Raw genomic sequence first — 72089 nt, forward strand, 5'->3', positions numbered from 1 at the left:
TGATGTTTGTTCGGCTGGTAGTGATTGCACTGCTTCAAGCTGCGATTGTGTGGGGACAGCAGGTGGTTGCACCGCTTCAAGTTGCCACTGTGTAGGGACTTCATGTTGCGGCTGTGTATGGTCAGGTGTCTGCTCAGCTGCTTGTGAACGTGTAGTAACATCAGATATTGGTTCGGCTGGTAGTGATTGCACCGCTTCAAGAGTTGTTGGCAATCCCTCATAACCATTCGATGGAGACAATTGAGTGAAAGGATCATTCTTTGATTTTTCCCGAAATGGCAACATGGCTTCTTCTAATTTCACGTCTCTTGACACAAAACGCTCTTGGGTCTCTAAGTCCAGCAATTTCCACCCTTTCTGACCTGTTAGATAGCCAATTAAAATGCATCGACATGACCGTGAAGCAAATTTATCAAGAGGTTTGGGTCTAACGCTAGCAAAGCATAGAGAACCAAACGTTCGTAAATGGTTGTAACCAGGAGGGACTCCGTGCAACACTTCATTGGGTGATTTGCCTTGAAGAACTTTTGTGGGTGTGTGATTGATCAAGTGCACAGCCGTAAGAACACTTTCTTCCCAAAACTGCATCGGTATACCTGCATGGAACAATAAAGCGCGCGAGACATTAAGAATATGCCTATGTCGCCTTTCTACTCTTCCGTTTTGTTCTGGTGTATAAACACACGTAGTTTGCTGCATAATCCCTTTATCACTCAAGAGTCTCATCATATTATTGGATTTAAATTTTGTACCATTATCCGAACGAATTATTTTTACATTCTTTTGGAATTGGTTAGACACCATGGCTAGAAATTTACACATCCGATCATATGTTTCTCCTTTTGTTGCCATCATATATACCCATACATTCCTACTAAAATCATCCACAAGAGTTAAGAAATAATAAGCACCCGTAAAAGACGGGGTCTTGTAGGGTCCCCAAGTATCACAATGAATCAAATCAAAACATGCTTTATTGCGTGAAAAACTCAAAGGAAACATAGACCGAGTTTGTTTGGCACGTTGACAAACTTCACATGCCTTATTTGATACAACTGTTGAAAATTTAAATTCTGGAATCAAAGATAACACTTTATAAGATGCATGACCCAGCCTGTTGTGCCACAATTCTATAGCGTCTCCTGCTTGAATTGCTGAAACCGAAGCACGTCTGGGCTGAAACACATACACACCTTCATTTAGCTCACCCAAACCAATCTCCCACTTCAGTATCTGGTCCTGCAACATACAGTTTTTATCAGTGAAAGTCACCATCTTATTACTTTTTTTTTATAGTTGTGAAACGGATATCAAGTTGCAACGTAATTGAGGAACATATAACACATTATGTAATTTGAAATTTGTGTCAAACACCATCACTCCTTGTTTTTCTGCATTTGTAATAGACCCGTTTGGCAAAGTTACAGGCAAAGGTTGAATATTTGTAACTTCAGCCAACAATTTCAAAGAACCAGTCATGTGTCGAGAGGCTCCGCTATCAACTAGCCATTGGGAGTGAGTATTCTTACCAGATAATTTTTCATGGGTCGATTGAGGTTGTTCTACCAAAGCCATGAGCTTGTTCACGATTTCTGGCGTCAGTACGGAATTTGCAACAGTAGCAACTTGTTAAGGCCCAGTTATTGCACCAGCTTGTTGGAGGTTATCCCAAGTCATCGTTGCATGTGCCTGCTCTCGCATGTATCGTCCCCCTGATCGTCCCCTTCCACGTCCTCGTCCACCATTTCGGTTAGGTGGAAACCCAATGATGTTCCAGCACCTCGAGGGATCATGATTGGTTTTCCCACAATGAGGACATGGTACTCTCTCAGCTTGCTTTTCAGGGACCATACGTTGCACCTGGTTCTCCATCTTTTCCTTGGAATCAACCTTAGCTGCATATCCCACCACACTGCTTCGATCATCTTGATTACGAGCAATATTAAGATGAGTTTCTTCTTGCGTGACAATGGCATAAGCTTTGTTCACCGTTGGTAGGGAGAGCTATTTAATATTTGTGACCGCAAATTGCCAAATGTTGCTTCGTCCAATCCCATAAGGAACTGGTACACACGGTCATGTTCCCTTTCCTCTTCTGTCTCCTTCGCGTACGCACAGTTATCTCCACATGCACACGTCTTGCGAGTCTTACTTCCTTCAAGCTCATCCTATATTCCTCTCAGCTTCATATAATATTCTCCCACGCTGCTTCCCAGTTGTTTTATACTAACCAAACTCGTTTTGAGTTGGTACTGTCGTGGGAAATTCTCCACGGCATATCTTTCTTTCAGGTCGTCCCACAAGTCCTTCACTTCATCAAAACATTTGATGAACGGTTGGAGCTTTGGATCAATGGTGTTGTGTATCCATCCATTTATCATGGAGTTGCACATCTCCCAGGCTCGCCATTCTTCTGCATCTGCTTCGTTTGGTTTCTTCACGGATCCGGTTATGAATCCCAACTTGTTTTTCGCCTTAAGTGTGTTTTTCATGAGCTTCGCCCAATTTTCGTAGTTGCCCTTTCCTCGCAGCATCACAGTTGTAAGCACGATGCCTGGGTTATCTGAACTTGGCAGATAATACGGCGACGCAGGATCTGAGGGCTTCAACTTGCTGACTCCTTCTCCAGCCATACTCGTAGGGCTAGCTTTCGCACTTTTCACACAGTCTTTGCGGAAACGTTGTTTTAGGAATGCTCTGATACCAAGATAAACTTGGTACTGTTACGGTTCCTCTATCATTCAAGTGCAGCCTTTTAAGTAGGCTGGGATCATTACAAGACTGTTATACAATTCTATCTAAAGGCTAAAACTAACTAACAAACAAAATACTCTATCAGCTAGAATATCTGCTAGCTAAACAAGAATATCGACTTAGCTAAACCTATCTAAGAGACTGTTACAAGTTTGAGTTTGAATATTATTGTTACAATATTCAGCAAATAACTCCAATACAATCAAATAAAATTGTAGGGTACAAGGACAATCGTTAAATGTATGGCTCAACACCATTAGATGAACACATTAAAACTTTTGCTCCCTTTATATTTCATTTGGCTTTCAATTATGTACGACTTCAATAATTTTGTATCCAATAATTATTGAGGACAATTATAATGAATAAAACTTATTAAAGGATGATTGTTTATATTATTCTTTTTTTCAATGATATTGTTTAGGATTTTGTTGCGATCGGTCGTATAAGTAATAAAGAAGTGAGTAAAGTATCGTTCCCACAAGGATTAATGTTTCAAGCACTAGTTCACTATTTTTACTTAAGTTGGAGAAATCAAATTTGATTTGAGAAAAATAATAGAAATCCAATTTTAAAGAAAACAATTAAAAGAACAAATGCCAAACAACAATTAAATGCAAGAAAAGAATTCTAATAATTAAATATGGATTTAAAATCAAGAATGGAAAACATAGTTAAGGTTTATTTCACCTCAGATTCCTCTTAAGAGATTTAACTCAATTCAATAACTCTTTATCCCAATTGTTTCAAACAATTCATCATCTACATATTTAGTTAGTTAAATCCTAATGTCTTAGTGTCTTTAACCCTTAACGTAATTGGAATTCTAATGTCTTAGTAACCCCTTTTAGATTAAGCTTTAAGCGCGATGAAATACATAAATTCGCAATTTCGATAAACCTATGTCTAGATCATGCAAGAATTGGTGTTCTACCCCTATCTAGATTAAGATCCTAATATGTCTATTGGCCCTAACCCTCTTTATTCCTATATAATTGGCCAGATCATACAAGAATTTGAACATATAAATCAAGGTAAAACAAACAATTTGAGACAAATTGTTATTGAAAAGAAATTAAATCAAACAAGGATTCATGTTGGATCCGTAATCCTAACTGCAAAGAAAATTAGCCAGACATAGCTGGCTTAAACAAAATAATTAAATAAAAGAAAATAGATGAAGAATAGAAGAAGAAGAAGAATAGTTGATCTCCACTACTAAGCTTTGATTTTCATTAATCTTCGCCTTGCTTTCTAAAAAATGGGATTCTTGTAACACCCCGTATATATCCGGTAATGTTATCATACTATCGTATTAAGCAGCGCTTAATTAAAAAAGCAGAATATCTTTTTCTTTTCAATTATGATGTCATTATCATTACCAACTTGCTTATTAATCAATTAATAAAACATCGCCTGTATGTAATTGCAATAAAACAGCTAACTGAAAATATCTCATAACATAGATAATAAAAGTGTGGCTCTAGTCACGGAACTACAACAACGTAGACCGGACCATCTAACAGTTTATACAACTCCAATCTAAGGTACTAACATAATGTGTCATGGACAATCCCCATGCTCACTCAAATAAGGCAACACGCCCAACATCAGTCTCAACAACAACATAATCATAAATAACGGAAAACATAAACAGCATCCATATCCAGTCATGGCAGCAATACAGCATAATATCATCAACTAAGCTCTGGCCTCCTACCGCCAGAGGCATCAGTCACCAAACTACCGGAACCTGAAATAAGCATTCCCCAAACGTGGGGTGAGATCTCTAAACAAGAAATCTCAGTAAGACAAGGGGTCCTCAAGGATCTTCCACCCCAAGCTCACTTACATGTGCAATATAAGTTTAAAAGCAGTTCATCGATATCATTTCTAAAGCAGTGTAATGCAGCAGATAATCATGTCATGTGTGTCAATACTATTCTACTGGCCAGAGAAATGCAGGATTTATATACGTCTAATACCCACAAATAGTGCAAGACGCTACTTGCATTCACCCCGGATCACCATATCGTATGACGCTACATACTCAGGCTTACCGTCAAGATGAAACAACACATGCATATTAAAAGCCATTACACATAAAGCTCAACAGCATTTCAAATATTCAAAGCATGTAACACAGCATGCATACAACCACACCCCCATGGGACATGGTGGAACCACAACATGGCTAAACCGAGGACACGAAAGCTTACCTTGCAAGCTAACACCCAAAGCCAAGAGTCCACAGCTCAAAGTCCAAACACAGCAAATTCACAATCTGTTATGGACCAATACTATATCAATAATAATGCAACACAAGCATATAACTTAAAGACAACGCATTTCCTTACGTTTTACGTCTTAAGGCTCCATACCAAGCCATAAGCCCTTAATCACTTGATTCTGACTTAGTTCATTAATTACAGAAGTTCAACTTCATCAATCTAGGGTCCACAAACCCCCAATAGCCTACTGTACACACAGCACAGCTACTGTTCTACGAAATCCCAGAATATCCGGATATTCATCGGGACTATATCCGGATATGCAATATCCGGATATCCAGAATCCCATATCCGGGTATCCAATATCCGGATATCCAATATCCGGATGTCCAAATCCCATATCCGGATATCACATATCCGGATATTTCTCGGGCAGATATCCAGATATTTCACGACAGAATGCAGAAACTGCATTTCGTGAAGATATCCTTCCAAGGTTCCATTTTTAACACTTAATTACGTTAAAGCATGCATCTTTATACTGATTAAGGTCCACACCCCAGTTGGTTACTTGTTTAACTCATTAAACATGCAAAGATCACACCTTTAACCCATTAAAACACAAGCTCAAGGTAGGTACAACTCACCAAAGCTCAAAACAGAGGATCAATTGCTCTTGGAGCTCACCACACTGCCTCTACAGGTTCTGGAAATAAGGTGTACGAAAATGCAACACAAAAGGTTGGTCATTTCTTCATAAAGAAACTTCTTTAAGCTCCAAAATGCCACCGCAATGGCTCAACACTCTCAACCCCCAAAGTCAACAACCAAGGACCCTCCAAACAGAGGTAAAAACCCAGAATGATGCTCCCAACACACTCACCATAGTGTTTCCCACTCACTCAAGGTGTCTACAAGAAGAAAGTGTGAAGAAAATGGCTTCAAGCCTCAAGAAGGAGAGGAGAAGCCTATGGAACAGTGTTCAACAACCTGCTCAGCCAACACTCACGCTCAAAAATCTATTTTCTAGGGTTGAGTGCCCTTAAAGAGAGTATTTATAGCCCAAATGCACTTAAACACACAGTATTAACTTTAATTGCTACGCTTAGCATTTTGATCCCAAACTTTGGAATCTAAAACTACACATTTTTCCAAGAATTATCATATTTTTCTTATAATTTTCTGAGCACCTTTCCGGTGCGTGCTTTTCAAAGCCAGTACCGATTTCTAGCACCAGTTCTCAATATTTGGACTTGAAACTCATTTTACAAGTCCTACATATCATTCTATTAATTATCATGCACTTATTATAATTTTCCGGTACGCATTTATACCGACTAGCAGAACCGGTATCTGCACTTTTCTTCCGAAAAGCGACTTTCAGCATTCTTAATCACTTACTATAATTATTAAAGCCTCATAATAATTATTAGAGTCAATTATGGAATCATTTCCTATTTTCTCATAATTTATTAATTAAATTCTTTAATTAACGGTGCGGGGTTCTTACAATTCTACTCTAGTTTCTATGTTCCTCTCTTTCAGAATGTGCCAGCCTCCTCTTTTGTTTCTAAGAGTTGCCTTTTAATAGTGATGAAATCATATCTTTTAATTTCTCATAAGATCTTCAATGGAATTTGTAACACCCCCTCTAGAACCGGTTGTTATCATTATGTATGCTATTAAGTGCAGTTACAATCGCAACAGTTGATTAAAACATGGATAAACTTTTTCCTTTCTTAAAACGTACTTTTACTGCTTAAAACACTTTTCGTATTTATAAACAATTCAAACTGTAATTATAACTCATACAAATTGTGGAAACATCTAATCTCGCTTAAACATATCATACCACTATGAAGTTCCCATAAATAACATGGCTTCACATGACAATGATGATAGTTAATCACACAAGTTGATAATCTCCTACCAACATCGCCCAAACAAAACGGACAGAGCTCTGTTTGTTTTTCGGACATCAAGGGATAATTTTCACATGGTATCTCAACCTGATAAATAGTTCAATAAATATTAACATCATCTTAGTCTATCTAATAGGTGTGCAAGCCCTTTCATTATAATTGTATCAAAATACACAAATGTCCACAGACTACATAAATGAGAACTTAACAATACAAAACATATGATCAAAGTCTTTTACATGCATCAACAACATGAAAGATATCCAATAACTCTGATCATAGGCTAAGTCCCTCCTCCATGCATCAATAGTATATACTCTCAAAATAATACTACATAAACATATGATGCTATAGTCATCCAAAATAACATGCCATATCCAAGTCCAGAATATACAAATGTAGTCTACTGTGGCCATCTGCCAATAGATGCTCTTGCATCGTTCGTACCTGAAAGGGGGTCCCCACAACACAGGGTGAGATATACATATATATCTCAGTAAACCAGGGGCCCTTGGAGATTCCTCCACCTCCAAGTTCACTTCAACATAAAAGCAAAAAATCATATGATACAAATATACATATCTATGCTATGAAAATAATGTTCATCCAAATATTTCTCCAGAATGCTCATGCCGCAATAACAATAAATCCTACTGGCAAGAGAACTAACACACTCTGTGAATTACACAAGGATATCTTCTTGATACATATCAAGTGCAAAAATATAGCATACACATATATATATATATTCCCGAAAAAAATTGGACCTATCAAACGCCTCCTTAGTTTTTTCCGAGTGCCTAACAAACTATATTAGGAGCTTAGAAGGATGGAAATCAAATTATTTCTACCCGCTAATTTGAAAGTCATGTTTGGTAAAAAGAATAATCTTCTTCTTTGAGAATAATGAAAAAAAGGAAAGTATTCAATTTAAACATGAAAATGTGACTGGATTGGTCGTAAAATTTGTGAAAAATGTTGATTGATTCGCCGGCGGGGACACCTTATAGTAATTTGTTCCAATTTGATGAGATCTGTAAAGCGCACGTGTTCATTGTTATAAGGAAACAAGGAAGGATATGTTTCAGATTTTGGAATTGATGAGGCTGTCACAATAAAGTTCAAGAGTAGACTATGTGTGTTGAACAATGAAAGCATAAAGAGAAATATTTTAGAAGAAACACATAATACATCCCACTTAGTTCATCTAGGATGAGCGAAAATGTATAATGATCTAAAAGAAGAATTTTTGGTGACAATAAAGAAATAGCAAAATTTGTGGCTAGGTGTCTTAGGTGGGAAAAGTTGAGCTAGGGAAGAGGCAAGTAAACCTTTCAAAGAAGAAGAAGACAACATACTCAAACAGAGCACTAAAAGAAGTAAAGAAGATGGAGGTGAGTTCTCAAACAACGTCTCAATCATCTTAAAAGTTGAACAGTGGATGGAGGAGAATAAGTAAAATCTTTAGGGGATGTTTGTATAAGTTTTTTTGGGTTGAAATGATGGGAAAGTGGGGTAGGAAATTTTTTTTTACCATATTTGGTATAAGTAAAAGTAAAAAAATCTCAAGATACTTTTTTTCCCATTATTCCCATTTTTAACTACACATGGGAAAAAAAATAATCCTATCCCACCTATGGTATTATTTTTTTCTCACTGGGAAACATATTTTCACATTTTAAGACAAAAATGCCCTTATACAATATATCAACAAATGTGTAAATAGGGGTAATTTTGACATTTTGGTTTAGATTCTCATCAATATTTTACAATCAATCAAACATAGCATTAGTAAAATTAACTCAAATTTTCCAAAAATATTTTGGCCTGACAAATACCTTTTCGTAACTTACCCGAAATTTTTTTTTCTCACAATATTCCCTGAAATTTTTTTTCCAATAAAATAAAATATATCCTCTACCAAATACTCCATTAGTGACATCTTCCGTGCTCACAATGGTGAAAATGAATTTTGTTTTTTTACTGATGAGTTCTCAGAAACGGAATGTGGAGATACTGTAACTAACACAATAATGATAGTTACATTATGGGTTTTTCTTTTCTCATGTCACATGAGATATCATCTCTCATGTCATAGATACAATAAGTGGTGGAGCCCACCACTTGTTAAAAAAGAAAAAAAAAAAAAAAGAACAGCATGATCTTCTTCGATGTCTCATAATATGAGAAAACTATAAAAAAAAAAGAAGAGCACGATTTTTGATGTCTTATAATATGAGAAAAATATCTCTTTTTTTTTTTTTTTTTGGAGTTATCTAACCCTAATTATCTCTTTGAGACGAGTTGGCTCCCTCCGGTATCCCCACGAGCTTCGACTCTTGAGCCGGCTATGGGACTAATCCGGAGTGCGGGGGAACAGTGATGGCTAAAGGTTCAGCCCCCTCCCCAAGAATGCATTCAGCGAGAATCGAACACATATCCAACCCCACTAACTCAGCGCCAAGTTAGACATTAACTCAACCCCACATATCCAACCTCACTAACACATATGAGAAAACTATATCTTATTACATGAGAAAATAATTTTTCTTATATTATTTATGATCCTAATTTTATTAGACATTAATTACTATTTATTATACAAATTAATATTCACTTAAATGAAGAAATTAAAATACAAATGAAATTTGGGTGGGAAGATTCATGTGCTAACATTTGATAAATTCGTCATGTCTCGCCTCCCAACATATTTATAGCAAATATTTTGCTCACTTCATCACATCGATAAAAAAATTTTAAAAAAATTAATTATTAAGATAAAAACCCTCAGCTGCGATTTTTTTAATTCTACGGTGAATAATAATAATAAACATGTGCAGTTTGACTTGAAAAATAAAATTAAAAAAAATAATAAAAGAGGAAGAGAATATCGAAAGAGGAGAATGAATATGGTACGGTCAGGAGGTTTGATAAAAGAAAAATTTTGTTTTAAGAATATGATAAGAAAATCAATTTTCTGGAAATATTATTAAAAAGTTGTTTGGTAAACTAATATATTCCTAAAAATCATAGGTTAATTTTCTTGATACTATGTTTAGTTGTACGTTCCCTATAACTAAAGGGGAGGAACCACTTACCAGCAAAAAAGTTTACAACTCTTACAACTAATTTAATCACCGTTGATTTTCGTCAATCTAACGATTATAATTTATTGAAAATTAATAACATTTATTGTGTCACATTTATTAATTCTCAATAACTTATAACCGTTAGATTGAAGAAAATCAACGGTGAGTAAATTGATTGTAAAAGTTATAAATTTTTTTAGTAGTAAGTGGATCCTCCCCTTGGTTGTATTAAATTTTCTTTTGCCATAAAAATCTTAGAATATCACTTTTTGAATGGTATTCTTGGATAGTTTTTTTTTAAAAAAAATTACATACAAAATAAAATCTCGTAAAAATCATATTCCGGGAAAATTTTAAAATTTGTAACAAACGTAAATAAATAAGATTACCAGTTTCGATCCGTAAATCCTAAAAAATCCTTCTACGAAAATCCTAAGAATAACGAAATTTTCAGTCTCTTTGAAAAAGAACTTGCTGGCGGCGATTTGCTCTGAACGATCAACCACTACGGCAAGGTTCCGTCCTTTTTATCTTCTTTTTTTTTCTTTTTTCTGTTTGGTTCCCGAGAAAATCGCAATTTTTTTTTTTTTGGAAAAGCTCGGAAACTTTGAAATCTGGAACAGCTGAAATGGTGATTTTTTTTTCTTTCTCTTCAAACGGAATCGTTGTCGCTGTTTCCGTAACCGTGTGGATCATCGAATCCATTATCCGTGCGTGCATTTTCTGTGCATGTCGATGATATCTCTCCAGTCTCTTAACATTCAAGTTTATGATGATGCTAATTGCTAAACCTGTGAGTTTTGTGAAATTAGGTTTGGAGTTAGGAAGAAGAAGAGAATCGTGCTTGAGTAGTCATGTTTGGTGTCTTCAGGCGGAGAGTTGCTTCTGGCAGCTCGTCTCATATGGTGAGAGAGAGCTCAGTGTTGTGGCTAATTTTGTTAAGATGTGTTTGCAATTTGAGCGTGTTTGTGTGAATCTACGGATTGAAGTTAAAAGTGAAGTCTGAATCCCATTCTGCATTTATGTTTCAGTTTTTTGGTCGGTCCGTGTTGAAAGTCCATTCTGCTTCGTCACTTCCTGGTAGTGTTTCTTCCGTTGTGGAAAAGGAGGTATCCTTTCTTATTCTCCTGATATCTTTTTTTAATCTTATCCTGTGAAGATACTAATGCTTACTGAATTTATGTTTTTAGGATATGTTTTTAATTCACATCGTGTATGATCATTTATCATTTGCTGAAAATGGGTTTCTATTGGGTCCTTTGCTGCTCCCTAATTGTGTACAATGGTTGTAAATTACAATAGTTATGGTTAATGATTTCTTTCTAAAATGGAAAGGCCTCTCGTGTTCATATGATGTTTTCCATTTCCTAACTGTAACCACCTTTTTTTGTGTTTTTTCCTCTTTTCATTGAACCACGTTTCCATTATGGCTTCTTGACTCTTCAACTGTTTGAACAAAAATGGGTCATCAAATCATCATTGTTTCTGACTAGTTCTTCGTTTGTTGAATTTTGTTCAAAATGTGATGGGATTCATAGACGATTTTTCAATTTCAACCTGATAGGGTGGTAATTTTTTAATTTTTTCCTGAGCAAAATTCAGTTAAGTGCGCTATTTCCAATTGATATCTAGCTTCATCTTTGGTCTTCCTGCTTTTTGTTCACCAGATACTTCATAGTTTATAGACTACAAAATGTAAATTTCTTGGAACAATCACATGTGTAGATAATCAATGCTCCTAAAATACTCACTTATGTCATTTGTCTTTCCTTGATAAAGTGTATTTCTTTATATGTTCATTACCTTGAGGGAATATGGCCTCCGTTTTTTGTTATCATCACCTGGAGTCTTACAGGTTCTATTTATAATTAACAGATTGTATTACATTCAGAAAGATGTGGGAATGTCCGGAATTTCAGCCATAGAAGTTCACATGGTAATTTTGGTGCAATTGTTTTTTAATATGGTAACTGTTATCAACTTAAATTATTTCTGTGATGCAATTTACATAGTAAATCTTATTGCTATTGTAGGATGCTGGTTTAATTTCAAGCCTATAAGGTTAGTAACACCATTTATTAGTCATATGCTTCAAGTATTGCTCGAAGGTTTTGTTTTATGGATGCATAAATGGTTGGCTCAGAATTAGAAAAATGAGTCATTAAGTTAAGAATGCTTGGTTAAGCATTTTTTTGCTTTGTTTTATTTCTTCTTCTTCTTCTTTCATAAAAATAGAAAACGCACCTGAAAATATGTTTATTAAATGAGTTATTCAAGGGCTATTCAAGAGTTCCAGTAGCAGAATAAGAAAATTAGTCAACTCACCCGAATGAAAAGCCAGTAAAGATGATATTTTTTATGGGAACAGCAGGAAGATCAATCTTTCCAACCAGACCAGGAAATGATTGAATGAGGTTTGGAGGCTTTATCAACTTTCTTATGGTTTAACTAATGAGGTAGGATAAAAATAAAATAATTTGGAAACATTTTTCTAGAAGAATTAAAAAAGAAATGGTAATAAAAATTATTGAGAAAGGTAAAAATGAAATCATTTTCAGAGCCAACTGCACCTTAAATTTTCCTTTGCACTCATTTAATTTTAGCATCATTTCCTTAACTTCTTTATATTTGAGAAAATATCAGAGCTCAAAGATGCTTGTTCGGTAATCTATTACTATTAGTTTCATTTGTTCTCAATCAAATTCTGTTGCTGAACTTGTGGGTGCAACTCTGATAAATCTACTTGTATATTCCCCCCTTCCTCCTCCTCCCTTGTGCAAATATAATCATCTTAAAGTGTGGGAGTGAGTTTTATTTTTTGAAAGCATTAATTACTAAGTTAAGGGAATGGAAGAGTAATATCTGTCTCTTTGTCACCATGTTCTCATTAATTTATTGCTGTGTAGGGAGATTTCTCGTCATGAGGCTCTCATGCAAACAATGGTGCGCCGATTTTCTGCAGACAGTGGTGAGATATTGACATCCACCTTATTGTTCTGTTATTTAAGATTTAAAAGTTACTTTTTATAGTTTGAGTTTCTTTTATTCATGAAGGATGACTGTGCACACACAATGTGTAATGCTTATTGTAATAGGAATATTTTTTGTATGATGAACATGTTAAGGACCAACCCAGATAACAGCAAATCAACAAGAAAAGGAAATGACAATTCAAGAATTAATCTGAGAAAAAACTAGCCCAGCCACTGATACTTGTATTTATTGCTATGTGTAAAGAACCTTGGAATACACCACCCCAAAAGCTAGCTCAAAGGGTGGGAGTGCCCAAGACCTTATAAACTTCACATTAGTTGCACATACAACAATGTGGGACTATATATCTCAACACGCCCCCTCACACGAGAGCCCATTGGGCTTGAAGAGTGGACAATGCAACAGACCCAGCCTACCTGTGCTAAGAAACGCCACAAGAGAAAGTGGGGGGCGGCGAGGCTCTGATACCATGTAAAGAACAATGGGCCTGTTGAGATATATAGTCCAGGTAGGCTGGGCCTGTTGCATTGTCCACTCTTCAAGCCCAATGGGCTCTTGTGTGAGGGGGCGTGTTGAGATATATAGTCCCACATTGGTTGTATGTGCAACTAATGTGGAGTTTATAAGGCCTTGGGCACTCCCACCCCTTGAGCTAGCTTTTGGGGTGGTGTATCCCAAGGTTCTTAACACTATGGAATCGAGAATTACAGGAACTGGAATTGTGATACAGAAAGTACAGTGTTTCTTTCATACAGATTACATTACTAAATCAGTTTTCAAGGAAACAGATTACAGAAAGGTAAATTCGAGAGTCCCTAGCCTCTCCCAATTCTACTTCTTTTCTAGAAAACTCTCTTCTCCTGCTTCTGCCATTCCCCTCCTATTTATTCTCCTGTTCTTGCTCACAGTTATAACAGAATTGCTGAGTCAGCTCATGAGTCAACATCTCACATTAAAGCTGGGGTCCACTTCCTTCTATTCTTGTCTCGTTTATATACCTTTGCTGGCTGGACCGCATCAGAATATTTAACAAAACCTATGGTTGGAATGCAAGTTTGCATCATACTTATACACTTTCATAAGATTATTTTATAGCATACGAATATCTGTTAATTTCAATGTAAAATATACTTTTCAAGAAAGAGAATAGTTCAACCGTTTTACGACCTGATTATAGTAGCTTAAATTTTGAAAATTTAGTATGCAAAATAAACTATTATTACTTGTAATTCAATGGCCAGATTGATCGATATCAATTTTGTAAGGAACTATTGAAAGGTATATTCTTACAATGACAGGGACAACAATGGATCCCAACCTCTAATTATAAGTTATTTCATTAGAGTTATCATGCTGTTATTGCGTGTCCACCAAATTTAAACAATTTGAAGTATATTATCAAATTATTGATATTGTCAGGTGCTGAAATCTCAAGAGTTGGTGAGCTAAGTCTGTTTTTCCTTTCCTTTGTTTTTTTCTTCCTTTTTTTTGGAGGAGGGGGAGGGGTCTACTATTTTTATACATTTTCAAATGTTGAAGATAGAACAAAGTCATTTTAGAAATTTGAATGAGCCATGGTTTACCCCTACATATGTTCCTCCACTCTTCTTGATCTTGCTTCTTATCCTCATGCCATAAAAATTTTTAGGGCGAGCCTAGAGCAGTGATGAAAATTGCTCGTGTGACTAAAAGGTCACATGCTCGAATCCGGGTAACAGACTCTTTGCTAAAAAATGCAATGGTAAGGCTATGTATAAGGATTTCCCTCACCTTTATCCTTGCAAGTTGGTGTTTCATGGGAAGTTTTTTTGTAATAGAAATGATTTAATAATCATGAGTTTTGGTCAAACTGTGTTACCTTAATATACACTTTAAGAATGATTCATTACAGTGCTACATGTTAGAAGTAAACCCAAATTCTTTACCATGACAAGGGAAAAAGCACGATATTGTCCTCCAATTCTATAATGAATTACTGATAACATCTCTCCAACATCGAACTCCATGATTTTTTCTATTTTCTTATATTTGGTTGTATTGTAATTCTTGTATATATTGTTTTCTCATAATGGAATGGTTAGCTATGCATAAGAACATGGTTCTGTAGTCATGTACAAACCATGTGACTATGTATCAGTTTAAATGCTTATTATTACAATGTAGAGGATTATAGTGTTACTTTTTATTACATTTCGGAACTTCTGTTCTATTTTTTGTGCATTATGTCAATTGGCTATATTTGGGAGAAGGTAGTATAACAAGACTTAATGGAGTGAGATATAAATTGACGAATGGTGTGTCTTAGAATGGATTGGAGGAAAGCAATTAGCATTGTGGAGGGTTTGACCCTTTTTTTCTTCATATGTTTGATATGTTCTTTTTTAGTTCTTTTCCTCTATATCTCCCTATATTTCTTTCTTTATCTCTTTTTTTTTTCTCCTTTTTTCCTCTCTTATTTATTTTCCTTTTATTTGTTTATTATTCATATCTTACTTTTTTTCTTCTTTTATTTTTTCTCTTATGTACTTTTTTCTCTTATTTATTTTTATTTTCACTTTATTTTAGTTTTCTTTTTAATTGTTTGTTGCTATTTTTTAATTTCCACTGCTTTCGATAGCCCCTGGCATTCATGTTTTTATCTGGTTTTGTTTTGGCTTTTGATCACTAATATGTTTAAGATATCAACTGTTTTTATTTGTGATAAAGGAGATATGGTTGATGTTGTGGTTCCTCCGTTGGCTGAATCAATTGAAGATGGAACTCTGGCAAAATTTTTAAAGAGTATGTTAACTAACTTATTGAATATATGTTTTTTCGTTTTCATTTATTTGAATTGTGTGTTATTTTCAATGATTCTTGTCTATTGACCGTGTACCATTTTGATACATGAGAGCAGATCCTGGTGATAGTGTTAATGTTGACGAACCAATAGCTCAGATTGAAACAGATAAGGTGCTATTTTGAAACTATATAGAAATCTCTCACTCTTTAAGGGTTTTAACTGTTATAAGTGGATCAATTTTGTCTGTTCCTAAATTATTATGGATTTAGCTAATCTTTTTTTATTTTTTTATTAGGTGACAATTGATGTTCCTAGCCCTGAGTCAGGTGTGATTTTAAAGGTACTGTTTAAAAATTTTAAAATGTTTTTACTGCCCCTCACTCCCTGCTCCTCAGAAAAAAAAAATTATTACATAAATTACTCTCTCGTGTGTCTTTTGCGTTGAAATTGGCTTGTGTGATCTATTTAATGATTTCAGCTTCTAGCCAACGAAGGAGATACTGTTCAACCAGGTAACAAGATAGCAATCATTTCCAGGTCTGCTGAAGCTACAGCCCATCCTGCCCCATCAGAGAGTACAACTGAGAAAGCTACTCCTCAACCAACCCAAAAGATTAGCGAGGAAAAGAAAGCACCTAAAGTTGAAACTGCCCCTATTACAGAGAAACCCAAAACACCCCCTGCTCCACAGCACTCTCCCACTGAGCCACAGCTACCACCTAAGGAAAGAGAAAGACGAGTAAGTGATCATAGTTGTGATTATTAAACGTACATGAATAATATTTAGCATTCAAGTTTCATGAAAGTTGTATTGATATTTCCTTCATTATTAAAGGTTCCGATGACAAGACTTCGGAAGCGAGTTGCTACACGGTTGAAAGATTCTCAAAACACATTTGCAATGTTGACAACATTCAATGAAGTTGATATGTAAGCTTTTCTTTCTTTCTTTCTTTTTTTTTTTTTTTTTTTTTGCTTTTGTCAAATTTTATCAGAAGCTTTGAGCATGAAGTTTTGCTGACAAAATTCAGCTTTAGTGTTTTTTCATGTGGGCATAAGCATTCTCCATTGTACATTAGTTGGTCATGCCTTCCTTTGGAATTATCTCATATTCCTATTATATTGTTGGAATGAGATCCACTAGTCTAAATTTAATGAAGTCCTGAACTCATGGTCTTTCTGCTACTCCTATGATGCATTGGAAATTCATGGCATTTTTTTTTTGGGTCTTTGTGCAACTGACTTCCAAGAGAGCTGCTATTGCCTTGGTTATTACCTAATGAGAGAAAGCTGATACCAAAGTCACCCTTTACACAAGGGAATGCCAAACAAACTTACCTCTGCTAACTAAGTTTAAATATATGTAGACTGGAAACTAGAGCAATACTATACTAAGGCACAGTGCCGCTGCCACAAATAAGGCTCAATGAAACATGCTATTAATCTCCTAAATCCTACTGTGTGTGGCTTTCTTATTTTTGATTTACAGAATCTGGGTGGGTAGGTGAGGCATTGGTACACATTCACATCGTAGTTGACCTATTCCCCCTTAGGGGGCGTTTGTTACCGGGTTTTTTTTCGTTCCCTGGGAAAGCATGCTTAGACAAATAATAAACTCGTGTTTGGTAAGGCAAAAAAGAAAAAAATCCAGACTACAAACGTTTCGCGGAAAACCATGTTATGTGCAATTTATTGTACGGTCTGCAGAATTGAAGTTCCATATATTGGATGGAACCTTTTGTTGCCCGGGGAAGTAGAAATTGAGGTGCAATTTATTGACAAAATTAACCTTCATGAAAACAGTATGTCGACCAAACAGATTGGTACAAGTTTAAAGTGGGGTTATTTTCGTAAAATAACCTCACATTCCCACTAATATTTCACAACCAACCAAACACACACTCAGTAAAATTAACCATAAATTCCCGAGAAAATTTTAGCATACCAAACATCTTTTTACTAACATTCCAGACCAAATATATTTCACACTACATTCCAGTAATAATTATTTCCTGGGTTTAAAAAAATTCTTCTCTACCAAATGTCTCCTTAGTGGAAAATTTATAACTAATTTTTAGCTTGTCTATGTTATTTTAACTGAATTGGCTGTTTTGAAAGTTTAGGGTTTAGACAAGCAAAAGGGAAGAGAAAGAATGATGGCTAACAATGTATGATGAGATTGATAGTAAGATTTTACAATAAAATAAGCTAATGCACCTTTTTATGCTACAAAATAAGTCAAGTATTATTACTATGAGACAAGCCTAAGCCCATTACTAAAAACCCTAATATGTTAACATTTTGCCATGGGCCAACTCTTTCAAAAGCTTAAGTTATTACGTGAAGGCCCATGAATTTTTTTATATTTGACATGCTTTCCCAGACAAGAGTCTTTTGGACTTGAAGCCTAGATAATGTATAAGTCTACCTACCTTATGGTGACATGTTACTTTTCTTACAAGGATGGCAAGGATCAAACTTAGACGGCTTGATCATAAAGGCTCTTACGCAATGTCAAGAACCAACAATCCCAAGGTTGAAGACTCATGAATAGTGTTATATTTAATAGGTCACTTGGCATTTCTCAATGTAATAGTACTCAATATCATGGAACACACAACTAATAAAATTTGAGGAAAAAATGAAGGAAAGTAAAGTTTGACTCCATTTTTTAATTATTTATTATTGATGTTGTATTTTTATCAAGGCCTTAAGTTGTAGACTGCCGTTACTCTCTCCCTCACCGTTCTTTTCTTAATGGTAGGACTAATTTGATGAAGCTTCGGTCTGATTATAAGGATGCTTTTGTTGAGAAGCATGGGGTCAAATTGGGACTTATGTCTGGTTTTGTCAAGGTATGTTATCTAATTACTTAGTGAAGAATATTAGCTTTCTTTTTCTATTTCCTCATGTACGTATGTGGTCTCTATTATAGGCTGCAGTCAATGCACTCCGACATCAGCCAATTGTAAATGCAGTCATTGATGGGGATGATATTATATACAGAGATTATATAGATATCAGCATAGCTGTTGGTACTCCAAAGGTTTGTATCAATCATTAGCTTTCCTCAGTTACTTTGTTTTATTATGTGGAGAAATCTTTTCAGTTTCACTTTCATGTGTTAATACTTCATGAAACTTAAGTATTTCTTATTGACCTTAATCGGTTGATGTTGTCATGGTTGGTCAGCAGAAGTGGTATTTGAATGGTTTGCTTGTGGAGCTAATTGACTAGTTTATATGGTCCCATATATGATATGTGAGAATATCAAGTTATCTTCCTCAACATTGATTGAAATGCAAGTGTACTTTAAGATGAGAAACAAGGCATAACAGTTGGAAATATGGTTTCTGGCATCCAATTTGTGCTTGAAATGAGTGTCTAATTTTCTTATAATTGGCCTGCTTTGTGTTCAAACATTCACAAATTGTTCCTGATATTGAATTTATCTAATTTGTATTTTTTGCATGGCTGTGAAAGTTATTGTTTTGCCTGTTGTATGTAAACAACAATGAATACTACTCACACCTCTGCTTGCCAGGGCCTTGTTGTGCCAGTTATCCGCAATGCTGAGGAAATGAACTTTGCGGATATAGAAAAGCAGATCAATACTTTCGCAAAGAAGGCAAATAACGGAACTTTATCAATTGATGAGATGGCTGGAGGCACTCTTACAATATCCAATGGCGGTGTTTATGGGAGCCTTCTGAGTACCCCTATTATCAACCCTCCTCAGGTTTGCAATTTTGACCAAGTTAACACCTATTATTTCATTTAAATATATAAAATCATGCAGTGTATACATAAAGTTGTTTCTCATGTTAAGTTTGATAGTACTTGATCATTGACCGCTTTCCTTCATCAACATCCCTATTGGGCTGTTTGATGACAGGAAATAGGAACAATGACCTCTTTACTTCTATCTTCCATTCATTGTCTGTCATGTCATGAAAATTGAAACTATATTTATAGTCAGTAGCTTTACAAAATGCTACTTGTTTTCTCTGTAGAGTAAGTATAGTTGGAAACTGTTAGAATGTATATATATTAGGATATGTGATGGGCTGAAAGTGGTGAGTGGGTTAGGTAATTAGTTAGAGAATTGTTCTATAGAATATTCTCTTAGAAAATAGGATAAAAGGAGGGAGAATGTGTGGAGTGAGGGAGGCATGAATTAAGTGAATATTTGGGGGAAAATTGGAGATCTCTTGGAACTAGGTGTGTTGGTTCTAAGCATGAGCTAGGAGTCTTTTATTTTATTTTTCTGTAATTAGTGTTTGTAAGGAGCTTGTCTCCATTACTGTTTCCTTCAATTTACAGCCAATAAAATTGGGTTTCATCAATGTGTTAGTTATTGTTTTAATTGTCCTGTAAATAGGCCCAAGCATATGTATCTTATTATTATAAATACAATCCTTGTATGGTCTTCTTAGACAGAGTTCCTCAACTTCAAGTGAAATATCAAAGCCAATTGTTCTGATCTGTTCCTTGCCAGTAATTGACTTGGGTGATAATTTGTTTCAATGATGCCTAATATCTTTGAAGCACCATGTTGATTAAGTATAACCAATTATTTGGAAAGAAATGTCATACTGTTGTTGTTTTTGGCAGTCGGCAATCTTGGGTATGCATTCCATAGTGAGCCGTCCAATGGTTGTTGGAGGTAATATTGTCCCAAGGCCAATGATGTATATTGCTCTAACATATGACCATAGAATAATTGATGGAAGAGAGGCCGTGTTCTTTTTGCGACGTATCAAAGATATTGTGGAGGATCCTCGTAGGCTTCTGCTAGACATATGAAGTGCACCTCAACTTCATTAGAGTATGTTAAACAAAATTCATTTACCTCAGACTAATCACTAATATATGTGGTTGTCTTAAATTGCGGCTGGTCATGATTTACAGTTTGTAATGAGCAAACTCTTTAGGATCATATCCAATTTCCATCTGATTTTAAATCAGTATGTTTTTCCTTCTTTTTTCTTTCATTTTTTTTTTCTCATTCTATACAAGGAGAACATTTTTTAACTCATAACTTGTATGAAACTATAGCATGGGCTTGTCCCTAAAACAATGTGATTATCTTTCAATGCTTCAATAAGTCTTTGGGAAAAAAAATTCATATAATTTGGATAATCTGGTGTTGCCATTTGGTGCGAATTTGGCTGACATATGGCATAATTATTGACTGCTTGATTTTTCTGATAATTCCGAGTTATATTATTGATGCGAGTCATAAACCACGGTAATGTTGTTGGGCTGTCGGTGCCGGAAAGACTGTTGCTCCTATAAAACAATGTAAATTATAAGTTTCAGTATATATGATTTATTCTAAAATCACTTACATTTCAATTTTTTTATCATTTGCTTTCTTTCTTTTTTTCGTTATTTTTGATTTATAAATGAGAATATGCTAAAAATATCCTTTAATCACAACATATAATTAGGTTTTTCTATTTTTAATGATTTCAAGCTCTATCTTTACACAAATTTGCGGAATGAACAATGTTTTCTTTATTTTAAGCCATAGTTATCACGGGAGCAAAACGGATAAATTATTCAACCTTAAACAACGTGGAGGTATCGGGAAAAAAAAAAGCAACAAAAGAAGATGTGGTGATAAACAAAATAGAGATAAGCAAGTTTAGAATAAACTACATGGAGTATTTGTACATTATGTAACAATATATATTAGTAGTATTCCCTTAGAAACCATTACTGTCGTTAAATTTATAGAATTAGTGACAACATACTTTTATATTACTATTGTTGTGAGAAAAATTGATAATATCATAAATTGCAGAGTCGAAGTGATGAATTATTTTTCAACATTTTATTTTCTACATTTGAGAATTTTAATAAAAAATTTTGTGAACTTAACTATCCAAAATAATAATTAAATGACAAACTTATAAATATAAATCATAAACAAAATAGAAAATAAATTCAGGTACAATAACTAATTAAATCAATGTGTCATTGATTTCGTATTGAATTTTAATCATAATAAACCCGTGTCCCTTGCCATTTATTTATGTGAATAATATCACTCGACATATACCTTAAATTCACCTTAATCTTTGAGTTATATGAGTCTATGATGCACCGACACTTCAAAAAATCTAGTATGTCGTGTCTGACACTCCTCGACACTCCAACACGTATTGTAGAGACTAAAAAAGTGTTCAAAGGTTGCATTGTGTTGCGTTTTTAGTTTCAACTATTAGATTTGTTAGACTACGATTACCATTTTATTGAGTTTAATATAAGTATTTGTAATATCTTATGTTTCTTTGCAAAATTGATGGATATTATAAGTTTAACTTCATTTTTTGTTAAATTATTGAATATTAAATATAATATATGCTACATAAATTAAAAATATTATTCAAAATTCAAAAAACGTATCTATCGAAATATAATATTTTTTAAAATTAACATGTCAAAATATTATATTATGTCCCCGGTATCGGTGCAACATAGATGAGTTATCCAGTGATCATAGAAAGACTGAGCGTTAATTTGGCCTTTGTAACATAGGATAAGCATTAATTTAAGAACCAAATTAATGCTCGAATATACATTGAGGAAGTATATTAATACACTTTTTAAAAATTAAAAGATTAACTTGATATTCAAAATCTTTCAGAGTAACTAATTCAAATACCGTGTATTTTTAGAAGACGAATTTGAATATTTATTACCTGTTTGATTTAACTTTTTATAAGAAATATTTTTTTCTTTTTGGAAAAGACATTTTGGAAAGTTGTAAAAATAAATTCTTCTTAAGATAACTTGATCTAAACAAGCACTTAGTCTTTTAACTTAATCAGTAAGATAAAAGTTAATTCTGAATACACTGGATTGTTAAGTACCAATTTTTGTTTGACTCTTAAGCAAATTACCCAAAAAGACAATTAAAGACTCACAATCCAACAAGTGGATTTCCATATTATAGCAAACATATCAAAATTCTAATGACTCGTCCCACACAAAACTGATTATAAAATGGAAAATAATTATTTTATGTTAAATAAGATAAAATTATCTTATGCAATACTGATAAGGAAGTGGGATCCACTATTTTAAAAAAATAAAAAAAATAGTGAACCCACTATTTTATCTCTATTGTATAAAATAATTATCTTATGCAATATAAGATAAATAGATCCCATAAAATATATGCTATTTATATGAAAGATAAATGGCAAAGTATAACGTGTAACTGAACTCAACCAAAATGAATAAGTCAATAGTCAAATGAGTAAGGGATTCTGAGAATATCATACATAACAGTGTCTCCTCATCATATATATGTAACCAATATCAGACACACAGGAGAAACATCACATCCTATACCATAGGGGAGACAAATGAGACAATTTTGTAATAACAAATGGTCAGATATAGAACCGCATAAACCTACTTTCCCCCATGTATTAAAATATCATAAAGGTCACATTCTGAAAAGCTTTCCATGATCCAAAAAGTTGAGATTTTAAGGGCTATAATGTTAGATTACAAAAAACTGAAAAGTGATACATAAAACCAGGTTTGCTTATTAAGAAGTCCATCTTAAAACTTTCCCCATTAAATGCAAAATCAGATTCGGACTTCTATGCCTTCCTTCAACAAATGCTCTTTTACACACTGAATAGGCACCTACAATTAATGGTAAATTCAAATTCACTTTTTGAGCAACATCTTTAAATCAATCAAAATCAGCCTGATACACAACATTTTAATGCACATTGATTAAACCTGCAGTTGATTATTAGGGGGATATAATATTATGGGCCCATTTGCTTGTGCTATTTCAAAGAGAAAAATGCTTTTTTAACTGAAAATTATGTCTAATATATTTTGAGATAATTATATTTATTTTTTTATTGAAATAACTAAAAAAGCAGTCCTAGTGCTTTTCTGTTAAAGTTAGAAAAAGTAGCTTATGAAAAAACTGAAGAAAAAAAATATTAAAAAAAAAAATCATAAAAGCGTTCTAAAAGCTTATCTAAATGCACTCATGATACTAATAAATGAGAATGAATAAATGCAATAATTGATTAATAATAGGATGTAGTTAACAACAAAGAGCTTAAGTAGTAAATATAGAAGGCTTGAAAGTAATAACAATATGCACTTAATTGTGACAACAATCATTCCCATCAGCATTAAGAAAGTGATATAAACAGAAATGATACCTCCTTTCTATGGAAAATGCCAGCAGCAAGTGCAGCAGATGCATTTGTTTTAGTAAAAACCTCGGAAAAGTGTTGAGGAACACCAGCACCACTACTTGCAATCACAGGGATATTTACAGCATCTGAGATCAACTTAGATAAATCTACATCAAAACCTTTCCCTTGACCTGAAATATTAACAATATGAGAAAAATAAATTGCAACAAAAGCAGGATTTTAGTAAATACATAGTCAAATGACCCCACATATCTTCCTTTTTTTTATTAGAAAAATAACGTTTATTACATAGTTGTCAATAGCAGTTAGCGGCCGACCCCGAAAATGGTATAGCGGTGTAGCGGGTAGCGGTATTACCGCTACGGTGAAGTATTAATTCCACATATATTATAGTAACAGTCAAGAAACGAGGCAATACCGCTTTTAGTATTAATGCTCAAACATAAGAAGTCACACAAAATCAAACACATAATTCCACAATCAATGTCAAATACAAGGAACATAAAGGAAGGATCCAAAATTAAACACAACTGAACAATAAAATTGTCAAATAGTCAAGTACAAGAAGTGAACTAATATAGAAAATCATCATCATCTCCAGATTCTCCATCAAATTCCAACATGGGAGTGGTGTAGCGGGGTAGCGGGTAGAAGTATTGCTGCTACGCTACGCCGCTACCTTCCGCTACGGCCAATGTCGCGTAGCGTCGCGGTTTGTAGCGGCCGACCGCCGCTACCCGCTACGGTAGCGGTTTAGCGGCGCTACGGGCCGCTACTAACAACCTAGGTTTATTATAGAGAAAAGAGGGAAAGTACAAATAGGAGGATGAATAAGATATCCTCCAAATTAAAGGAAAATTTATATATAATAAAGAACAAGAAAAAAAAAACTAATGAATGCAACAAGACAGCTCAATCTATTTGCATATAAGTAATTTTATCCCCATAACAATTATAGGGACAAGTTAAAGGCATATATCAATTTTACCCTTGAAAAATTGGGAAGAAAAAATTAACCATGATATTTGTAAAAAAGGATTCGAGAGACTAGATAAAAACCAAAGAGAAAGAGTCATTTCTTTCCACCTTTGATGTCAATATATTGCAGATAAGAAACAAGCTCAATAGTCATTTTTATTATTTAAAATTCATTGATGATGAAGAGGGTTTTGACAACAGTTAAACATTTGCAAATAATCAAATTAGATGAAATAAACCAAACATTATCAAAATAGGCTATATATTTTTCAACTTCCATTTTAAATATAATATTAAAAAATCACTGTTAACAAAGAAAAAAAATATAGCGAAATCTAGGTAAAGGATAGAGTCAGATTGACCATCGCAATCGATGCAGTTGAGTAGTATTTCCCCAGCACCAAGCTCTTCCACTGCTTTTGCTAGTTCAAAAGCACCAATTGGTCGGCCTTCTCGCCCCCCATTAACCTTATAATAAACAAAAGTATAGAGATAAGAAAAAAATAAAAATTTCAGGAAGCAAATAGTTAAATGACTTTATCTTCATTCTTTCCTTTTGACAAAATTCCAAGAGATCCATGAATTACAATCTCATGACAACCTATTGACTAAGAGATTGAAGTCTAGGTGTGTATGGATAGTGATGGTTGTTGCTCCCTTCTAGTATTGAGAAAATAACCAGCAGCAGCACTGATATAAGTAGCAGGCATCATATGTGCCTCTAACTAAGACAGACTGGACAAGTCTAGACAAATACAAGAGTAAAGAGTGAAACGGTCATACAAGTGAGCTAAAATATATTAAAAAGTTCAGAAAATACGGCTGCTGCTACCCAAGGCAAGAACCACTTAATGGTAGGACTAGGAACAAATAATTACAAAACCCCACTCTTTCAATCTACTACTCTTTCATTCACACCAAATAAACCACAAGATGGGATTACTACTATTCTTGTTAATGAATATCAAAATGAGCTCTACTACATCTGATCCACTTTATGATATGCTTTCTTTGGTGTTACTTTCAGATTCTTTAACGTTAGATAACTATCATCTGATATATATCAGTTGCATTTCTAATCACAGCAAATCTTGTAATTTTCATTTTTGTTATCACTACATAACCAAAATAATTATTCATGATAAATCTAAATATTTTTACATTATTTTAGGTCATCTTTATTCTCTAGCAACTATATTACAAGAGAATCGCTGCTTCTGAGTTTTGCTAGCTTAATCATCCCTCAATGTGTCTGGCGAAGTTCCGTTGCACAGGAAGAATAAATTATCAAAGGCTAATGATAAACATACAGAAGTTCGATAAAGAAAAAGTCACACCTCATATCTGCACCATTAGATTCACTTTTGGATCTATACAGGGTCACATCAACACTTCTGCACAGATCCATAAATAATCCAACAGCACTGCACACCAGTTATGTTTTTTTAGCCCCTCTAAAAGTTTTGTCTCTCTAGTATTATCCATTATTTAATGGTGCAATGTTTAAACGAAAGAAAAACTAAGATAAGAAATATAGTTCAGTGGACATGTTCAAAAATTTAAGAGGAGAGATAACAAACTTACTGTACACTGATACCAGGCATATTCCTCTCCATTTGGACCTGAAATTGACATAAAATTGTTTTGAATTTTTTAAAATTTAATATAACTTCAATAAAAAGATCATCTCTTATTTACATCCCAAAACCTCTCTCTCAGAACTGGTTTATTGTAACTAAATCAAAAATAGCAACTAATTACCCTGCTGCACCTTAAGCACATTTCCTTTCCCCCCAAAAATATATTCCAATATGGAGTACTATGCATTAGCTCAATTTGTTAGAAGTAACATCACGATAGCTGTGGAAACTCACAGCTGAATCTAATGTCATATCGATATTATATAAGTAATAGGAATAACTGTTACATCAAAGGAAAAGGGAGATAAAATGACAACAAAAGAGAACAGAGTACATAAATAGGAAGTCCCTACTTCAAACAATTACTATGCCTAATTATTCATGACAAACTATTAAGATATATAAAACCATTAATGTAGCCACACCCAATAGCTTAAGCTTTTGGGTTGAATTGGTTCTTTACATGGTATCAGAGCCTCGGTGTACCAGATTCGATCCTCACCGCCCCCCACTTTCTTTCTAGTGGAATTTCTTTCTTCGCACACGTCCCCCCTTCAAGCCCAGTGGGCTCTCGTGTGAAGGAGCATATTGAGATATATAAAACCATTAATGTAGTCTCATCCAATAGCTTAAGCTTTTGAGTTAAATTGGTTCTTTACACAAACTTAAAGAGACCAGATCTTCCTATTGTATATTTGACCAAAGAAAGATGTTCCACGTATATTATTATTCATTAGCGTATGAATTTAGATGTTTCAGAGACATACAAAAAATAAAATCAGGAAAAAAGAATGATCATCACCTCGACTTGAAACCCTTATGGTCTTGAATTGCACATCATTAGGATCCTTTATGTACACTCTACGAGGATCAATACTGACAACCACAGCCTGCAAATTGAAAATTAATTGGTATGTAGACAATTGAATCCAGATGGGCTTGCCAACATCCAATTTGAATTTAGTGAAATATGTAACAAAGTACTATCTTCTAGACATAAGAGCATGGACCCCACTTTCTTTTTAAGAGAAAGGGAAGTTCTTATCCCAACTATTAATCCAGGCTACCCCTTAGCTTGTATAAACCATATATGTCTTGCATCACAATTAAGCTGGTTGACAAGTGTATGTACAACACTTTCTATTTTTTGTGATGTGGTTATGGTCAAGATAATTAGTTACCTGACTGCTCATTTGACATCAAGAAATGCGGTGCAAAATATTTAAACTTTTATTTTATTATTTTCTATCTTACAAAATGATTTTTAAAAGTTGAATAATTTTTCTTTTTCTAAATAGAGATTGAAAATTGAGATAATTCTTAACGTCAAAACTCAAAACTACTGTACAGAAATCACTTAGGAGTTAGGAGGCATATTGTAATCACATTTTCTTTTATAAAACATATTGTAATCACATATGACATTCAATGTATTAAAATACCATTATAATCAGGAGAAACTAAATTTAATAAGCCAAACTAGTTTAATATCTCACCATTAAATAATTATCATTTATTAAAACTGACAGTAATTGTTTAGAAATTTGATCAACAAAATAACACATTACTTTGAGAGAACATGGTAATAATTTAGATAATTTATTTTATGAATAGGGGAAAAAAAAGGTCAAAGGTTACATGCATGTTTAGGGAGTCTCAAGTACTTACCTCTATACAAATAAGAAAAAAGAGTAGACTATCAGCTGTTAGCTTACCTGATTCCCATAAACTCTTGATATCTGCTCTAAACTGGTCTTCCCAGTCTTTACCTAAATGTGACAGCCATAGAAACATCAGAAGAGACACCTATATTGGTGCATATTAACAGAATCAAGCAATGGGTGAAATTCCATACTCCAGTTCTTAAATATTCTTCTGCAGCATAAACTGCATCACTTCCAATGGAAATCTTATCAGCCCCAGATCTAAAGTATTCTGCAGCAACTTCCAAACTAGAATAGTGCCTGAGGATATAATTATTTGGATGAAAAAATTTTAAAACTTCCAAGCAAACACATAGAGATAAAGCTATAAAACTGGACATTTTAATTGAATAAATGTTGCAAGAAAGACAATAGCATAATCACCACAATGATTGGTAATAATACCTTCCATTTGAATCTGTAAAATCTCTAATTCCACCCCCGACTGTTAAGGGTACAAAAACATTTTCTGATGTGTATCGCAATACCTACGAAGCATAGCAAGCATGAAACCACAGTGGATCAACATCAATAACACCTTTATTCCAAACTAGTTGGAGTCGGTGGTAGATGAACCCAAACGAAAAGTACGAAAAGATTGAGAAAAAAAGATAAAAATAAAAATTTTATATATATATATATATATATATATATATATATATATATTACATTATCCATAAAAAAATAGCAGTAAACAATTAAAAGAAAAAATAAATTAAAATAAAATGAAAATAAAGATATACGGGAGAACAAAAAAGAATAAGAAAGTAAGAAATAGAGGGAAAAAAAGAAAAAGAAAAAATACATAAATAAATAAATGAGAAAAAATATTGAAAGGAAAAATGAAATAAAAGAAAAGAAAGAAAGAAAGAAAGAGAGGGAGATAAAGAGGAAAATGACTAATTCATAAAAACTTCCACTTTGGCACATTTCACAAACCTGCAACATCGGTAAATCACCAAGAGGGAAGTCGCGGAATCCAGTAATGTTTAGAAAGCTGACCTGCATCCAAGGCTGAAGCTTAGTTGGAAAGAACATGCTTCATAATATATGGAAAAACAATGAATTGTCAAAGGCATACCTCATCAGCGCCATCTTTATAGTACTGTTCAGCAAGGTCAACTGGCTTGCCAAGATTTCTTACCTGACAATTAAAACAGCATCAAAAGATAATAAACATACAATTTAATAATAAAAAATAATGTGGTGACTGAGAGAAAAAGTAAAAGTTCAGATGCTTCTTGTTCAATATCACAAAAGATAATGAGTATTATCTCTGATACCTCTTTCTCTTCTGTATGCTCTCTTACATCATACTGATCTCCTTTGGTTACAACAAGGTCCCCCTTATCATTTGTTCTCACATCAAGACAAGCAATCACCTTAATAGACAATGTTTTGTTAGCAAACCAAAATAGTGAATGCACCTGAGGCCAAGAATACATATTAATTAATTTAAATTAGAAAGTGTTTTCCATGACAATTACCCTTTTTGCAAGTTTTGAAGCTTTTCCTTCACCAGGCTTCTGTCTTCAAGCGAATATTACAAATGATTAGTCAAAACGATCAATGATAATACTCATCCAGAAAACGTACATAGAAAGGTATGAAGGCCACCTTTGTCAGATTTGACTTCGGATACAAGAATCTTCTCAAAATAGAGAGACCAACATCTGAAAATTTCATTTTCAGGAATCAGAACAAGAATAAGCCAGCCCAATAAATGAGGAAAACAAAGAGTAGCATTTTGTTTACCCCTATATATATATACACACACACACACACACACAAAGAATTACTGTATTCCTCCCAAAAGAAGAATGAAAATTTGCAGCAATGCATATTCTAACAGAAGTCATTAAAGATTGGAAACTTAAATCTTATGAATAATATCAGAAACCGAAGGAAATTCTTCATTTCGAATTGAATTAGATAGTTTCCTATTTTTCATTTCATTTTTTCTCCTGAGTCAATTGGAATCTCAGATCATCCTTCAATTGTAACTTTACAGAAGCAGGGATTGTAGAAATCTGCACGTAACTATCTTATTTCAAATTTCAAAATAATGTTGATTCAGTAAATTTATTTCCTTGGATGACTAGAGCGCAATTACAAGGTAATGAATAATAGAAATTTCAACAAGGACAGTGGCCTTCATGATTAAGGGTTATGTAAATGAACGGGAAGAGAGGGAGAGAGAGAGAGAGAGAGAGAAAACCAAAAGTCTAAAAGATTGGAAAGGAAGGTAAACTTGCCTCCACTCTTCTCTGGATGGAACTGAACTGCATGCACATTTCCTCTTCTAATAGAAGCTATAAATTTGTCACCGTAGTTGCAGGTGGATGATACCCACTCTTTGTTGTCATCTGACTGAGAAAATGAAACAATTCAGATTACTTAAACGCTTACAAATCATGAAAATATGGAGTAATAAAGTAATAGACAAAGTGACAAGGAAATTTTTAAAGAAAAGTGGAGACATACAGGCACGGCACGATAAGAGTGCACAAAATAGACATGGCGGTTTCCAACGTCATCCAAAATTTCTGAGTCCATTGTGATTTGTAAAGCATTCCAGCCAATATGTGGTACTCTAAAACCATTTGATGAGTCAAATCGCCCAACAGTTCCAGGTATTAAGCCAAGACCTTTTACTGATTCACAAGTATACTTGACCGTTCAATACATCAATTAAAAGTGTGAATAAAAAGGCAACTTGCTCTTGTAGTGCTCAGGAAATTAAGCTTTCTGTTAAACTAGAGAGCATTGTCTCCCATATTCTCTTGGTGTGTTTGAGAACCATATAAAAAATTACTTAGGTTACGCACTGTTACGAACCCAAAAACAGATTAGAAATGCAAAGAAAGGAAAAGAGAAAGAATATTTCTGTAGTGTTTATTGAATTATGAATACAGACCTAACGAGATAATTCTCCTTCCAAGGCTTTCCCCTTTCAACAACAGGTCTAATGCTTAGTTCCCAGATGATAACAAATCAAAATGCCCCCTCTTACAGTTTCCTACTATTTAAGCTGATTTTCTACCTTCAACCACGCAAAAATAACTATTCTAACTAACTGCTCTCTGGAGGTACCACAGATTCCAATAAATCACGCAGTTCTCTCTCAATAGGTTCTTTATTACCCAGTTACCCATGATAAGGAATTGACGTCATGACAAAACAAAGTATATGAGGACAATGTATATTGTCAAGGCAAGGTCATAACCAAGTAATTTCATGTCTGCACATATTAAGTCAGTAAATTTTCATTATACTAAAGGGCAAAATCCGGTGCACAAGGCTCCCCGACTTGCGAGGGTAGGAGTGAGAGTTGATCGTACACATATTAAGTCAGTATATGTTTCATTATACTAAAGGGCAGAATCCGGTGCACAAGGCTCCTCAAATTGCAAGGGTAGGGGTGAGAGTCAATTATACACAACCTTACTCTTGCATCTTTGCAAAGAGGTTGTTTATCATATTTGAACCCGTGACCTTCTAATCAATCACAAGGAGCAACTTTACCTCTACTCCAAGGCTTGCCCTCAAATATTTCAGTATACTATTACATAAAAATACCATTTTGCAGAAGCATAGATTAAACACTAACGAAATATGACATGTAAAAATATGAATATCTCCAAGAAAATGCAATAACAACAAACATTATCCCAATAAATAGAGTCAGCTACATGGATCAATCAACGCCATTGGAATAAAATAAAATAAAAATAGTAAAACCATTTAGAGCAAGACCAATTTTTAATTTTTTTTCCCTAAAGTTTTCTTTGGTCTTCCTCTACCCGTTTTAATCACACCATCTTCCATTTGATCCCTTTTTCTCACGGTATCCCTTATTGGTGTTTATCTCACATGACCAAACCAGCCTAAGCAAGCTTCCATCATATTCTCAATAGGTGGTCCTACTCCAACTTCTATATTTGCTTATAAACTTATATTTTCCTGCATATCCACTCATTCACCTCAGCACTCTTATCTGAGCTAAACCTTTTTTGACTCTTGCTAGCACTTCATTACCCAACATTCACTAGTGGACCATCATAGAGCATCGCTGGTCATATAATTGTCCTCTATAATTTTAATGTAAGTTTGATGGCACCTTGCAATCACAAATTATGCCTGAAATATTTCTCCATTCCATCCAATGTGTGACATCCCCATCGATCTTCCCATTACTTTGTTAGATGGATCTGACATCCCCATCCAATGTGGGATGATCTGATCCCCAATTTTTACCTCCAGACCATTTCTAACTTGTATCTTACTAAACTTGCATTGCAAAGCTTCCCTTCACATCTTAAGCTTAAATTTACCCCTCTAGTCTCATAAACTAGGACTGTATCAGCTGTCAAAAGCATGCAATGAAGCACTAGCTCTACCATGGTCAATTACAAGAAGATCTTATGTTACATGGTGCAACTTAAAAATAAAATATGGAGGCAAAAGATTTTCCTCTCATTTGACTTGGCCTGATTGAAAAATCTTTCAAATCTGAGATAAAAAGTGACTAGTAGTAACCCTTTAATATGATATTTTTGTTTAATTTCACATATACATGGATGGAAATGTTGGTAACTATTTATGCTGTGGTATTTAAACGTTCAGTGAGGAATTGAAAGATTATCAATGATAACAAAAACTAAAGAGCACTTTATAACTGACCTGGTCCATTCTCCTCACTAGATTCAAAGAGTAATTGAAGTCCAAGACAAATGCCTAAAAATGGGCGATCCTTTTCAATATATGAACATAATGCTTCATCCATCCTGCAAAAAGTATGATTCTCTATAAGCTTGATACTAAAACAAAATAACACATTTGACTCAGTCTAAAAAATTCAGATTGCAAACACTCAAAGATCAAAACTGAAAATTGTCTCAAGAGAACTTTAAATGTATACATGACAACGCCTAGTTTAAAATCTGAACTGATAAATTCAGCAGAACTAAAGAGACAAGGAGACATTACACAATTTAAAAGGCACCTGAGATGTGCCAAATGAGTTTATTTTATACATAATACCAATAGTATATAACAACCACTACCAACTTGATCATCCCCAAAATTTTAATATCCCATCTACTTAGGAATTAGTACAGTAGTTGTAAACTCGAATACATAACAGGAGTCTTGGTTTAACTCATTTTTAATGTACATAGTTTTAACTCATTTTTACTAATAGTTTTAACTCATTTTTACTAATAGTTTTAACTATTAGTATTGCATAATTTGGAAATAATACCCTGTCCTGTCTAGGGGTGTGCAAAATAACCAAAAAACTGAACCGAACCAAACCGCCCTTAAAATAACCGGTTTTTAAAAACTAGTTCATGAACCGAACCGGTTTTTAAAGAACAAGTTCATTAACCGAACCGGTTTTTAGAACCAGTTTAAGAACCGAACCATTTTGAACCGAACCGAACCGAACCAAATTGATTTTTATAACTTTATTTTTTAAATTTTTAATTTTTTTTCTTTTCAAAATAGGGTTGACCCGAACCGGTTGCAAACCGAACCGAACCATTTCCAACCGAACCGAACCACTTTTGAACCGAACCATTTTCGAATCGAACCATTTAAACCAATTCGGTTCGGTTTTTCAAAAAATTCGGTTTGGTTCAACCCATGCAGATCCCCAGTCATGTCCTGTGTTTTCCTTGAATAGCCTACTATTTCAACCCAGTAGAAATATCCCACCACAAGCAGAGTACTAGTACTACTACTACTATATCATCAAAGAAAAAGATTTAAAAAAAAGACACCAGTTAAAAAAATACCCAGTTTTGCTTAACACCTCCATGGCTGGTGCAAATGCTCCAACACCTGGAAAGATTAGGCGGCTAGCATTCAAAATGTCTTGAGGAGTTTGCACCTAGTAACAAAGTTGTTTCAGATTCAAAACGCACCAACAAAAACAACCCCATTAAGAAATTGTGTAAAAAGCTTACATCTTTGATGTCAAACCCGAGGTGTCTGATAGCATTCCTTACACTTCGAACATTGCCAGCACCATAATCAAGCAAAGTCACAACTAAAAATCACGAAGCAGAAGAGAAAATGAGAGGTTGTGGAACAAAACCAAAACCTCACAATAAAAAAAAAAAGAGAGATTTTCAAAAGGGTATTTCCAGAAAGAGAGGACAAACCAGAATCCTGAGAAGAGGAGGCACGAACAGAGAAGTTCCTCGAGTATTTGATATTGCCAAAATGAGAGGATCTTGTGAATGAGAGTGGATTTTTGCGAAGAAAAAGGAGAGAGGAAGACGAAGCAGAAGAAGCAAATGGCGGCGCCTCCATTGTTGTTGCTGATGCTTCACAACATTGTACACTGTTGTTTACTTCTATGTCATGTTCCTTGTCTTACTATGCAATATGACTTACGGCGTCGTTTGAGCAACTCATCCTCATGTTCATTCTTTACAAGACGAACTCTTTTTTTAAAAAAAAAAAAAAATTATTACTAAATAAAATTTATACTGATATTACCTATTAATCCAATAAAAAAGAGTATATTAAAAAAGAGTGCTTAGACTTCTCTAAATAAGGGATGCACCCCTCATTTTGTAGAATAAGCTGTAGAATTACAACAATTGATTAAAACTTCAAAGAAATAGATTTCAATAACTTTTCTTTTTTTTGGTTATAAATGTGCATATATTTTAGAGAAAAACATTTGTCCAGGATATAATTTTATGTCATTTTTTAAATTTGAACCATTGATTTTTGTCAATTAATGGTTAAGATTTATTAGATTTTATTGTGAATTATTAATTAATTAATAAATTTGACCCAATAAATTATAATCGTTGATTGACGAAAAATCAACTGTTAAAATTTTAAATGACACAAAATTATATCTTAAACATTTTTTCCTATGTATTTTTTTTTGGTAAATATTTTTTCCTATATTTTATCACAACTTCAACCGTTAACTTTTCAATTAATAGTTATAAGTTATAACCGTTCACTTTAGTCTTTACTGTATATCAAAACTAGTATATTAAAACGTACAAAAGAAAACACCATATTAAAAAGGAGGATTTGACTTGTCTAACAGCGGTTGCACCCTCATTTTATAAGATAATATAGGATAACATGCAAGATTATAACCGTTGTTTGGGTTTATAGATATGCATATATTTTATCACAATTTCAACCGTTAATATTGCTCACCACTAAAATAATCGTTTGAGGAGGATAAACAAATAATTTTGAAGATTTTACCAACTAAAGTACATGTTTGACAAATTCATTTGATTTCTGTATTAAAAAAAAAAAATCATTTGATTTGTTCTAACCTGTCTATCAAATGAATTATATTTGTGAACATAGATTCCGGTTACTATTTCTCCTCATATTATATTATATGCAGAACAAAATTAATTTAAGGGGAAAATATATATTATTTTAAAGGACATAATTTTGTATCATCTTAAATGAAATAACCGTATTTTGGTGCATATTTATTGATTTTTACATTCTCTCTTATCTTTAATACTCTGTCTTTCTCTTTTCTCCTAATTTTATAAATGAGAGAGAATTTAAAAAACCAATAAATATATGTCAAAACACAGTTATATCACTTAAAATGACATAAAGTTATGTGATTTAAGATAGCTGATAGCTCTTAAAAGTTATTAGTTATCTTATGTATTTTATTGTTAACTTTTTCCCATCTTTTGTTGCTATTTTTATTGCTTATTTCTAATTTTGCATTCAGGAGCACTTTTTTGTAAACAAGGGCCGGATCAATTAAGGAGCAGCTGAGTGTAAAATGATTTATTTTTATTACTTTTTGGCTTAAGAAATTATTTCTCATTTTTAAAAGGCCAAATAACCATTTAGAAGAGGCCCAATCCAAAAATGAAGTAAATTTGGAGAGAAAGAAAGAAGAAAGAGCCAAAGGGAGACAAAAAAATGACCCAAATCAAAAGGAGCAGAAAAAGCATTGTACCAACGTTCTTTTTTCAGAAAAAGCAACCTATAGTTGATCAACACGTCAGCGATAACACAGTGGAAAGGCAGGAAACATTTCTGCAGCACTACATCACCAAAAATTCAAAAAAGAAGGAAGAAAATAAGCTTAGATGAAGGTTTTAGGGCTAACTTGGACAGGAGTACGTCACTGATTGGGGAGCAACTGATGAAATCTGCATCATTGATTAAATCAATGACCAAGACAGAACCTTTAAGGAACCTTTCACCTATAAATACTGAAGAAATCACAATCTTAAGAAGCTTTCTGGCACTCTTAGAGAAGTCTCTTTGTCTTCCTTAAGATTTTCTTCTATTTTTTTGTTTTAATTTTTTTTTTTGTAGTTAGGTTTTCATTACGCTCCTTAGTATGAGCTAAGTATTTTTAGTAGGCAAGTGTAAAGTAGAAGTACCCCTCTTTGTCTTAGGTTGGACTTAAGATGTATTGCGTTCTTCTTTAATGAATTATGTGTTGTTTCTTGGTTTATTTGACCTGTTTATGTAAAACCTTTGTCTGCTAACATCATTGAACGCCAAAGCTCCTATATGAAATCTCTTTCAAAGTAGTGTGGAGCATCAATAAAGGCTTTAGGGTGTTTGCTCTGGGATAGAGGAATATCTTGAAGGAGAAGCAATGTTATGTATAAATTACTTTGATTAGCATTCCCTTCAACCTACCTTTGGGAAAAGATGGCAACATAGGGCCTATTTGATTGTGTTTTGTTTTTTTGTTCTTAAAATTGTTTTGAAAAATAGTTATGAAAACAGTTGTTTTCTATATTTTTTTCTTTTTGAAAGTTAAAAACCAAAACAAAAAACAAAAACAACTCAGAGATGTTCTCTAAATTTGATTCTAAAAACAAAAAAGCAGTTATAATTTTCAAAACATTTTTTACAAAACATGTGCTACCAAACAAGTTTTTTAGTTTTTTTGTTCTGAAAACTAAAAAACTGTTTTTAAAAACAATCTCCCTTAAGTTCAAATGATGAAACTCTTAAGGTGACCTAGGATAAATGAGACCTATTTATTTCTGAGCACTTCCGGAGCAAAACGTGTAGACAGAGCAATCTATCTTCATAGCCAGGACGATCACTGGGAGCATAGTTGATTATTAAGAGCGGATGCGATATTAGGAACGACCAAGAGGGCGAAAATACCAACTAGAGCCTACGATTTTTTTCAATCTTGATTCTACGTTATTTTATTTCTTTATTGTTGTTAGTTGTTTGACGGAGTTAAGAATTTTTCAACCATCATTTATCTTTTGTTCTCTGTTTCTGTTACTGTTATCATCGTATTGTTTTGCAGCTATTGCTCCCGATCTCTTTACTTCTGTTCATTGCTCCCAATTTTCACGTTTTTAAATTTTTTTCAAGGCATGGTTCAATAAAACTTAAGGGAGAAACCAGCTCTTAGTCACTCAGATTTCTTGACTTTGTTCAATTAGCTGGTGACAAGTGTTTTTTTGGCTAAACCTTGGTTTGAGAACGAATTGGCTCCTTGAAGCGAATTGCTCTTTACTTATTGTTTGCTCTCTGTTTTCTTTTTCTTAATTACATTTCTTTTAAACGTCACTTTTATAATTGTTCCCTGAGGACGATAATCTGGGGCTCATATGAAACCCTCTATTACTTGATGCGTACACTTGCGCAATTTGTGTAGATTTGTTCTTTATATGATTAATTGCTACTCGGACAGAATAGTTGCTCTGCACTACTTTTGCTCCCATATTTCCTTAAGCACATCTCGACCCAACAAGTAATTGGCGCTGTTGTCGGGGATCATTTGGCAAAAGAGGCGTTTTAAAAGAAGTTTTTTCTTTGTTTTCTTTTGTAAAGTTTGCATTTTTATTTTATTCTTGTTTATATTTGCTATTTTGCTCTATTGCTCTTGATTTATGACCATTGTTTATGAACATTGAGGCTAGTGAACCTACTCTTGAACTAATATTGTTTTATCCAGAAGTTGAAAGAAGTTAGAAGCAAAGTCTATGAGAGCACAAATCTCTACAAGGAGCGCGGATCAAACAATGGGATGGCCAGAATTTGAAAAATAAGGAGCTAAGGTTGGACCAAGAGTACTGCGTCCTAATATAAGACTACAATGGTTCCCTAGAAAGCTAAGGCGGAGTTGGAATGGACCTTACAGGATCACAAGAGAACTACCCAATTGATAGTTGGTCCAAGAGCAAAAGTCGAGCTAAGACTATACATGATGCACTATTGGGAGACAGCCCATGTTTATTTCTTTATTGCAAGTTTAGTTTATTTCTTTTTATTTTGTGAATAATTAATTAATTCTGGCTTGAAAACATCGCAGAACATTAGTTTTGAGGTTGCTCTTGAGCAACTTGCTCCCAAACTCAATCTAACACTTAGAAAATTTTGGAAGGATAAACCTCATTAAGGAGAGGAGTCATGGATGACAATTGGTTCCAGAAGTTCAGAACCCAAGCAAGGATACAGTCCTTCCCAGATATATTGCTCCCAAAAGAAATAGTTGATGCTCCTGCTGCAAAAGAAGCCATTGACAACAAAAGGGCACAATTGTGACCCCGGGGTTATTCGTTCATCACTGATTTAATTTAAAGTTATTTTGTGGAACGAATGCTTGAATATCTAGATTACCAATTACTGTTGATTGCTCCTTGTTTTTTATTTCACTTTTCTACTGCGGTGTACCAGGGATTCACCACCCTGAGTTCTTTTAAAAACTTTTTTTAATTTTCTTTTGTTAATACCTTTTGTTGTGAATTGATATGTCTATGTTGATAATGCTATGGGAAATGATTACCCAATTTTGTTACACCTCTCTGACATGCATGATGCCCAACGATGAGTGGTTATGTTTGTTTGCTCCCTGTTTTTGAAAGTTATGCTATTTGAGATAAGGAGCCATCATGTTGTGTTCTAATAGGAGCATGAGTAGGATAACCCTCTATATTTTAACGTAACTTATTTGAGCTTGACTGCTAATTGCATAACTTTAAACTTTAATTGGTTGCTCCTAAATCATGTTTGTAAATTAGCTGTGGTGATTGGATTTTTTATTCAACAAAAGTCTGTTGCGCCTGAAACTATTTTGTTCAAATTTCTGACATATACAATCTTATTGCAAAAAAAAAAAAAAATGCACCCAATGGGCCTAAGTTATCAAAGGCTGGAGCAAGAGCAGCTCCAAGAGCGCACTGTTGAAGGTCAGCCCTATACAATGACAAGGGTATTTGACTTACAGAATAAATACCTATAAAAAAAAAGGGATGAATGCAAAATGTGAAATTTGTAAAGAGCAACTGCAGCTTGTTTTGAGTTTTATCTATGAGCTAACTCTAACTTCCAGATGTTGTTTTAGGAGTAATCAAGAAAATTTTCAAGCACACACACACCCCAAGCTTAACTCGGTGAACTTCATAAAACATGGGAGAAGTCTGAAGAGTGTAATTAGTGAATAATGTTGACTGGTTTGTGTTTTGAATGGCTGAAAAGTTTTAGGAGCAATTGAAAAACTCATAGGGCTAAAGTTAAAAAAGATTGCTCGAGGACGAGCAATATTTAGTTTTGGGGTGTTTGATAGCTCTTAAAAGTTAATAGCTATCTTGTGTATTTTATTGTTAAATTCCTCACCTTTTATTGCTATTTTTATTGCTTATTTTCATTTTTGCATTTAGGAGAACTTTTTTGTAAATAGGGCCAGAGCAACTCGCAGTTCTGAAAATTAAGGAGAAGCTGAGTGTAAAATGATTTATTTTTATTATTTTTTGGCTTAAGAAATTATTTCTCATTTTTAAGAGGCCCAATAACCATTTAGAAGAAGCCCAATTCAGAAATGAAACAAACATAGAGAGAAAGAAAGAAGAAAGAGACAAAGAGAGACAAAAAGGACACAAATTAGAAGGAGCAGAAAAAGCATTGTACCAGGATCCTTTTTTTTTCCAGAAAAAGCAACCTATGGTTGGTCAACACGTTAACAATAGCAGAAAGGAAAGGCAGGGAACATCAGCAAAAATTCAAAAAAAGAAGGAAGAAAAGAAGCTTAGGTGAAGGTTTTACGGCTGACTTGGACAGGAGCACATCATTGATTAGGAAGCAACTGATGAAATCTGCACCATTGATTAAATTAATGGCCAAGACAGCACCTTTAAGGAACCTTTCACCTATAAATATTGAAGAAATCACAATCTTAAGAAGCTTTTTGGCACTCTTAGAGAGAACTCTTTGTTCTCTTTAGAATTTTCTTCTACTTTTTCTGTTTTTATTTTCTTTTTTATAGTTAGGTTTTCATTACACTCCTTAGTATGAGCTAAGTATTTTTAGTAGGCAAGGGTAAAGTAGAAGTACCCCTTTTGTCTTAGGTTGAACTTATGATGTATTTCGTTCTTCTTCAATGAATTATATGTTGTTTATTGGTTTATTTGATTTGTTTATGTGAAATCCTTTGTCTGCTAACGTCATTGAAGGCCAAACCCCTGTTTATGGGACAAGTGTTTTATGGCTAAACTTTGGTTTGAGAACGAATTGGCTCCTTGAAGCGAATTGCTCTTTATTTATTGTTTGTTCTATGTTTTCTTTTTCTTAATTATATTTCTTTTAAACGTCACTTTTACATTTGTTTCCTCAGGACATTAATCTGGGGCTCATATGAAACCCTGTAATACTTGATGTATACGCTTGTGCAATTTGGGTAAATTTGCTCTATATATGATTAATTGCTCCTCGGACAAAATAGTTTGCTCCACACTACTTTTGCTCGCACGTTTTCTTAAGCACATCTCGACCCATTTTTCCCTTAAGGGAAATGGAAACTGAGAAGACAAGGATTAAGTAACTGGAACTCGAGACAAAATCTGAACATAGTCATTACAGCAGCTCTTACAATGAAAAATCGGTTTAGGTAATGAACTATCCTCAAGACTAAAGACGTACCATGTCCTGATATGGATGTACAATGTTCAGCACTGAATTGAGCGTATGTTTAGAATTGTCCAAACCACGTGTTAGTAGCTATATATAATTTATTTTATTTATCAGGATGAATTACAGAATTAATACATGGAAATGTCATGTGCCAAAACTATATTATACAATGATATATTTGATGTTTATATAAAGTACAATTCAAATATAGAAAGACGTTAAAGCCACTTTACAACTAGATTAACCGCTGAAAGTGGTTATCTCAGGTCCTCTTCAATAGATATTGTTATACACTGCTATTTTTCAATATCTTTCCCAAAAAAACAAAGTTCACATTGTAGTAACAAACCCGACTTGTGAGGGTGAGGGTAGAGGCGAGCAAAATACACAATCTTTTTATTATAATTTTGCAAAAAGACTGTTTCCTAAAGCCAAACTCGTAACCTCTCAACCAGAAAGGAGCAATTTTACATTTGCTCTATGCTCACCCTCTTTGGTTACAAAAACATTCAACCAACAAATATCCCTTTGACAACCGAAGGGCCACTCGAACCTAGCCTTTGAATCATTTCTTTTGAGGAAAACCGCTTTTAGAAAGAAGCCTTGATAAAAATCCCTTGCTGCCATTATCAGTGTCCTTCATTTTAGCACTGCTTAGATTGCTTATGAGAGACCAATGCATCTCAAAGTCTGGCTGATAGCCATTTTCCTGCATGGCTTGCATGAGCTCTGATGCCTTCCTAAGATTCTTTTCCATGTGATAACTCTTAATTACAGTGTAATACATTTTTCTGGTTGGAGTTTCACCCCAATGAATCATGTCCACTAGAAACTGTTCTGCTTGTTCTGTCCTCCCATCTTGGCACAAGCTTTGGACAAGCATTTCCACTGTCTCAATTCCTGGTTTGAGATTCCAATTTAACATCTCAGAATAAAAATCCAAAGCTATGTCCAATTTATCTTGTACACAGAATCCATGAATGAGAAAATCATAACTGGTGGAAATAGGAATGTTATGTTTCTTCAGCATTATGTTCATAAGATGAACTGCCTTGTTCAATCTTCCATACTCGCAAAATCGCTTAATCAGGTAATCATAGTTGATATTATCAGGAATTAGAGATTCCTCTTCCATCCTCTCTAAAAAGTTTTCAGCTTCTTGTATCCTACCACAGAAAAGAAGGTTTTCCACAATAGCTGTTTGAATGAAAGAATCATGCATCCAGCCTCTTAATCTCATTTCTTGACTCAATTCCAGGGCTTTTTGCAGTTCCCCAGCATCACACAGGGTGCTTATTACCTTCCTCAAGCTGCGGTTTCTTGGTTTGAGTCCCTTTGAAATCATGGTTGTCAGATAATGCAGAGAACTAGATAAATCTTTACATTGCAAGAAACCATAGACAAGATAACTATAACCAACATCATTGAGTACAACTTTTTTCTCTTCCATTTCAGATAGTATCTTATTAACAACCAAACTGTTTCTAGCTAACAAAAGATAGAAAATAAGAATGTTATATATGATAAGGTCATCAAGTGGACATTGTGCAAGCATAAGGTTCTTTAAGTTCAGAGCAAATAGGACTCTACCCTTCATACACATCAATCGCACCAAATACCTGTAACTTGAGAGGGACAGCTCCCAACTCTTTCTTATTGCAACACCAAGTAGCTCCCCCACTTTTCTTGAGTCATTAGCTTGGCAGTGGCCCTGAATAAGCATGTTGCACAGTTCATCATTGGGACCTAGTCCTTTGGACAACATATCACGGAACAAAGTATCAGCTTTCCCAATATTCCCCATATTACAAAATCCACATACCAATGCACAATGAACAGCATGAGAAAATGAAGGCTGCTCTTTCAAAATGATATCTTTTAACGATATAGCTTTGTCAAATCTATGAGCCTTACACAATTGAGGGATTAACAAGATTGAAACATCCAAACAAGGAGCCAAATTTCTATCTAGCATATCATCCAACACTGTAAAGGCTGGAGAAAATTTTCCCTCATTACATAAGCCCCATATAAGATTATTATAACCAGCATGATCCAAGATGAAACAATGTTGTAGTTGTTTTAAAACTACAAGTGCAATGCCTGCAAGACCCGTAGCAGAAAGTACTTCTAGAAATACATGACATATATCTAACCTTAGGTAAGGGTATAATAAAAGCATGATTTCAAGAAACCGTAATGCTTCCCCAAGCATTTTCTGATGACAGATATGGACAAGAAGATGTTTAAATTCCTCCAACCCTGGTATCCATTTATTTCTAGAAGCAATGTCCCAGTAATAATTAAGGTCCTTCATGTTTCCTTTCTTACACAAAGTCATGAATATGGCAGTATATGTCACATTCTTGATATGTAAATTGTTTTGAAGCATTTCATCCAGTATAATTCTTGCTTTGCACAGTAAGCCCTTCTTGCTGTATGCCTGTACAACCATATTGAGAGTTTCCTCGTCGAGTTTATGGGCAGACCGTGGCATTTTCTCCAAAAGCTTGATCGCTGACTTGATTTGTGACCGAGATGAACAAAGTTGCCTCACTAACTTTAAGAATTCTGGCAACAGCAATTCTTGTCCCCAACAAAGCATTTCGTCAACCAAAACTAATGCATTTTTAGGGTTATTATTGCTACATTCCTTCCTGACAAATGAATTGAAGTTGGGTACCACAGATTCTTCAAGAACCCTAGTAATGTGTTTCTCATACTCATCAACATCTGCATCCAAATATAGTCCATTTCCGATATCGTCAAAGAACTCTGTTTTTGAAAGTCTCCCATCATTATCTCGTTTCAACCTCACACTCAAAGGGTTCAAACCCAAAATCAGAAATGCCTTGGAAAGTGGATTCTCCATCAAAGAAAGTTTAATTAAACCACGGCTCTCCATCTCATGAATCAAATTTTTCACTTTATCAAACCGTCTAGACTTACAATACCCTGCTATAAGAACTCTGAAAGTTGAAATATCAGGTGGTGTCCCCTTATCAATCATCTCATCAAGAACATCACGGGCATGCTCTAACATACCTACTTTAAACAACCCACTTATAAGAGCATTGTAAGTATATATAAGCGGCAAAAAGCTTTTTGATAGCATAACTGATAAATAACTCAATGCATTTTTCATCTTCCCTTCATGACAACTCCAACCGATTAATATACCATAGGTTACTTCATTAGGACTAAAACCTATACTTTTTAGTTCTTGCATAAACATTCCTGCCCTTTCTACACCATAGCTGCCGCATAGAGAATTTATAACTCTATTAGCAGCCATTACACTCGGGGCACACTTTACTTCAACAAAGAAACTAAGCAAATCTTTGAAGTCCTTCCTCTCACAGTATCCAAATGCAATTTCATCAAAAACAAAGCTACTAACCTCAGAATTAAATGGCAACACCTTCTTCACCATGCTTCTTGCTTCCTGAATCTTCCCATAGATGCAAAGTAGTATCATAACATTCTCCAATGTGTTCATCTCAGCACCACTAATTGGTGCACTTAAATCCAGCATATCAAAAGCTACCCGAAATGCAAGTTGTGTTTTCTTCATTTGCACCAAGTGATCAAGAAGAACACGATAACAGGACCTCGAAGGAACCATGCCTCGACCCTTCATACTATCATAAACAAAAATGGCTCTTTCCAATTCTTTTCTTTCAACATACCCTTCAATCAAGTTATCGAAAATCTCATGCCTATCCGATGAAATTCGTCGACCCTCCAATGCAAAGAGCAAATCCTCAGCTTCTCTAAGCAACCCAACTTGCACAAGCAGTGATGCCATGACCTCGTACGATTGCAAAAGATGCTTGAAACCCATGTTTTTCTCATCACCCCATTTGAGAATCTCCCACAAAGATCTAACCTTTTCAACTTGAATCCCAACCCTGACACACTCAGATTGAAAACCCAGCAATATTTCCAGCACATGTTCAGGTTTCAACACGGAAAACCTCCAAAACTTGCGAGTGATTTCAGGTATCACAGTGGACACCTCCAAAAGGTGGCTTTTCAAAGAAGAAGAAGAAGAAGAAGCATTGACACGTTCCTTAACTCTATTATCCAAAAGGGAACACTTGGATAACAAAGATTGAGCAATACCATGAAAGTCAACATGGGACAAGTCAACTTGGGTGTTGTGATTTTGGTTGGTGAAGGTTAAGGGGGAGGTTGGTGATGAAGGGTGTGTTGGAGAAGAAGAAGTAATTGTTGTGGAGAAGTGGTGATGGGTTGTGGGAATGAGAGAGAAAGAAGAAAGAATGTGTTTGAAGTGTTGGTGGTGACGGCGCAGAGTGAAGAGAGAGTGTAGCATTCGATGGCATCGACCAAGGGTGGAAGAGAGGAGAAGAGCATTCAGCAAGAAAAATAGAAAATGTCTTGCAATATGTTGAAAGAATAAAAATTAGAGAACGATTTATTATTTTTATGTTATTTATTTCTTATACACACAAAATTTAAGATAGATTTTACTTAATATAGTTAAAATTAAAATTTTACTTAAAATTGGAAGAGGATAAAAAATTTTAAAACGTAAAATCATAATGTAAAAAAATCGTTAAAACATAAAAGCATTTGAAATAATGGTAAAATCATTTTGATAAAAAAATCGTGAAATCATAGTGATAAATCTAAATTTTAACTATTATGGTCCCACTCTACTTTTTCTTTTTCTCTTTCCCTAAAAGTGATCTCATACGCACAAATGAGTCTATAGGAGATAATAATTATGTTCTACTACGTGAAAAAACTATTATCCTAAAAAAAATCAATTTGTACGGTATAAGTTTATTAAATCTAATATTTATTATTATTAATAGTTGATAAAATATTATATATATATATATATATAATTTATTTAATAGTTCATTTTTTCTAAAGTTATTTTAGAAAAATTTGTCTAATATTCACCGAAATAGTGTCGTTTTGAGATAAAAATCATGATACATTTGTAATTTTAATTTATATCAGGATTATAATAATATTTATCATTCTAATTTTTTAATAAAAAAATCCCAAAACTACACAAATTTTTCTAAAATAACTTTAAAAACTTTATTCCCTTCATTTAATTAATCAATTAGAGTTGTTAAATCCTAGTGATATAAGTATCTAATAATAAAGATGATTATATTAATATATGTTAATCCTTCCTTATAAAAAATATATTAATAAATATATGTAAAAATAGTATGTATAATGTTTTTTTAATGCTTAGGACTTGGAAATTAAATAAATACATTATTATTTACCAAAAAAAAAAATACATTATTTTCATATTTTGTCTTTAATCTCTCTTAAGTCTTATCACAACCCGAAGATGCTCCTTATACACTCACATTGCCATTTATAATTAGAGGGCATCATTTTCCTATCCATGCTCTCTGATCGTTTTCCCTTCTCATATTCCCCCCTAACAGAATAGGGAATATTGTTTCCTAACATGGGGTTAAAGATCAGGTATATTTCTTCATATAATGCACCTGCATCTTCTTTGGTCTGTTACATGCACCTTGTCCCCAAGTTCACAGTCACGTGCGAAAAGTGAAGCTTAAGTTGGAATCGACAAAGGATATTTACTTGAAAATCATCAGATTCTCTGATTATTTTTTCCTGATTCTTCCCTATGCAGTTGGTTCTAGTTTTACAAAACTTCAATAAAGCCTCGGTACTCTCCCGTGTTGTCCCCAATTTTTCCTCCATTGCTAAAAACTGATTTTCCAATTTTGTGAAATGGAACAATTCAATGGGAAATTATATTAAAATCACTGATTCAACTAGAATACAGTCATATTGTAAGTTTTATAAAGAAAATAATCTCAATAAAGGCTAGGGATTACATCATCAAAAAATAAAATGCAAAAGATAACAACCTAAAGCAGTTAAAAGAGTCTCTTGTGTATATTAATAGTTTTTATATATCTATGCACAAGCCCTGTGCGAAGAAAGAAGTTCCACTAGAAAGAAAGTGAGGGCGATGAGAATCGGTACACCGAGACTCTGATACTATGTAAAGAACCAATTCAATCCTAAAGCTTAAACTATTGGATGAGGCTACATTAATAATTTTTATATATCTCAACAGATACCTTTTCCCGAAGCAGACTAGTCGTGAAGCGATGAACCTATTGTAATATTTATAAAAAAAAAAAAAAAAAAAGTCTCTTGTCTCTCCCATTCCTATCCCAACCCAAAAATACCTCTCATTCACCCATACTGCCCTTTATAACAACAATGTGGCATTTTCCTACCCATTCCCTATAACCGTTTTCCCCTCTCACGTTCCCCTCCCCTCTAAACAGAACGAGAAACATACTTACCTAATGCCTCGACGTGAAGTAGGGTAAAAGATCCACGATACTTTTTCCAATTGTACGCCTACATCTTCTTTGATCTAATCATCATTAATTACGAGATCAATATTGTAAAACAATAATCTAAGTATATGATTTAGCTAAAATTTAAACTAGTTTGGTAAATTCATTGTTATTAAAGGATTATTTATTCCTGTGTATGCATACGTTGGACTGGTCTCAATGAATGAGCGACGTTATTTGTTACATATATAGACTTCATAAAATAAGATATGAATGACACAACCATGTCACACCCATTCTTCATCTAAAACCATGAAAATTTAAGCTATCTTATTTGTAGTTTGTGTGAAATGCTTTCCTACTAATTATCATTTTTCTTTCGGATGATTTCATTATAAGTAAGACAAATTTCCTCTCTACTTTCAATATCTTTTAAGATTTTGCATATGATGTTTGTCCTATTAAGAAGTCATCATTAAGAAGCTAAAATAGAGAGATTTTAATTTGTGACTGTATTCCAAGAACGACTAAAGGAGGATGAACGAGGATACTTCCAGGTTCATACCCAAAAAAAATTGAAAATAGAGATATTTTCTATTTTCGGGATTGCTTCCATATCAACTTAAATGATATGACCAATACAATTATGCTTTCATTATAGCATAAATATGACATTTTGTATTCAATAAAAAAACTACTGTCATAATATTTTCAAATTACATAAAACAATATTCATAGTCAATTAAATTTCATCCCTTGAAGTTGTAGGTGATTGATGATGACCAATTGGGGGATGACCAGATTGTATGTGTGGTGGTTGTGGCGACTTTTTCTTCGGTGGCATAGGAAGGAATTGAGAAGGTTCATGTCCATATCCGCACATCCCAAAGAAGCATAATACCCCAAAGGGGCACCTATGTCCACATTTGCCACAATTAAAAATGCAAAAGTTTGTATTACTGCACAAACCCCTACAACACTGCCAATTGAATGGGCATCTAATCCCACAAAACCCACAATTGTTTTTGTCAGAAGTCACATTCACACAACGATTTCCACAACACATACTCCTTGGTGGAATTTCTCCATGATTGCATACCCATTGTCGACCATGGCACCCATAATGTCTTTGTTTGGCAACTTTCTTCAGCCAGGGTGAAACACTAGCGGCATTTTGGAGCAGTACGTTTGGCATTGAATTTCCTTCTATTTGGATCAAAATCAACACTAGCAATGTCACAAGTCCTAAAGCATGTACTTGTATTGTTTCCATCATGAATGTGTGTAAAAGAGTTTGGATTTTGAAATCTATATATACAGAAATTATGTCTCAAAAAAAAAAAAAAAAAACCTTTGATTGGGGAATTGGGATGCTCATGTTTTGCTTACATGCATGACAACTATGACTCGTGTTATGGGTGGTGGACATTGATGTTAGCCTTGTGTTAGGAAAATGCTCATAAGCTTTTTAACAAATGCATTAGGATTAGCGTGGGTTTATTTTTTATCAATCCTCAAAATGAAGTATAAATTTTGATCGATCATCACCTTTATTGGATCATGAGGCATCACGTTGGATGAATACTAATTCACATGAAAAAAGTAAAGCCTTTTAATTATTAATCGATGAGTAAGAAACGGTATGGACCGTCCACTTATCTATATATTATTACAGTAGAGCGAAATTATGCTTACAACCTCCTTACAAGTTACAACTAATTTGTTATGATTAGATGGAAATTAAATCAACGGCTTTTAGTTAATGTTATTTTATTGCCGTTTATTTGATTTTGATTTCGATTTATTTGGCTTTCACACTCAATTTATGAAAAAATTTCATATCTTTTTCCTATAATAGCAATAACAAAATAATTGTAAGAAAATTGTAGATATAACATACCCTTGTTATTATCATTATATTTATTATTATTATTTGAAAGCCAATTATGTATAGATTATTAGCAACTAAAACCTTTTCGTTTATTATTTTCTGAGACATGAAATATCATTCAAGTTTTTGTATTTCCAACAACAAATGAGGTCTAAGACATAGTGTAAGGGGCTGTTCCTATGCTAGAAAAGTCTAAATTTTCGATGAAAATTTTCAACGGAAAATATTTCATAAAAATTACAGATGGAAATTTTAACAGAAAACGTATTCCGATGACAATTTTCGACAGAAAAAAAAATTCATCGAAAACCATTAAAAAAAATAAATCAAAAAAGATTTATATTTATAAATTTTTCGACGGAAATCAGATTCCGTCAAAATAATATTTTTTAACTGGAGCAGCTGTTAAACCAGTAAAAGCATTGATTTACGGTTGATTAGCTGAAAATTGAATAGTTAATAATTAGATAAACTTTTTTAATATTATATGATATATTAATAAACTAACAGAAAATCATAAGAAATTAAGTTAGGTGAAATTTTAAATTAATATAAAAGGGTTTATATAGTCTGCAAAATGAATAATTGATATGTTTAATGTTTGATTTTATTTGTCTTATTTTTTAAAAGAGTAAATTTTATTACAAAATGAAAGGAGAGAAATAGAGACACAAAAATGAATAAAGAAAATAAAACATGAAATTTTAGGAAAGTACGAGAATATCATCAAATTCTAATTCATTAATCATACAAGTTAAGGCTTTAATGTTTATACAGTGAATACAGATAAGTTATCTATATTTATTATCAAAATGATATCATTTTGGGTTGAAAGATTAAAAAATTATAATGATAAAGACTGTTATAATCTTGGAATAAATTATAAAGGTTAGCTTTTTCTGCAGTTACTGCAGATAAATTATCTGCAGTAAGATCAATATGATGTCATTTTTGGATGAAAATTATGATGTTTTTGTAATTTTAATTTATTCCAAGATTATAACAGTCTTTATAATTATAATTTTTTAATCTTTCAATTGCAAAACGACATCGTTTTGGAAGTAAATGCTGATAATTTATCTGTATTAACTGCAAACTATGAAGCACGGACACAACCTTTTGTATGAAAAATGTGTGTCGGACACGTGTCTGACACCGACATGCTCTGACACGCGTTCGACACGCGGTCAATATTTTAGGACACATTGACTATTTCGACACGCAATTTTGACCATGTCGGACACGGGTCAAAGGATATAAATGTAAAATTTTTAAAACTTTTATAAAATTAAAATAATTTTGAAAAAAAAAACATGACAGACAATCCAGTTTCAATTTTGAGCCCTAAATCAGTGACCACGCTGTTCTCCCTCGATCTTTTGTCAAGCATTTCGTCGATGTTCCAAGCAGTGCTTCGTCCTCGTGTCGTTCTTTGTCGTGTAATGAGGCGCTTCTGTAATAAGAAAAAACGAATAGTGGAGGGGCTGATATCAAAGGTTGGCCTCTCTAAAACAGTAGCTCTGTAAAAAGAACAGTGCCCCCAAGCCCCATCAGTGATATCTAAGGTCTTCCTAAACCTAAAGACTCTTGTATAGTCCAATCACAAGTCATAATGCCCCCCAGTTGTCTCACGATATTCAACGTAATCAAACCAAGAGCGATTTGTAAAGTTGGCACCAAAGCAACCGTTGGATGATGCCCATCATTTACGAGGTTCTTCGACGGACAAGATTCATTCTCAAGTGTTGGCAAAAAATTGTCATTCGATCAAATAGCTTGAGTGCACCATTATGGCATTGCTACCCACGTGCCAACTGATTCAAATGCCATTATTTTATTTTATTTTGAATACTAAATGCCATTATTGATTTCCCTAGAAACTTGGTGCACGCATCTGAACACTCCCTACCAAATGCCTAGGCTTGTAGGACAGTGTGTTGTTATGAATCAGCCCAATAATCTGTTGAAATATGGATAATCCATGATAAGAGGGCCCAAGAGAAACATAAAGTCAGGCAGCCAGAGTTAGTTGAAGGACCATATAATAGCCCAAAGGAGATGCAAAAGGAATAAGCCTATCAATTATATATATTAAAAATATTATTTAATATCAAAATGTGTTCTGACGTGTCGGAGTCTCGTATCGTGTCGTGTCTCGTGTCACGTGTCAGTGTCCGTGCATCATAGACTGCAGAAATATTTTTCTGAAATTATAATTATAAAAATATCTTTATTTTCGTCCCAAAATAATATTATTTTGGGCTCAAAGCAGATAATCTATCTGCATTCACTGCAGAACAAATGAACCCATATAAAAATGTCCCCAAAATATAAATAAAGGAGTAAATAAATTCCAATACACCATTAATGTAATGGTTATATGGTACATCAAATATGAAACTCATCCACATAAATATTAAATATTTTGTGAAACTCTGTTTCAAGTCCTTAAAAATATAAGTAACTTTTTTTTTTTTGATAGACAAAAGGCCTAAGCCAACACAAACAGAAAAGAAAACAGCAATAAAGAAAACCTAAAGACTACACACCACATCACGTGGTCTACTAACAGAAGCTATATCAGCCAGCAGCAAAAGCCTAATGCCAGGAGGAGGATTTGACCAAACCATATTAGAAATCTGCTATGGAGAATCTAAAATAGAGTTGGCCAACCAATCAGCACAAGAATTCCCTTCTCTAAAGGTATGCCTGAGAGACACAGACCAGTTCTTTTGCAACCATATCCGTATACGAGTAATCAGATGACACTCACAGATTGCTACACCAGTATTGGATAACATAGTGATAATACTAGCAGAATCACTTTCAAGAATTATATTACGGTAACCAGCAGCCCAAGCCAACTCCAAACCCCTCAGGACACCCCAAAGCTCAGCTTTAAAAGAATTACAACACCCCAACCTATAAGCAAATCCACCCAACCACTTACCATGGGCATCTCTCGTCAAACCACCACATGTTGCAGAACCAAGAATACCACGGGCAGCCCCATCAGTGTTAACCTTTATCATTCCAGGAGGAGGAAAATGCCAAGAAATATCAATGCTCATAGATCTTTTCTTAACAAACCGATTGGGAAGATTACAGCCAGCAACCTTAATATCTTCAATTAAATTCTGAATTATCCTATTTCTATCAGTAACCGAGAGCAAAGAGGACCCATGCAAGACCTCATTGCGCCAATTCCAAGATTTCCAACAAGAGACAAAGAAACATGACAACCAACTAACATCGCCATTATCATACATTGCCATTTTGGAATTCAAATCTAACCACACATCCAAATCACCAAGAAAGAAACAATGCAAATAATTATATGGCACCATGCAAGACCAGATAGGACGCACCAGTTGACAGTCACGAAGACTATGGATAACAGTCTCTTTTTCCAAACCACACAAAGGACACAAGTCATCACCACTACCCCAATGAGCAGTTTTGGCTTTAGTCAAAAGCCTCCCATGCAAAACCTTCCACATAAAAACTTTGATCTTTTGAGGACCAAACCACTTCCAAAGAGAGGACCAATTACATGTATTATTAGTAACAGTAGTGGTTGGGTGAGTAAGAGAAGCATAAACAGCCTTTACCGAAACTACGCCATCACCATCCAAATTCCAAATTCTCCTATCTGGACCATCCGCACTATTAGGAGGAAGAATGCCCAACAGAATATTAATGATGTTGCTGGGAAGCCATTGCTTAAGAGCAATCCAATCCCACTCCCCATCCGAAGTGACCATATCAGCCACCTTGGCATCAAGCCGCAAATTAGACACACTGGTCACAGAAAAATCAATTAACAATTGATTCGGAAAAACCCAATTATCTCTCCAAAAATTGATACTAGTACCATCACCAAGATCCCACATTAATTTATCCTCCATCTCTTTCCAAATCCTACACAAATTCTTCCATAACACAGAATCAGTATGTAAAGATGAAAATAAGCCAGTCCTCCTAGAGTTAGCAGCATACTTAGCATGGAGAACTTTACACCAAAGCTGATCAGCTGATGACATAAACAACCAAGCTCTTTTTGCAAGAAATGCATCATTCATAACCTCCAATCTTTTCAGCCCCAAACCACCATCCTTCTTAGGCTGCGTAGTGGTGTTCCAGCTAATCAAGTGGTGTTTCTGCTGTTGATCCTTATCACCCCAAATGAAATTCCTCTGAATTTTTTCAATCTGCATACAAATGGACTTGGGAATCTTGGTACTCTGCATTTGGAAATAAGGGATAGCTGCTAAAACAGAACTTGACAATGTGATCCTCCCAGCCTGAGATAAACTTTGTTGATTCCACACATTAAGCTTGCCCTTTATTTTCTCCACAATACCTGCATATAAATCCTTTGAAACTCTACCATGTCTCATCATTGACCCCAGATAACGACCAATATTCCTAACATGTTTAAATCCACTCCTCTGAGTGATATCAGCAATAACCGCAGCCTCAGTATTTTTAGAAAAGAAAATACTCATTTTTTCCACACTAAGACTTAACCCCGAAACTTCTTCAAAAAGAGAAAGACATTTATGCAGAAGAGCAAACTGATCAACACTAGCTTCAATAAACACCATGAGGTCATCTGCAAAGGCAAGATGAGTAATTTGGGGACCACCCTTACCAACACGGATAGGCCGCCACAAACCCCCATTCAAAGCAGTCATAAAAATATGAGTGAGTTTTTCCATAGCAAGGACAAAAAGATAGGGAGAAAGAGGATCACCCTGCCTAATACCCCTCGATGGTCTAAACTCACTAGTTTTGCCACCATTCCAAAGAACGTTAATTTTAGAAGACTCCACACAGCTCATGATCAGATGAATAAACTGCTCAGGAAAAGAAATCTCATGAAGAATACGTCTAAGGAAACCCTACGAAATTTTATGATAGGCCTTGACCAAATCAATTTTAATTGCCATGAAAGCTTTCTTCCCCTTCATCTTATGCATTGAATGCACCAATTCCTGCACAATAATAATATTATCCTGAATTTGTCTATGAGGAACAAAACTCACCTGAAAAGGAGCAACCAAGCTTTCCATCATCGGCTTTAATTGCTGAACAATAATCTTAGATAACAGCTTATACAGGACGGAACACAGGGAAATAGGTCTAAATTGAGAAATATAGACAGGATTCTTCACTTTTGGAATCAACACTAAAAGTGTAGCATTTATATCAGCAACCAACGCAGGGTTGGACCACAGCCTCCGAATGGAATTAATGATCTGACAATTCATAAACTTCCATTGTCGTTGAAAGAACATAGCGGGAAAACCATCCACACCAGGAGCTTTAAAAGCCCCCATAGGCTGCAAAATACTAGAAATCTCCTCACTAGACGGCAATCTTATCAAATTTTCACGGGCTTCATTTGTGACATCAGCCCATAAACTATGAGAAGTCAACCACCTGCGGGAAACAGAATCCTCAGTGAATAAGTTTCTAAAGAAAAGACAAACATGGTCTTTTAACTCAATTGGCTCCTCAATCCACAGACCATGTCCTTTTTAAGCCTTGAAATTTTGTTGACACCTCTCCTGACCACAGTACGCAAGTGATAATATCTAGTATTCTTGTCAGCATCCATAATCCAATGATGTCTAGATTTTTGGAACCACAACATCTCTTCTTCTTCCAAAACAAGGTCCAAATCCTTCTGTAAGTGCGCCTCAGTGTCTTGAAGGCACAAACAATCAGATCGAGCTCTTTGCATCTGAACTTTCTCAATCTGACGGATTAACAAATTCTTCCTCTGATTAATATTGCCATACACAGTTTTGTTCCAATGCGAAATCAATGGGACAAAGTTACTCAACATCAAGCTAATCTCTGAGCTCCTATTCCAATTCCCCACCATAAACTCCTCAAAATTAGGATGATCCATCCAAGAAGCAAGGAACCTAAAAGGTCTCTCCTGCCAAAGGTTATTCTTATTAGAAATATTCAACAACAAAGGATTGTGATCAGACTGCATCCTGGGAAGAATTCTAACTTCAGAGTTTACAAAAGTCAACTACCAAACCAAATTAACACAAATTCTGTCAAGCTTTTTAAAAACTCTCTCAAGATGATTCCATTTCGGACCTTGCCAAGTGAAAGTAGGACCAAAACAGCGCAGATCCTTGACCTGACAGCTATCCAAAAATTCAGAAAATCTTTCGCACTTAGCCCTATCCACAGGAGACCCTCCCTTCTTCTCACTACCATCCTTAATATCATTAAAATCACCAGCAAAAACCCAAGGACAATTGATATTCTGACTGAACTGGAAAACCTCATCCCACATCACATGATGATCCTCTTCCCTAGGACTAGCATAAACAGCAGTAACCATGCCCGCTAATATCAACCATCAAGTGAAGATATCGTTTTGATTGAGAAATAAGATGGGCAGAAACTCTATGAGAATCCCACATAGCCCAAATGCCACCTGAAAACCCAACAGCTTCTTCAAAAAAAGCTTGGTCAAATTTCAATTTTTTCATTAACTTCCTACTACTCTCACTGTCAGTGCGAGTTTCCATTAACACAACCATGCAAATACCATGCTTCTCCACAATCATTTTTAGGGTATGACCAAGATTAGGTTTAGCCGCACCCCTACAATTCCAAAAGAGAACAGACATTAAACAAGACGCAAAGAAGTTGCAGAGTGAGCTTGCATCTGCGACAAACGTCTTGTTAAATTCTTGCCAACACCACGAGGGCCACCAACACCTTTGGGCTTGCTAGGACCGAGACGCTGATGATTTGATTTAGGGTCAGGCGGTTTCGGAATAGGAGCTTTAATGATACTCTCCTGCCCAAGCTCACCCTGAATCATCACATCGTGTCCCTGAGAATCCCTAGACATGACTTTATTCATCATCCTCCACTCAGTACCAGCAACCAACGTACTGGACGAAAAATTCCTGCCTAAGGACGACTTGTCAACAGCGTGACTAAACGATGGAAAGACAACATCATCCTTAGAGTGCATACCGTCGGGCTCTTTACCGTCGACCATAGACTCCCCCACAAGAGTGAAAGCATTATCCAATTCAATTAGTTGGACCTTTTCTTGAATAGCCTTTCGTTTCTCCTTATTTTCCTCCACAACAAAATTTCGACTTCCTGATGCCGTGTTACGAACTAACACTTTTTTAATTAGGCAAAAAAATTAAAAATTTAAATTTAAATAACAAATTATGACATTAATGATGTTTTCAAATATTTTACAGAATTAATATAATCAATTGCACACAAATATGGTGCAAAAGTAGTTACAATGCAACTGTCACATGACTAATGACTAGTTTTCGTGGGTTGCACATGTGGTGTGTCGACGAACAAAAAAAAGTAATGTGCATTACCACAATTCTAAGCAAAATAATAGGTTTGATAATACAACTTATTCCAGAATCACTTATTACAAAAATCTACAGTCACTTTAGATAAGGTTATTTACAATTATCTCAAAAATTACGTCATTTTGATTAATGAAAGGTGTTTCTGTAATTTTAAGTGAATTAATGAAGGGTATTTTCGTAATTTTGTTTACTTTTTTATCATATGCATTTTACTAAAACACTTTTCATTAATTCACCTAAAATTACAGAAACACCATTCATTAATCAAAACGACGTAATTTTTAGATAGCTGTAAATAACCTTATCTAAAGTGGATGTAGAAATATTTTTTTCACACACACATATAATATATATATATATATATATATATATATATATATATATATATATATTATTCATTTAATCAAATATTATTTCTAATGATTTTTGTTCCTTGGATAAAAATAAGTAAAAAAAATATTTCTCAGAACCTTGACACGAACACTTAACCCTTTTTTTCTTTATTTTTAGTCTTCTTAATTTTTAGTCCGAGGAACATAAATGATTAAAAATAGTCTTTGATAAAACTGATTTGTTTTTTATTCTAGAGAATGAACTGATTGTCTGAAAACACAAATTCGCACAATAAGAAACAACCTCTTTTTTACCTTTTTATTATTTTGCACTTACAGAAATTGTAAAATATGTTATCAGCATTAAATATACATTACTTACTAGAAATATTATTTACTAAATATACTTTCTCTTTGGTATAGTGTTAAGAAATATATTTTTTCTTCAGAATCTCTTATTAAGCACAAAAGTAGAATAATAATAATAATCATTATCATTGTTGTGAAATCGGACCGGACCGGCCGGGTCGATCCGGAACCCGGTGAATTGGTCATCTGACCGGTCCGGTTATCATATTGAATCGGTCAAGTATCAGACCCGGTGCGACCCGACCGGTTTTGGTGAAAAACCGATGACCCCAGTCGGTTAATCGGTGTCTCGGCCCGAGTTTTTTTTTAAAAAAAAAGTTTTCAAAAAAAAAAATTCATAATTGACATATTTGAGTGATCTGTTACTTATTGACTTACATAAGTTATATACCTACAATCTTAATATTATTTCAATTATGCACTATACAGGAAATTTTGATTTGATAGTTAGAGATGTCGTTTACCGAACCTGAAATACCAATATAACAAGCATTATGTGTTTGTTTGATCTTTTTTTTTTTGATAGATTGTTTGTTTGATCCTTTATAGGACAATAATGTGTAATTTATTATTTTTTATATTAAAATATTTAGAATTTATATTATTTTTTCAGCTATTTGAGTATATTTATAATTTTTTAATATAAATTATAGATTTATATATTACCTCGACTGAGTCATTGAGTGGGCCGATTTTAATAACATTCATAATAATAATAATAATATTTCTTTTCGTAAATAATGCCAAAGGGCATAATCATTGTCATGCACGCACTTGGTCTCGCAATTAAAAAGAACATTAAAATTATTTTTCCGTGAGACTTGGAAATTAATTTCTATGATTGACTGCACTGATGTCGAAATAACACCATAATAAAATAGGCTACAATAAACTTTACGACTATAAATCATTACAAATGGAAATGGGTTATGTAATGCTCACATGCTAGGTAGAATTTTTTAAAATAAAAATTTCTTGCCCAGGTACTAAAGCTCCCCTGCTAATAGCATTTTCTCATGGTGAACCTCAAATAGACAGTCGAAGTACGTGGGGAGGATACCTATATGACAAAAAAAAAATGCTTAAGATGAATAGGAGAATTTGAAACTATAAACTATAACACTACCTCAAATTCAAATTTATTTTCAAAAGCATTTTTCTTTTGTTGAATCCTACACGTGTCATTTTAGACAATAATATTTATTTACGGTATCTTATTTGAAGATTAAATAATAATAATAAAAAATTAGTTTCATGAGAAATTTTTTTAATAGAAAATAATTATTTCTAAAAAAAAATAAAAAAAATCCCGGAGATGCACTTTCTGCTTTAAGAGCTCCATTTAATAAGACATTTGTGGAAGCATTCTTTACAAGCAAACGCATTCAATAGACAACCCATTGTTACACAAATTCAAGGCTAAATTAAAAGTTGATTTGTAGGTTACACGTGCTTAAAGATTTCTCCTAAACGAAATAACATTCATTTTGCAAGGAAAATTTGCATGTGTGAGAGAGAGTAGCTTTGTTTAACCACAAACACTTGCTAATCAATAAGCTCAAAAGAGCAGTTATTACATAGTATTTTTACATAGTCCATGAAGCATAACCAAGCACCATACAAAGAAACATACAGCCAGCAGAAAATAAATACAAACCACTATTTTTTTTTTCAAGTCCTTAATGCAAACATAATACTTCAAAATTAAGCAACTACCACCATAGAAGGTACGGATTTGAACCGAAACACATACTATAGCAATTAATAGTTCAGAATGACTAGGAATTTGTTCATCAGAGCCTTGTTACTGGAGAACAAGACATTCGTGTGAACCAGGCACCATTGCAGGCTGAGTGCTTGAGTTAACTGCATCAACTTCCTCAAGACATTGAGATTTAACATTCATCTCAACAGATGCAATGGCTTGAAAAATAAGAGCATTGACTTCTTGAAATCTCTCTTCAGATAGTGAGACCTCTGCAAGAAGCCTACATGCATTGGCTTCAGATGCCTCATCATAGTCCTTCTTCCTCTTCAACACCATGTGCCCACCAATTTCCCACACAGCAGGATTCACTTGAGTGTCCAGAAGCTCAGCACTCACTTCTCCTAGAGCTTGTTTCTCTGCATAGCACTGTTTGTCCATTTTGCACAAGTTACAACCAGAAACATTATGCAACTAATCAATGTGACTTTGATCAAATAAAGATAGATTCAATAAAACCAATTTACCTGTGGTAAGAGAAAGATTTTCCTTCCACAGTCAGAAATAAGGACATTGTAAGGTATGTTGTTGTGTTGAAGGCAGATACAGGCTTCTGAAACAGTGTTTGCTAAATCATCTAGGGTATGACCACCTTCAAAGACAAGACCTCTAACTGGATAGTTCAACAATTTAGATATCTTCACACCACCATTTAATTTGGCAATTTTCTTAGTAGGAGCCTTCTCGATGGGGAAAGGCACAGCCAAATAATATGCCTGAATTTGTCAATATTACAAAATCGCAATTTGGTTACTGCCGGAGCTCTACATAAGGAATGCAATATGCCAACATGAACAATAAGGTAATAATCCAAAGTCGTTTAGCAATTAGTACCTGAAAGTGAAGATGGTTAATAGTTGCAAATGCACCCAAGCTGTTGTAACCCAATCGAAAATATGGATTTCCTGCTTCAGCTGCCATGTGAAGTGCAAGCAAGAAGCTTGCATGATCAATCCTTTGGGGTAAACACTCGAAAATACGAGGAATCAGCAACACATGGCCATATTCAATAGGACTAACCTGTTAAGATATTATATAAAGAAACACCATCATATAAACACATATTTCTACTGAACCCTCAAGGACAAAGTCAATTAAAAAAAAAAAGGCTAAGAACCTTACATTGATGGCAACAAAGCTTGGAGAATTCTCAACATCGATTGGTGCATTTGGAAAGAATTGAACTTCACCATCATTGCTAGGTTCAAATTGAAACAGGACCTCTTCTTGCCCAACTTTAGTGAAGTTGAATTTGCTTTCATCAAAGGGCTGGAGAACCTTATCAACTCGAAACTCGGTTGGTCTCTTCTTGAGGTGGCGACCCTCGTTCAGCTGGGCAATGAAACCATACTCACCCGGAATTACCTACCCCAGAAAAACACACATGAAACCAAGTCCACTAATAACATCCATGCAAACCCAAAAACCAAAATACAACTAAAAAGAAAGAAAAATAAATAAATTAGGAGACAAATTAGACCTTGGTTTCACAGGCAGTAACATCATAACGGAAAAGCCCTCTCTGCATGCGATCTTCCCACTACACCATCAAAACTCAAAAACTTAAAAACACACAACATGATGACACAACCACACACAGAGAAAGAGAGAAAACTCCAGATTTATCAAAATCACATAACTACCTCCCCAAGAATAAGCGAGTCTAGAAAGGCCACATGTTGTTCCTTGCATTCAAGAAGGGGCAAGTCCTTCCCACTAACATTGTCAACCCTTTTAAAAGCATACAAAGGAAGCTTCGCCTCTGTTACCAAAAAAATCGCATCAAACACAACATGCATGCAAACCAAAATAAAATAGAAACAACTCAAATCTAACCCCAGAAAGAGTTAATACAAATAACTGCTTACAATACCTTGAATGCAACAACTTTTGAGGCAATTCCGACCACAACCCCCGACAGGGCTAGCAGCCCCCACAACCTCCTCTTTTTGATAATTCGAAACCACAGTGGGAACCCTCTTAATCCTCAACATCTCGTCTATGTTTTTTTTCTTAGCAAAATTCAAAAACAAAAAACAACAACAAAATAGAAGAAGAAAACAACTTGAAAGAGATCTTAAATAGAAAATTTTCACTTTTAATACTAAACTAAAGTCCTAATCCTAAACTAGAAGAGATGAGAAGGAACCACCGCCGGCGAGGAAGAGGAGATCGGAGGGGCTGCCACCTTCGGAAGGCAAGGCGCCACGCCCTCCGTGCGGCGAAGGGTTGCTCTCCGTCGTCAAACAACCCTTGCGTCGTACCGAACGGGCATGAATTCGTGGCCGAGGAACTCTTTGAATAGCCGTGATGTCTACAATGCGTCAAACCAGGGTTTTAACCCACCAAACAAGTCTCTTTCTCTTTCTCTTTTTCTTCTTCTTCTTCTTATGTTTCTTCGAGTTCTTCTTATACAACCCACAAAGCTAAACAGAAAAAAGGTTCAAACTTTGGGAACCCCTTCAACTAAGTGGAGAAACCCAGATGCGAAATTGAAGGGAGAGTGTGAATCTGAAAGGTGGGGTTGTTTTGGTGATGTGGGTGTCTGAAGAAGAAGAAGAAGGTTTTGTTTTATAGATAAGAGAGAGAGAGAGAGAGAGACGAAGATGGGAAATCTGGGTTTGGGGGTGGTGATGGTTGTGATTGTGCTTTTTTTTGTGAACACAACAAAATTACAAATGAGGGAAGAGGGGGTTTGGTGGCAAAAAGAACATGAAAGAGGAAAAGAAAGACAATAATGAAGAGAGAGAGAGAGAGAGAGAGAGAGAGAGAGAGGGGTGAAGTTGAAGTTGAAGGGTTATTTTTCTTTGTTATCTCTCTAATGGTAGGGTTTGTCCGTACAGAAAGTGGCCCCAGTTGGTGCCATTTCCGGTGAAGATGGACCACAAGGGGGGGCAGAAGAATAGGGCTGAGGTTGTTTACAGTTTGGATAACAACGGTTAAGAATCCTCACCACGAATAATTAATAATAAAAATAATTACAATGAAATAATAAAAAGAAAATATAATTGAAAAAATGATTTTTTTTAAAAGCTAAGTTTTAATAATGAGAATTTTTACCAAAACAACTTCTTTTAAAATCAAGCCTAAAATAGAGAAGAAAAAGAAAAATGAATATAACATGTATAAATATATACATAATCGGTAAATACCATTGAAGTTAAATATGCAATTAATTATGCTAATCGTGATCAACTTTATTAATTTGTATATTAATTATTGTCCAATTACTAAAGAAGATAAAATTTTCAAAAAATAAAAGTGACTCTTAAAATGACACGAGGCATAGAATTTGCTGATAATTTGTTTTATTTTATATAGCAAGTATTATTATAATAGATTAAAAATAAAAATAAAGTAGACATATTTAAATATATGCATGAAAGGCAAGTATGTCATTAATTATGTTAAGAATGTTGTAATTCTATGAAAAGATAAATAAAAGAAGATAACATTAAAAAAATCTACCAGATATACATATATTTTCTATATTCAAACGGGTTTGGTTGTGTTATCAAAAAAAAAAAAAAAAACGGGTTTGGTTGGATGTGCACGAAGGAGTGAAGGACCAACTAATATGACTTTTGAAGGAGTAGAGACATGAGGTATCCATCAATCACAACTTGCATTTGTCCGGATCTGTTAATTATTTTGGTTAATTTTCAAACTTGTAATCAATTAATTATGTGAATTTTCACTTATTAATAAATATATTTCTTATAAAATTTCATTTATATAGTCAAAAATAATATCTTATTCTCTGTAAGGAAATATTTATTCCAATTGTGCAACCACAATAAAAATTTAGCTTAAGGCAACTGTAATATAATACATATTAGTAACAATTGGGTTTCGGGGGGAGGGGATTTTTATTGTACTTGTACGAAAAGTGACATTTATTGTGCTTCAATTTCTTGACCTTTTCTTATTTCCCTAACCAAATAGGAAATATAAATTTGATTTAAAAATAAATATTCTCAACTCCAACATAACACAAATAATTAGTTCCATTGAAATTCTCACACTAATACGTGATTTCTATAAGAATTAACACGACACAAATAATTTATTAATTTTATTTTAAATAAAAATTATATAAATAAATTAAAATTAATAAATAAATGTGAAATAAATATTTAGTTATGTAAATATTTAATTTTAACAAGTCAATTATGAATCAACACAAATATAAATAAAAAACATAATATGATTTTTTCATATTAATTTTCTGAGAAGGTTATAGTTACTATCTTTTTTTCTTATTATATCTTATTATTAAATTTTAACTGTTGATTTTCGTCAATTTAAAAGTTGTAATTTATTAGGTCTTACTTATTAATTAATTTTTAATTTTTAATAAATTATAACTGTTATATTGACGAAAATCAACGATTAAGATTTGATGATAAAAAAAAGATAGTAACTATAACCTCTTCTTATTTCCAAAAAAAAAAAAAAATTATAACCTCTCTCTAATTTTTTATTAACTCGAACGTGGCATAATTTTAATTATATTGTATAGTGTTGACGTGTTGGGTTCAAAATTCTCACCCCTAATATTAATTAATAATTAATAAGATAAAACCAGATTAGATGTGTTTGGCTCCTTCATTGTGGGCTAAGAAATTAGTATAATTTAAAGGAGTCAAATCGCTCTTTACCATAGTCACTCTTTCAACAAAGAAAAAAGTGTGTATAATTCAAGAGAATATAAAGTTGTGTCATCTTAAGTAAGAAAAAAAGATAGATTATAGAAAAAATAGAGTGGATAAAAAAAATTAAAGATTTAAATCTCATCTCTTTACAAAAATAAAATAATATAAATTATATCATTTAAAGTGACAAATATTTTTTCCTTCAACAAATTATTTTAAAAATAACGCAGTCCCAACACGTGAAACTTGCTAATGAATTGGCTAAAATGTCTCTTACGGGGCCGGCCCAAATTCCTCTGATCGTAAATTGCTCGTGATGTCTATCCCATAAAAGCAGACCAAACACGTGTTATATTACTATACTAGACTCAGCATGTGCTTTGTTTAAATAAAAAAATTTAGATTCAAGATTAAAGAAAATCATCAATCTTGATAAGAATTTAAGGTCTGATAGTATAAGACTTAATAGTATAAGGTCTGATTGTATAAGACCTGATTGAATTTTAATACTATACAGCGTTTGGTACGGTATTGTATAAAATAATATATTGTATGAGATAATATCATCTAGTATTTGGTAATGCATTGTATAATACTATATATGATAAAAATAAATATTTTTAATAAAAATATCCTTTAAAAAAGAATTTATATAATTCTTCAAAAAATGTCATATGATATTAATTTTTATAAAAATTTATTGATCAGTCTGTCCAAAATATAAATTAATTTTATAAAAATAAAAATATTCAATATTTTAAAAATTAATATATTGAAAAATTTATTTTTGTTTTAATAAATTAATATTAAAATAATATATTAATTTTTGAGAATTACATTGGTCAACGATGTTAATACATTAATCTCTTATCAGGTCTTTTCTCTCACCCTTTGGCCGGATTAAGTTATACATCGTTTTGATGTATTAAGGGATTATGTTGTATAAACTTATACTATACGATGATAACACCAAACAACTGAAAATATCATATCGTATAGTATAAGCTTATACTATCATGCCTTATACGTCACACCAAACAGACCCTTATGGTGTTACTAAACGTATACCATGTATACATAGATGGAACCTTTCATTAGATGTGCAAATTAACGAAATTAGAAAAAAAAAACTTTATAACACTTTTCCTATGTCATTGAATTTGTATTGTTCTTATATATCATTTAGCTAATAAAATAAAAAATATAAATAAATAAAGTGTGAAAATAATATATACAGAGAGATTTTTTTATATATATCATTTATTAATATATTAATAATATATTTTATTAATCTATTAAATAATATATACAAATAATATTAAATGATTCTAATCATGAATTCAATGTCATAAATTCATATCTCAATTTTTCCAAGTACCAAAAAAAATGGTAAATAATAGTAACTAACTTTCTTAACAATATTTTAATTATCAAATAAAAATATCAAATATTTTTATGTTTTAAAGATATTTAATTATTTATTTTTTATTAAGTGTTAAAAGAAAGGACCCGTTTGGATGAGCTTTTAAAAAAATGACTTTTTATGCATTTTTTTTTAAAATAACTTTTTTTAAAATATAAAGTTATTTTACGTTTGGATGTATGATCTGAAAATCACTTTTATATAAAAAAAATTGTTTGGATGTTAAAATAAAATAAAAACTTTTATATATAAAATTACAATAAAGGAGAGAGCATGGTCATAAGATAAGGAGAGATAAAATAGGTATGATAAGATAAGGTTAAAATTGTATTTTAAAAATTTATATTATCTTTTTTTCTAAAATAAAATAAAATTGTATTATCTTTTAATTCTTTTCTATTTTTCAAAAGCAACCAACCACTGGCTATAAAAAAAAGCAGCATTTTAACTTTTATTTTAAATTTTTCTTTTTTAAAAAATTGTTATCCAAATATCTAAAAATTCTCAAAAAGACTTTTATTTAAAAAAATAACTTTTTTAAGAATAAAAGTTCGTCCAAACGGGCACTTAAGTATTTTGTTGCAATGTGAAAATAATAATTAAAATGAAAGATAAATAGACCCAGTTGAAGGACCCACGTTTAATAATATTGTGGAGGAATTTCAAAATACCAAAAATCTATCTATTTGTGTCTGGGGTTAATTTGGATGAGATTTATTCATTGGTTGGTGGTTTTTCTTGTCATGTCATGGTAGGCATGGAGAGGACAATGATTTGTTATGTGTGAGGTTATCAAATCTGAAATAATGAGGTACCATCTTGGTTAATTAAGGGAAACACATAAAATCTCGTGCAAGATTCCGAATCTATTGAGAGAACATTCCAACCAGAGATTAAAGTTTGTCTGTCATATAATTAAGAGTAACCTCAACTGCGACATGCTTTGATATTTCATCATACCAATTATACATTTTACGCGTATTTTTAATTTAGATAAAAAAAATTTTGGGTAACATAATTTAGATAAAATTTAGATAAATTTTAAAATATATAAATTTAATACATTTTGAAATATATTTTAAATTACAAGAGATATATTTAAAATTAATTGAGTAAGTTATAAAAAATATATGCATAATCAATTCAAAATAGTTTAGATTTAAAATTTTAAAAAAAGTTAAAAATAACAAGTGTTAAGAATGAGAGCAGTTAAGATTTGGGGAGAAAGAGTAAATTTTAATGTAAAAAAAATTAAAAAGAATTAATTTCAGAGTACAAGTAATTAAGATACGAAGAGAAAAAAAAAACGTTACCTAAAAAGAAATTTTATTTAAATTTTATTTTAATAGTATAAACAGATAATATTTAAGAAGAAATAAGAAATTTTAGCATTCAATAATTTAAAATAATTATTAAATTAAAAATTTTAAAACATAAAAAAACTTCTAAACAAGAACACAATAAAAGTTATCTTATTATAAAAATTAAAAGCTCTATTTTATTATATATGATCCTCCCCCCCAAAAAAAATTATTTTCTCCTATCATCATATCATGCAATTTGGGAGGCAACCAATTGTAGATTGAAGGAAGAAAATATTTTACAAAGGGATAATTAATTCAATAAAAAAGAAGAATATTTATTATTGTAAAATTTTCATATTACTATTTTATTAGGGTTAAGCGGGATACAAGGATGGGTTTATCATCTATCATTTAACATGACCACAAAAAATTTCCTACACACACAACATTTTGTGGGGCCCGCAGCAAAAAAAAAAAAAAAACTTCGGCACGCAAAACGAATCTCTATAACATAACACAATCACTTTTCCTACAACATAACTCTTATAAAACCCTACAAGGATTTATCCGGTCAAAAAATTATAACCATGTATAACGAGTAGTACATAGTTATATTATTAAAAAACATTTCTCTCTTAAAAAAATTAACTATGTATTACAGGTAGTACAAAGTCATAATATTAAAAATTATTTTTTTCTCTTTTCTTAGTAACTTTTCATACAGTTGTCAGGTAATGTAGGAGAGAGAAAAATAACTTTAATATTATAAATTTATAACTATGTACTTCTGTAGTACATAGTTAAATTTATGAAAAAAGATAAAAAAAATTAAATTTAATATTATAAATATGTACTACTCGTAGTACATAGTTATAATTTTTTGATGAAATAAAAATTTATATCCAATCACATGACAGTCATTTTTTTCATTTTATTATGTGCTGTTACAATAATTAAATTTTTTAATGATTAAATAAAATATTTAATAATATGACACAGTCAGCATCCTCTCGTACATATCCTGGAAGTACTACACCACTATCAGCGTCATACGCCACAGTCTGAGAAGAGTCAAAATCATAGCCGAGTATCTCCAACCATGCAGGTGCCGTCATGATGATCTCTATTCCACAGACCCTCAACTTCAGCTCGCCCTGTACGTAGTTGAGGTTATAGTAGAAGGCCCGCACCATAAGCTCTGAATACGGATATAGGGTCTCGGCCAACACCCTCAGATGTGCCGCCTCCAACACCCCCACAATTTCAAATCCCTCCTTAGCAAAAAAAGCTGTTTCCAAAGATTTTGGAGCACATAACAGCCGGTTCAAATGGTCACGTACGAATGAAGCGTGGACGGCAGGGTCGTCCTCAAACAGGTACCCATACGGGAGGTCAACAGTATCAGGCTCTTCGTCTTGTGGCCTTGACGAAGAAGGCCTCTCTTGCCTATGCTTGGTGCGTCTCTCAAGTGACTCATTGCCCTCATCGCTTGGTCTTCTGCGGCCCGTCATTTGTTTAGGGTACCTACAATGAAACATGTCAGCATTTAACTATATGAAACATGTCATGATGGTAATGAAAACTTGCAACATAAGGGCTGTAAACCAAAAGCAAACTTTTCCCACATACAAACTTTTCAAACAAAAAAATTCACACAATGCAAAAAAATAAACCTTAGTAGATTAGGGTTACAAAACCTAAAACAAAAAATTTGATTAGGGTTCAAAAATTTGGACAGCAAACAAATAATTTTTTTTTTCAAAACCTAAAACACAGTGCAAGTTAAGAAACCTTACCTATCCTTGAGATTTCACGATTTGGACCGTGATTTTGGTGCAATCCACACGCTTGAGGGAGGGGTTTGGGGCGTTCTTCAGCTGCTCCTGCATATTTGGGGTTTGGGCCGCCTCCTTAGTCGATTAGGTTTACTACACCCCCTTTGCTGAATGGGGGGTTTTTAAAAAACAAATCCGTCGATATTTAGTCGACTAAATATCGTGCCTTAGTCGACGAAATATCCCAAAAATGTAATCGATCAAGATGCTTTTTTAGTCGACTATATTTCGTGTAGTCCACATTCTGAATATTGACCATTTGCTCGACTAAAAAATCAAGGTAGTCGACTAAAAGGAAGCAGGTTGGTGGATAGTTCTGGATCAGGGGCAAATTGATTATTAATTAATTAATGAAGGACAAAACGATCAAAAAGCCATAACGCAAGTATAAAATGTTACAATCACAGTAAATCAAATTAAGTTAAATAAAAACTAGTAGCTATGATTATTGATTTGATGTATGATGGAAGCAGGTCGGTCTATGAATGATTTGATGTATACAGATCCTGTTTATATTTCTCTTTCTCTCTTCTATTTTATTCCTCACATTCACAGTCTATATTTCTTCTGTTGGTAATTAGGGTGATTATTTTACTGACAAGTTTGCTTCAAAGATACAGAAGATTCTTAGAGGTTAATTTAATAAAAAATTTATGAGGAAAGTTCTTATGATAATAGTCACTTGATTTTGCACCATTCGGGCCGATCACCAATTATAATTTGGTAGCTAGATACTTGAGACTAGAGACCTCACGTTACCTTGACATATACGACACATCGGTCCCCCATTTCGCCAAGTACCAGCCACGAAAACCACGTATATTGCTGAATGGTAATTGCCCCACCCATGAGGGTGCATGTGACCAAACCTTGAATTTCCCTTGTGAACCTCTTCTTTTTTCCTCTCTTCAATGTACTCTTGTCAGTGAAAAGCTGATCATGCATTCACATGTTTCTCAGCTACGTGCACACACGAGGAATCGTGACGAAAGTGTCATTTTTGGTAAATTTTTTATGGATTTTATAATTCTCATTCAACATGAGAATTAAAATTTTCCTACACACCTTTCGATTTTCGTGCTGACATGGGTACTACATATAATTTTTTCTAGCACATGGGTCTCACATGCTTTTTATCTCTACAACATGAGAATTGAATTCTCATTCAACAAGAGAAAATCAAACCCCATTTTTTATACAAATATAATGTGAATAATATTTTTTACGATATTGTCATCTGTCATAATTCGTTATCACTGGTATTGAGTTTTGTGATCAATAATTTTGGGACACATGGTTATATTACATACCAAATTCGCTACCACTGATAGCGAATTATGACCAGTCAACTTTTTTCTGCGAAAGTATGCCAAATGTCACAAAATTATTGACGAACATAATTTGTTACCAGTCATAATAAATTATGTCACGTGACATTATGATAAAAAGTATTATTCCCATGACATTTAGATAAATTTTTTTGCAAAAAAGTTACGTTTTCATCTGTGTTCCTACATGAAGCAGAGCTTGTTTGTCTAACTTGCAACCTAATCCCATTTTTCTTCCGCAGAAAGCCATTTTTTTTCTTTTTCTTGTTCCTAACGTTGTCTTACGTACGAAAACAAAGAAGACAATTTAAGGAATTTAAAAAAAAAAGGTTAGATGAAAACTGGGATGAGGAGTGCACGGATCCTACTTGAAAATTTACTACAATTAATATATAGTACGCGTGGGATTACACGTGTCACTTGCCCCTTCATGTATTAAGTTAATAAATCACTTGTATGGAAAAAAAATGACCTTATTGTTTCAATGTTAAGTACGAAAACGATAGTAATATTTGTTATTGTTGAAGTCATGCACGCATAATAGCATGAAACTGATGAATTTTTTGTTTGTCTAATTTGAATAACATAATAATGTTATTACACACAACAAGGTTATTAAAACCGATTTGATCTGGTCGGTCCAGCTGGTTGAATAGGAAATCGGACCACTATAGTTCAGTCAATTAATCGGCTATGCATGTAACTTAGTTAAGAACAGATGAACTGGCCATAAAAAATATACAATTGGTTTCTAAAGATTATAGCAAAATATTTCATCACAATTACACTCATGGGACTCAACCTGACATTTAAGGGAAGGAGAGTGAGGACCATGAAAGAATGACTCATCTTCACGAGAGGTGTAACATCTCGTATGCACCCGATTTGTTAATATCAGAATGGTATTAAGCGCAGCTAATTAATCAAATGAGTGCAGAAGCTAATCTCATTAATTTATAATTAATATCATGAAAAGATGAATAAACTTTTTCCTTTCATTTTACATTGTCATTTACGTAATTCAATCTAATAATTATTCGGTGACATGTTCTTTAGCCACTAACAGTTTAAGTCGTCCATTTAGTATATTTCTAGGCGTCACCTCCTAGCCTATATTTTATTTAATGTCCAATTATCAAAATAACATTCATACTTAACTTAGCTTGTAGTTCTTAGAAATCCTTTTACTAAGTCATTTAATTTCATTCACCTTTACTAATTCCTTTCATCGTTAACTCCTTAAAAATTTTAACATGTGCTTTCTAGATAACCTATATATACATATCCATAATCTCCATAGATTTCATACAACACCTAATGGACCTTCATTTATAAAGCATACATGACCTAAGTCCTTTCAAGACTTTAATTATTAATTCGATAAAACATTGTTCGTATATCACAACATCAATGGCTAAAGTAATATAATTATTCACAAGACATAAGCTTATACATATCTTCCAACAACAATAAACAAACTCAATATATATATATATATATATATATATATATATATATATATATATATATATATATATATATATATATATAGTGGCATAAACAACCCCTATGCTCACGACAAATAAAACAAATAACATGTTCAATGGTAAGCATGTCTCATGTAATTATGGAAACATCCAATAACAACAATGCATATCAAGCTAAATCTCTACGCCGACCTCGTGCCTTGAGAGGAACTCATCTCATTAACAATCTCAATACCTAAAAAATGTGCCCCAAAAGGGTGAGATTTTGATAAATATCAGTAAATTAGGGATTCTCGAAGAATTCCTTCGCCCCAAGTTCACTTTAGGCGTAACAGTATAAAAATAGTACAAGCAATATAAATCCATATTATGCATCAACATATATACATATATATATATATATATATATATACATCATGCATATGTGCTAACAAGTTTATTGGACAGAGAGCAGTACGATTTACGAATGTCTGCTACATACATCAAAAGCATAACGAGTCTACCTTATACCCATATTTAGGGATTTCCATCTTGTGCATCTTCACACTATACTCAGGGATTATCATCTTGTGTGTGAAACACACATAACATACATATATAAGAGTGTATCACTTCATAAATTCAAGTTCCAAATAAACATATATATCATATCAAAAAACCAACCTCCTCATTGAGTCTAGTAGAACAAACGAGGATTAACTCTGAGAACCGAAAGCTTACCTGTATCAGCAACATCCTCCAATGTACTCTCAATATCCAAACGACCACAAT

The 72089-nt window shown here is 33.6% G+C and overlaps 4 protein-coding genes across 7 annotated transcripts; 1 reads left to right on the forward strand and 3 right to left on the reverse strand.

Moving 5' to 3' along the window:
• Positions 1–10413: 10413 nt before the first annotated feature.
• On the forward strand, positions 10414–20868 carry LOC133292537 (dihydrolipoyllysine-residue succinyltransferase component of 2-oxoglutarate dehydrogenase complex 2, mitochondrial-like). Of its 4 annotated transcripts, XM_061490954.1 has the most exons (15): positions 10414–10511; positions 10809–10901; positions 11028–11105; positions 11872–11932; positions 12030–12057; positions 12903–12964; positions 15697–15771; positions 15887–15942; positions 16068–16112; positions 16251–16511; positions 16608–16702; positions 18537–18627; positions 18708–18818; positions 19317–19511; positions 20387–20868. In XM_061490954.1, the coding sequence occupies exons 2-15, from the start codon at positions 10851–10853 to the stop codon at positions 20576–20578; spliced, it is 1401 nt and encodes a 466-aa protein (XP_061346938.1). In that variant the 5' UTR covers positions 10414–10511; positions 10809–10850; the 3' UTR covers positions 20579–20868. The 4 variants fall into 4 exon arrangements, with proteins under 4 accessions (XP_061346938.1, XP_061346937.1, XP_061346939.1 ...); XM_061490953.1 differs by lacking the exons at positions 10414–10511; positions 10809–10901; positions 11028–11105; positions 11872–11932; positions 12030–12057 and adding an exon at positions 13730–13789 and having other exon boundaries at positions 12922–12964; positions 13899–15771; XM_061490955.1 differs by lacking the exons at positions 10414–10511; positions 10809–10901; positions 11028–11105; ... (1 more) ...; positions 12030–12057; positions 12903–12964 and adding an exon at positions 13715–14031.
• Positions 20869–22961: 2093 nt separating this feature from the next.
• LOC133292536 (imidazole glycerol phosphate synthase hisHF, chloroplastic) lies at positions 22962–34634 on the reverse strand. Its single transcript, XM_061490951.1, has 19 exons — positions 34465–34634; positions 34267–34349; positions 34096–34190; positions 32981–33084; positions 30782–30951; positions 30553–30667; positions 29915–29970; positions 29785–29823; positions 29581–29679; positions 29379–29441; positions 29237–29299; positions 28703–28785; positions 28450–28558; positions 28310–28363; positions 27397–27484; positions 26539–26576; positions 25317–25422; positions 23980–24146; positions 22962–23440 (listed from the first exon to the last, which is right to left on the reverse strand). The coding sequence occupies exons 1-19, from the start codon at positions 34613–34615 to the stop codon at positions 23381–23383; spliced, it is 1743 nt and encodes a 580-aa protein (XP_061346935.1). The 5' UTR covers positions 34616–34634; the 3' UTR covers positions 22962–23380.
• A 7137-nt stretch (positions 34635–41771) lies between these two features.
• On the reverse strand, positions 41772–45542 carry LOC133292535 (pentatricopeptide repeat-containing protein At5g15280, mitochondrial). The gene has a single exon (XM_061490948.1). It carries the CDS (start codon positions 45540–45542, stop codon positions 41772–41774), a length of 3771 nt encoding a protein of 1256 aa, XP_061346932.1.
• A 13515-nt stretch (positions 45543–59057) lies between these two features.
• On the reverse strand, positions 59058–62158 carry LOC133292534 (GDP-L-galactose phosphorylase 1-like). Its single transcript, XM_061490947.1, has 7 exons — positions 61160–62158; positions 60930–61048; positions 60767–60826; positions 60409–60651; positions 60121–60306; positions 59754–60002; positions 59058–59655 (listed from the first exon to the last, which is right to left on the reverse strand). Exons 1-7 carry the CDS (start codon positions 61278–61280, stop codon positions 59326–59328), a joined length of 1308 nt encoding a protein of 435 aa, XP_061346931.1. The 5' UTR covers positions 61281–62158; the 3' UTR covers positions 59058–59325.
• Between the last annotated feature and the right edge of the window lie 9931 nt (positions 62159–72089).

The sequence above is a fragment of the Gastrolobium bilobum genome, unplaced genomic scaffold (assembly GCF_033153095.1).
Source record: "Gastrolobium bilobum isolate Gb01-03AN ecotype WA unplaced genomic scaffold, APGP_CSIRO_Gbil_v1 utg12382, whole genome shotgun sequence".
Taxonomy (NCBI): Eukaryota; Viridiplantae; Streptophyta; class Magnoliopsida; order Fabales; family Fabaceae; genus Gastrolobium; species Gastrolobium bilobum.

What these genes read in the sequence shown, in the direction of transcription:
- LOC133292535 (XM_061490948.1), bottom strand. Translation starts at nt 45,542, where the DNA reads ATGCTACACTCTCTCTTCACTCTGCGCCGTCACCACCAACACTTCAAA.
- LOC133292534 (XM_061490947.1), bottom strand. Translation starts at nt 61,280, where the DNA reads ATGTTGAGGATTAAGAGGGTTCCCACTGTGGTTTCGAATTATCAAAAA. An exon ending in ACTCGCTTATTCTTGGGGAG is followed by an intron (nt 60,827 to 60,929) that starts GTAGTTATGTGA and finishes TTGATGGTGTAG; the next exon opens with TGGGAAGATCGCATGCAGAG. An exon ending in CAAGCTTTGTTGCCATCAAT is followed by an intron (nt 60,307 to 60,408) that starts GTAAGGTTCTTA and finishes ATATCTTAACAG; the next exon opens with GTTAGTCCTATTGAATATGG.
- LOC133292537 (XM_061490953.1), top strand. Translation starts at nt 15,282, where the DNA reads ATGGTGTGTCTTAGAATGGATTGGAGGAAAGCAATTAGCATTGTGGAG. An exon ending in CTCAGATTGAAACAGATAAG is followed by an intron (nt 15,943 to 16,067) that starts GTGCTATTTTGA and finishes TTTTTTTATTAG; the next exon opens with GTGACAATTGATGTTCCTAG. An exon ending in TTATGTCTGGTTTTGTCAAG is followed by an intron (nt 18,628 to 18,707) that starts GTATGTTATCTA and finishes TCTCTATTATAG; the next exon opens with GCTGCAGTCAATGCACTCCG.
- LOC133292536 (XM_061490951.1), bottom strand. Translation starts at nt 34,615, where the DNA reads ATGGAGGCGCCGCCATTTGCTTCTTCTGCTTCGTCTTCCTCTCTCCTT. An exon ending in CGAAGTCAAATCTGACAAAG is followed by an intron (nt 29,824 to 29,914) that starts GTGGCCTTCATA and finishes GCTTGAAGACAG; the next exon opens with AAGCCTGGTGAAGGAAAAGC. An exon ending in AGCATACAGAAGAGAAAGAG is followed by an intron (nt 29,442 to 29,580) that starts GTATCAGAGATA and finishes TTTAATTGTCAG; the next exon opens with GTAAGAAATCTTGGCAAGCC.